This window comes from Engystomops pustulosus, chromosome 1 (assembly GCF_040894005.1).
Source record: "Engystomops pustulosus chromosome 1, aEngPut4.maternal, whole genome shotgun sequence".
NCBI lineage: Eukaryota > Metazoa > Chordata > Amphibia > Anura > Leptodactylidae > Engystomops > Engystomops pustulosus.
The window spans coordinates 211,901,704-211,973,792 of record NC_092411.1 but is presented as its reverse complement, the minus strand read 5'-3'; the positions used below and the strand labels follow the sequence as shown (position 1 = coordinate 211,973,792).

The 72,089-nt window shown below is 38.9% G+C and overlaps 2 long non-coding RNA genes across 2 annotated transcripts; one reads left to right on the top strand and one right to left on the bottom strand.

Annotated features, from left to right (window-relative positions):
* Window positions 1-16,950: 16,950 nt before the first annotated feature.
* Window positions 16,951-33,706, bottom strand: LOC140103969 (uncharacterized). Its single transcript, XR_011850222.1, has 3 exons — window positions 33,612-33,706; window positions 32,473-32,611; window positions 16,951-17,143 (listed from the first exon to the last, which is right to left on the bottom strand). It is a non-coding gene; the product is annotated as an uncharacterized lncRNA (long non-coding RNA).
* An 11-nt stretch (window positions 33,707-33,717) lies between these two features.
* On the top strand, window positions 33,718-70,655 carry LOC140104028 (uncharacterized). The gene is made up of 3 exons (XR_011850236.1): window positions 33,718-33,821; window positions 68,871-69,034; window positions 70,470-70,655. It is a non-coding gene; the product is annotated as an uncharacterized lncRNA (long non-coding RNA).
* Window positions 70,656-72,089: the final 1,434 nt, after the last annotated feature.

Genomic DNA, 72,089 nt, shown 5'->3' with positions numbered 1-72,089 from the left:
CAGATTTTAATGCCATGGCAACCAACCTATTAACATAATAATAAACAGTGGTGGGACAAAAACGTGACATTTCAGACCCCTGGTTCTGGAAGGCGCAGGAAGTGATTTAGAGTTGTCCACACAACCTCCGGATATGCCAAAACAATAAACCACAACCCTGAATGGCTGAAAGAACCTTTTCACTAGCCTCAGTTAAACACAACCTTATCAACCCAATTAAGCTGCCACCAGCTCTCCTTTAATATAAGCCCGGTCGGTAACAGGATTATATAGGGTGAGGAACCAATCTGGTAGCATGTATTTAAGGATGTGGGGATTAAAGGTTACATTTTATGTTTAATTGCATTAAGGGCACACTAGACATACAGTATACACAATGCCATTTTTATTAGTCTGAATAAAGAAGAATTTTAGACACTTTGAATTTGGCATGGTAATTGGAGTTGTCTGTCATATAATAATACTGAAATAATAGAGAATATAAATAACAATCAGGACAGAGGCGCAGAACCTCTTAATATCCTAGTTTAGCAAGTTACTTCTCCTAAAGGCAGGCCAGTTAATAAATGTAGGTATATTTTCATGTTATATAATATATAAAGCACTAATTCAGCTTCCTGTAAATTTATTGCCTGACTTATTCCAAAAACATGTACAGACAGTCCCCGGGTTAAGTACCAGATTGGATTTAGTAGGTTTGTTCTCAAGTTGAATTTGTATGTAAGTCAGTATTTTTTTATAAGTGTAAGTCTAGGCATTTTCTTTGTCATTGTGACAATTGGATTAGGACAAGGATTTAATAACCTGGGGTTAAAGTACAGTACATTACCAGCATCCAGAGAGCTGCACCAGAGGTCACAGTGGGCACAGCTCGGAGTCGTCTGTAAGTCTGGTGTCCTTAAGTTGGGGACTCCCTGCAGAGGTATTGCATTCTTATCTAACCTATCTCCTATATATCTATCTTTCACTATTTAATTGTATAATGTTTGCCAAGATCCCATATATAAGATTGTAACACCAAGAATATTACACATGTTCTATTACATGAAAATACAGAAATGAGCATATAGTGCACTGATGTAATAGTTGGTATTCTAATAGTGATGTATTAGTAATGTTATATTAAAACTGCAGTCCTGTCTGCTAAGGATAACACCAAAGGGAGCTAGTCTGGTAATCCTTCCTCAATTCTCTTAAAAATCAAGGAGTGATTGACAGGTTCTGACATATGTGAATTTCATTGCTTCCACATATATTTTATCTTTCTGTTTATTATCTATCTTGGATATCCATCTAGCTATCTCGTATTTATGTATCTATTTATCTATCTGCCAACGTTTCTTTTCAAAAAAATAAAAATGTAACAATATTTGACAAAGCCATACATTCCAGCCTCGTAGTATTAATGTATTATGATTAGTGACCCTTAAAATAGGGTCAGAAGGTGGTCTTTCTGCTAACTGGGAAATTAATCAATATCATTCTAGGACTCCCATGCAATATCTCACTGCTCACTGTGGATACAGACCGATACCTGTTTTGCATCCAAATGGAGGTTTGTTGGACTGCAATTATCTATGGTTTGGTTAGAAATTTTCTATATTAGTATATTTTGTCATTATTATGTTTTCACACTGAAATGATCTATAGGGGAACTGTACAAACATATTCAAGTTTTAAGCTTATAGTAAACTGATAACTAACATTGTGGTATCACAGGATGGCTATCACATTGGATTCAGATCAGGTATTTTTATCAAGACGAGGAGCAAAACAAAGGGTAAAAGGTCACTGGTGACTAATTTTCTGAAAACTAGCAGCTTGTGTAAGTAATAGAACATTTATTGCATTTCTCTGTCATCTCGGCAATGAGCTAGAAAAATCCATAAGAATTCCCAGCCCCAGCCTTTATTAAGGTATAGACATGGATTAGTTTAATGTGCAATTTAAAGTCACTGCCTCCACACGCTGTGTGCACTCTGCTCCTATGATTGAGATGCCTTGTTATAAAAATAAATAAATGACACTTAAAAAAAAAGATAAAACTTGTTTTGTTTTCATAATTCTCTATTTAACATCCTTTAGTTCTTATCTAGGCATAGGTAAGTACTGGAGTATTTCAATGGAAAATTTAGAAAAAGACAAAACCACCTAACCTAAAAATTCCATAGATATACCATTTATTATACAAAGACAAAATAAGATTTTGTGCTTAACTTTAAAGGGAACCTGCCACAACATTTGCACATACACAGCCAGTGACAGGTTCCTATAGAGCTCTACTAACTGACTGACACCCTTCTTTTAAATAAAAGTAGTTTCACTTACATCCACATGAATCACCTTTTATCTTAAATTACCTGGCATCGAGGGGCGGGGGGGGGGTCTTTCTCGACCGTCCCCTCCCATCTAATCCCCCCATGCCTTAATGCCTAATACCTCCTTACTAGTCACAGTTCATGTCATGTGACCAGAGTGACATCCTCTCGGGTCCTTTGGCTTCTAAAAAAATAAAAGCAAACTGTACCCCATGCATGTATCTGACCACATGAAGTCACAGTAGCCTCCATGTACTTCTACTCCTCTCCATCCTCCATGGAGGCTGCTGTGATTTCATGTGATCACTTACATGGTGTATAGATTGCTATTGTTAGAAGGCTTATGGACCTGCAATGATGTCACCCTGTTCACATGTCATGAATGTAACACAAGGCACCGTGTAAAAAGATTGACACAATATTTCACATCTGTACATAGAGCTTTGTATGTTTGTAGTTGAATATTAGAAGACAGTCCCTAAGTACAATGAGGCAATGAGGCAGAGCAGTGATATGAAGAGACACAACGCTGTCTTTCCGAATAATGGGGCATGGCTAACTGGTATCACTGACTCTTCTCCTCTCTCAGGAGAGGCAGAAAAGATGATTTGTACATCAGAAAAATGTCTGTAATTAACCCCTACGGGACTCAGCCTCTTTTGGCCTTAAGGAGGCGGAACCATTTTTCAAATCTGGCCTGTGTCACTATAAGTGGTTATAGCTTTGGAATGCTATGAGACATCCAGGGGATTTTGAGACTGTTTTCTCGTGACACATTGTACTTCAAATTAGTTTAAAAATTTGGATGAAATCTTTTGCGTTTAGTTATGAAAAAAAATAAAATTTCAACGTTCTAAATTCTCTACTTTTGATGCAGATAGTCATAGCACCCAAATAAATTCATAACTTACATTTCCCAAATGTCTGCTATATGTTGGATGGTTTTTTAAGATTCCACATATTTTACTAGAAAGTTATGAGGCTCAGAATTTAGGTATCATTTTTCACAATTTTTGTAAAATCACCCAAAACCTAATTGACACTGAGAGGCCTAAATAATAGCGAGACTCATAAATTACCCTATTATGGAAACTACACCCCTCAACGTATGAAAAACCACTTTTAAGAAGTTTGTTAACGCTTTAGGTGTTTTATAGGGGTTAAAACAAAATGGAGGTGCAGTCTGCAAATTGTAATATTTTTTCACAATACACTCATTTTGGGTGGAAAATTAAACATTTACAATTAATTAAATGAAAAAAGGCTCCAAGTTTAATACCCAATTTCTCCCAAGTGCACTGATATCCCATAGGTGGTGGTAACCTGCTGTATGGGCGCACGGCCGGGCATAGGAGGGAAGGAGGTGCCATCCAGATCAGATTTGCTATGTCACATTGTACAGGCTATAATTTTTTTCTTTTTTTAATGTGGATATATAGGGGCTTATTTCTTTTGCCAAATGAGATGCACTTTCTGGTATGTAGTTTTGGGGAATCTATAGCTAATTGGTGAGATTTTATTAACTCTTTGTTGGTGGAGGAAATGAAAATCATCAATTGTTAGGAAAATTTTTATGTTTTTTTTTTTTGGCCGTTTACCATACCATAAAAATAGGTAGATGCTGGGTCCGAGTGTTTCCTCTCGGAGGGGGTAGGAGGATCAAAGAACAGAGAAGAGACAAAAGCTCAAAAAGACTCAAGTGTTTCTTTGGTGTGACAGTGATAGGAAAAAAGATGATGACTCTCACCTGGTGTTAGGAAGAGTCTGAGCGTATCAACGAGCAGTTTTTGTGATGTTTTTGGATGTTTTCGGGCATCGGGAGACGCTGACAGCCATGAGATTCAGGTGATGGTCCGTTCTCCCAGGAAGATGGACCAACAAGTCGATGCAATGCAATGCAATACACGTGGAATGGGAGATCTCGTCAGTCACGGATGAACTAAAACTTTTTTTAAAAAGCAACTTTTTTAAAAAAAGTTTTAGTTCATCCAGGATGGCTGTGCTAAAATTGATGCTGCTGGTCAACGCTGACTGAAAAAGGAGGCAGGAGAAGAGGAAGCAAACTGAGAAGCTACACTTCTGTACGAGAATTTATTGGACACAGAGAGCGACATATGAATCACCAGTTTGCGAGTGGCTTCTGGATATCGCAGCACCGTGACTGACGAGATCTCCCATTCCACGTGTATTGCATTATACCATAAAAATAGTATATTATTTTTATTCTATGGGTCGCCACAATTACAAAAAAGACCTCATTTATATAGATTTTTTATTTTTTCCCATTTTTACTGAATAAAAAGTAATTTGGCAAAAATGTTGTTAATTTTAGCATCACCGTCTTTCATATGCATAACTTTTTTATTTTTTGCCTTACAAATCTGTTTAAGGGCTTATTTTTTGGGATTGTTCTTTTTAGTGGTCTTATTTTAGAGTGCATAACATTTTTAAATCTTTTTATTCAATTCTGCTGAATAAAAACCAATTTGGAGAAAATCTTGTTCATTTTAGCATCACCATCTTTTCATATGCATAACTTTTTTATTTTTCGGCTGACAAATCTAGTTAGGGGCTTATTTTTTGCGAGAAGAGTTGTTCTTTTTAGTGAGCTTAATTGGGAGTGCATAACATTTTTTAAATCCCTTTTTAGAGCATTTTTTATAGGGTATTAATTAAAAATGATCTTTTTTCTGAACGTTTTTGCGTTTTTTTTCTCCGGCGTTTACCGTGCGGGTCCAGTAACAATTCTGTTTTATTATACAGATCGTAACGGACGCGCCAATGCCAAATATGCAGGGTTTTTTGTGTTTTTTATACTTTATTAAGTGTTTTTATGGGAAAGTGACATTTTAGGGGCTTATATTTTAATGTATTTATATTTTATTTATTCTAATGTGTTAACTTTAATGTTTTTCACTTTTTTTTACAAGTTCAATACACTGCTCTTCAATACTAATTTATTGTAGAGCAGTGTAAACTGTCTGAGCATGCAGGCGCATGCTCAGACAGTTTACAGTCAGACCCAGGGAGATCGGGCAGCTCCGGGGCACATGGAAGTCCTCGGGGCTGCCCAGAAGAGGATGGGATTCCCCGGTAAGCGATGCGGGGGATCTGATCCACATCGCAAACACCCTTACACGCCGCAGTCATGCTTGACCGCGGCGTGTAAGGGGTTAACACCCGCGATCGGAGCCGGCTCCTTTCGCGGGTGTTAGCGCAGGCGCTGCTTCTGGTGCCGGTTCTGTTCGTGAGCCGGTGCCAGAAGCAGGACGTTATAGCATGTCCCTGTGCATGAAATTCTCACCAAATGTCTATAACAGCCCATTTAATTAACACTGGCAAAGAAATAAAGCATGGAATTCCATATATGAAGTTATGTCTAATCATGAGAAATAACAGTGAAAAAGTATTGAACATGTTTATTGAAATGTAATTAATACATTGTTGCTTATGACAGCTTCAAGATGCCACCTCTATTGAGAAACTAGCTGGGTGTGATTTTGGCCCATTCTTTTTAAAGAGCACTCTTCAAATCTTATAGTTTCCATGAGCTTTTCATAAACTCTGAGCTTTACTTTCTTCTGTAAATTTTCCATTGGATTCAAGTCAGATGATTGCCATGGGTTTGGGTTTTATTTTCTTGCTGAAATGTCCAAACCTTGTTTCATCTTAAACATCATGATAGTTGGTTAATAAATAATGTCTCCATACATTTGTCCATTCAACCTCCCTCCAATTATATGAATTTTGCCAGTTCCATAAGCTGAAAAACAACCCCAAACTATGATTGTGGTGTTTTTGAGGTGATATGCAGTGACTTTTTGCATCCAAGTATGGTGTGTATTGTGACATCCAAAGAGTTAAATATTGGTCTCCTCTGACCATATTATATTCTTCCAGTATTTCACAGATTCGTCTAAATGTCTAAAGTTTACCAAACTTTAAACACACTCAAACATGCTCTTTGTTACCTGGTGAGCATTGCTACAGGTCATGGAGCTTTAGTACATTAGTTTTTGTTTTCTTTGAAACTATTCTACCTGCTGATTTCATGGCTTTCTATAGCTCTCCATAGGAAGACTTTGGACAACTCTTGGAAAACTCTTCAGATAAGTGACCTGGTCGTGACTTATTTATGGCAAAAATATGTAAAATTATATGGTTACAATATATAGAAACAGAGAGCTAGAGCAGTGATGGTTAATCTATGACACACGTGTCCCCTGCTTAGAGTATGCCATGAACATTTTACCTCCTTTAGTAAAGGTGTTAAATTTATTGCTGACTTGCAACCAGACAGCTTGGGACACTAGAACCGTGTTCCATTGTTGCCCTGTTATCAGCAACCAGCTGCACCAAGGTCTTATGCATTGCAAGTGTGTGCGCTACTTACACCCTGGCCATTACCTTAAATCAGCTACCAAGATTTCACCTTGCTGGCAGGACTCAGACCAAAATTATCACTCAGCAATACTGGAGGAAGAGAGAGAGCTAATCCTTTAAGTGTTTCAAAGAGGTTAAAACAAAATGGAGTCTCAATTTTGAAATTGTCGTTTCAAAATAATCTACACATTCACAATGGATAAAATTCCAAAACGCTCCACAAAATTTGATATCCGATTTCTCATGATTATGGCAATACCCCATGTGGTGGTAAACTGCTGTATAGAAACACACCATGTTATTCAAGGGACACTGCACTATTCAGAGAGATTTGCATTTATAAAGCTATACAATCTTTACATTTTTGGGGCAATTTTGCCATATGAGGGCTTATTTTTGCAGGATGAGATGTACTTTACAAATACTTCATTCTAGGATATTTTAGCTTATTGATAAAATTTCATTAATTTCATTTCATCATGTGTGGAGAAAAAGAAAATCATCAATTCTTGTTTTTAAGTTTTTAAGGGGGGGGGGGATTCACTGTACCATAAAAATATTTTATCCATGTTCTATGGATCACTATGATTACATACGATTACAGCAATACTTCATTTTAATTTTACTGAAGAAAAACAAAAAAAAAGAAAATTACATTTGTTTTAGCATTGCCAGTTTTTCATTGGCATAACTTTAGCATTTATGCATTGCGTGACTTGTAGTTCATTGGTACCATTTTGGTGCTTGTAACTTTTTTTAATCACTTTTTAGAACATATTTGTGAAGGTATTTTATTTTTTGGGGGGTTTGTTTGTGACATTCACCAATCGGGTCCAACAATGTTTCTGATTTATCGTACAGATTGTTACGGACACAGCAATACCAAATATGTGTTTTTTTGTGATTTTGTGTTTTTTGTAGTTTATTAGATATGTATAAGTAATGGCTGTGTTTAGGGGATGTTCACCTTATTGATTTATTTGTTATTATTAAAAAAAACTTTATTCATTGTTTAAAACTTTTTTTCTGATAGGTTGGGTTGAACACGCAATTCTCTGATCGCTTTTTCAGGCTCACAATGAGCAAATTGAATTGCAGTGTGTTATGTAACACACAACCGGGTCCTGCCTGGAGGCAAGGCCGAAAAATAATAAAGATTGCACAGTACCGCAGTACTCGTCAGACCCTGGAGCTGCCATCAGAGGATCGGACCCCCCAGTAAACCATGACGGGGGTCCGATCCCCATTTGAAGCCCTTTACAGGCCGCGGTCATGCTTTGTGTTACAGCTGAAGGTCAGTTTTGATATGCAACCGACACCTGTTCTTTATAGTGGTGGCTCCACTGGTCCCATAACTCAGCACCATAACTAATGCCATAATAGTATGGTGCTGGTCGGGAAGTACCGTACTGCCGGGTCATACTATTACAACACGTTGGGAATGGTTAAAGCTAAAAATATCCCAAAATTTTGCATTTTTCAAGGAGTGACTTACCACTTGAGTTATGCAAATTTTTTTTTTACAAATTCCAACACACCAAGCGCAAAAGGTTGGTCATCACTTAGCTAAACTAATAATATACCAATACAAAGCTTCTGCAATTGTGATATCTTAAAACTATATCAAGGAAAGGAGTTAGATTTCAAAATAAGTTTAATAAATCATTGGCTCTTACTTATCCCTAATAATATTAATAATAAGTCCTTTATCTATTTAGCGGACACAGATTACGCAGCACTACACAGAGTTTGCCAAATCGGTCCCTGTTCCCATGGAGCTCACAAGGAGTCCTTTCTTACCACACTCCAGATAACCCAATCAAATTTCTGTTTAGGGTCAGTTCCATGTACCTGACCTATAACTGTTTCTCTGTTAGTGATACCACCATAAAAATGCTATGTAAACCATATTATACTGCAGGAGAAGCGAGGCAGCTGGATACAAAGTTTTGTATAACAGGGGGTAGACCTATTAGTAAATAACAGCACATTGATACATATATGGCTGGCAGATAGGACCATCTACCCGTGCAGAGATATACACTCACCGGCCACTTTATTAGGTACACCATGCTAGTAACGGGTTGGACCCCCTTTTGCCTTCAGAACTGCCTCAATTCTTTGAGGCATAGATTCTACAAGGTGCTGGAAGCATTCCTCAGAGATTTTGGTCCATATTGACATGATGGCATCACACAGTTGCCGCAGATTTGTCAGCTGCGCATCCATGATGCGAATCTCCCGTTCCACCACATCCCAAAGATGCTCTATTGGAGTGAGATCTGGTGACTGTGGAGGCCATTTGAGTAAAGTGAACTCATTGTCATGTTCAAGAAACCAGTCTGAGATGATTCCAGCTTTATGACATGGCGCATTATCCTGCTGAAAGTAGCCATCAGATGTTGGGTACATTGTGGTCATAAAGGGATGGACATGGTCAGCAACAATACTCAGGTAGGCTGTGGCATTGCAACGATGCTCAATTGGTACCAAGGGGCCCAAAGAGCGCCAAGAAAATATTCCCCACACCATGACACCACCACCACCAGCCTGAACCGTTGATACAAGGCAGGATGGATCCATGCTTTCATGTTGTTGACACCAAATTCTGACCCTACCATCCGAATGTTGCAGCAGAAATTGAGACTCATCAGACCAGGCAACGTTTTTCCAATCTTCTACTGTCCAATTTCGATGAGCTTGTGCAAATTGTAGCCTCAGTTCTTAGCTGAAAGGAGTGGTACCCAGTGTGGTCTTCTGCTGCTGTAGCCCATCTGCCTCAAAGTTCAACGTACTGTGTGTTCAGAGATGCTCTTCTGCCTACCTTGGTTGTAACGGGTGGCGATTTGAGTCACTGTTGCCTTTCTATCAGCTCGAACCAGTCTGCCCATTCTCCTCTGACCTCTGGCATCAACAAGGCATTTCCGCCCACAGAACTGACGCTCACTGGATGTTTTTTATTTTTCGGACCATTCTCTGTAAACCCTAGAGATGGTTGTGCGTGAAAATCCCAGTAGATCAGCAGTTTCTGAAATACTCAGACCAGCCCTTCTGGCACCAACAACCATGCCACGTTCAAAGGCACTCAAATCACCTTTCTTCCCCATACTGATGCTCGGTTTGAACTGTAGGAGATTGTCTTGACCATGTCTACATGCCTAAATGCACTGAGTTGCCGCCATGTGATTGGCTGATTAGAAATTAAGTGTTAACGAGCAGTTGGACAGGTGTACCTAATAAAGTGGCCGGTGAGTGTAAATGTATGAAATATAAGTTATGCTGAGTCTTTTCTCCCCAAACTATTAATTAATCTGCTCAGCAACATCTGTTGGCAGAATAGACTGCATTCTCCTGGTGACACATTCCCTATAAAAATAATAGAATAATTTATAATATTTGTGCCTGTGCTTTATATATTTATCCCACCATAAAATAAAAGTTTCCTGAAATTAACATGTAATTACTTCCTCATCAAATAAATAGTATATTTAGCAGCATAAGCAAATCTGTATGTATATATAACTACAGTATAGCTTGACTTAAGTCATTGATTTCTACTGATACATAATCTTTTCACTGTTACTATTTCCCCATTCCCACTCTTACTGTCAAAACATGATAATGTAAGCAGATATTGTGACTAAGGAGGAAATAGGTGAGTGATTACTTTGAGTCTACTGTCACTAAAATGCCTGTGGGTTTTAACAAATATTGGTAGTGATTGGATCATGTTCTTAGCTCAGACTATAATGTACCTGGAGAACCTGTATTCCCACTCTCAATTCTCTATCATTTGTAATTATCTTTATTTACAAAATGAGACAGAAATTAACCCTATGATTATCCTAATACATATAATTTGATCAATTACAGTGATGGTTACATGAGCAGGTGACCTCAAAGATCAAACAGGTACAATTTCCACAGTTAGCATCACTGAAGATATCTCACGGGTCATTGAGTTATTGAGCAGCTGAATAATTCATATTCATGGAGCAGACAGGAATACAGATTTCATGGATATGAAGCCTTGTGCCTACCATAATATATTAGTAATGGATTGTTAAATGATGATGGACATACCGTATAGTGTTATTCAGTGTTTGCCTGTGTTCAGTGACTAATGTGGTCAAGAGTTCTCATCATGTCATCTAGATAGCAAAAGGAACAGCATGAGAAGCAGAATAAAAACATGTTCATTGTTGAAATTTTGATGTGTTTTAAAATTTTTAAAACTCTTTTATATGTATATGTCTTCAATTTTGATGCATAAAAATGTGACATGTCATGCCTTCTTTTACACTGGTGGTCACTTGAGTGCATATATTTACAGTACATAAACAGTATGGTATCAAATGTCTGTGGGCTACATTGCAATATTCATGTTTTATGTAAAATAAAAATTATTTTATTGGACTCAAAACTGTTACCATATTTTCTGGCATATAAATATCCTGAATTTCTTTTCAAAAGTCATGGGGCACTTTATTGAAATACGATTCAATATGGTGCCCCTGCAGCAAACATCCACCCATAACACCTGCGATCGGTAAAAAAGCTGGAGTCGCACGGGTGCCCCATCTTTGCTTGGATCGTTGCGCTCTGTGACATCATCAAGGAGTGACAATCAGTCGCCATGACAGCCTCTGCCAAATTGTAATAAATGATCAATAAAGTCCCAAAATACTTCCATACTGTAGTATGGCAGTATATAGTAGGATCAATCAGGTAACCTAGGGTTAAAGTTTCCTAGGGGGTCTCAAAAAAAGGAAAAAATAAAATAAGTTAAAAACCAATAAATAAAAATACCTAAAAATTTAAATTACCCCTTTTTCCTAGAAATGATAAATAAAAGGTAAAAATCATAAACATGTTAGGTATCACCGTTCCCAAAATGTCCGATCTATAAAAATATAACAACAGTTCCTGACGTTTTACCCCATAACGGAAAATAGCGCCCAAATGTCTGAGACGCCTTTTTTTGCCATTTTCCAGCACACAAAAAAATTGATAAAAAGTGATCAAAAGGCCCATAAAGATAGCAATGAAAGCATCATCTTGCAAAAAATAACATGTCACACAGTTCCGTACACTGAAGTTTGAAAAAGTTATTAGTGCCAGAGGATGGTAAAATGAAGATTTTTGTTTTTTGCACAGAATATTAAATACTGTCACTATGAAGTGCAATTTCATAGAAAAAGCCCTCTCAAACAGCTCTCTACATGGAAAAATAAAAAGAGTTATGGATTTTTGAAGATGAGGAGTGAAAAATAAAAATGCAAAAATGAAAAAGGGCCTGGTCGTTAAGAGGTTAACTTTTATCTATGGTCATAAAGAAACATGCCAATGTATCTGTTAGGGGCAAAATCAATTGTACTCCATAGAATGATTGTTCTCGAAAATGGGTCTTAATACATTTTTTAACCAACAAATAGATTTGCGCATCTCTAAAACCATTCAAAATAAAGTGCCAGATAGTATAAGATATGCACCTTTTCTCCAAATATGAGTTTTTTTCTGTCTTGTATAATCTAAATACATAACTTTATATATTGATTTTAAGCTAGACTTAGTCAAAGGTTTTAAAGACCAGAATATGTTATACCAATATTTTGATGAATTACAAATCACCTTCTGGTAGCCATGTCATTTCTGCACTACAAAGAAAAGTTTTTTTCTCATCTTTCATTTTTGTGCTTCCAGCTAACTGCTAATAATCCCTTAAATTCAAAAAATGTATGAGTAATCAGTGATAATGATGTCACATAATCCTTTAATCAAGCTCTCATTATAGCTCTAATCCTGTAATCAGGAGTATAGATGTCACTAAAGCTGAGCTCAAGAACCGCTGATGTCACTATATTGAAATTAGTCAGTGGTGATGTCACTAGTCTAGTAATCAGTCACAGTACAAAAAGAAAAGTAGCATTATACATCAAAGGTACCGATATTAACCAATAGATACTACGCAATTTAACAGACAATATGCTATTGTGAAGCATGTCTCTGTGTATGTTCTTTTATATGCCATAGGTATAACATTACATCTACTATCCTGTAGTGTAGGAAAATGCACAATAGAAATCTTCCTTTTTGGAATAACTCCTGCTTTCAATGGTCTTGCCATGTTCTCTGAATAGGCCATCACTTTTTATAGGTGTGGGGGCGTACAATCAGCTGGTCAGCTAAGCATAGGCCGGAGACAAAAGCAGTGGCTGGGGACGTGGCTACAGATGTGACTCCCATTTGGTTTCATTGGGTACCATGACTGCAGCGAGATATTTGGTTGCTACTGGGTCTGGGTGCTTGTTGATATGGTGCCAAGCAACTGATTGGTTTTAACTACCCATAATCTTATATTGATGACACATCCAGAGGATATAGCTTTCTCCCAAAAGCATGACAGGATTGAGGACTATGATATGATCGTAAGTAGCCAGGGAAACTCTTACCTGTAACCTGGTTTGCTTGGGATTTTTTTTTCAACACATTTTTATTGGGTTTTCATAAAATAAATCACAAAACAGTTGTGATTAGTTTTAGAAATCAGACAGGAATTATGATCTATGTTCTTGGCTACATCATTTGCAGTGCTCACTTAAATACAGTAGTAAAGTCAAAAGGTACATATGCTGCAGATTTTCATAAAAACAATATATTTTCACATTTTTTAAATAAGAACAACTCTTAGTGCCACAATTTCATTTGGTTTTACATAGTTTTTTTAAGAAGAAGTGGGTTTCAACAGTTCCCACTTTATTCCTTGCTTAAGGCGTGATCCAATTGCTAAGGCGTCATAATACTATAATGTCATTGATTGGATAACCTTGTTGTGTTAGTGTGATGTGTGTTAATGTTATGCACTTATTTTAACAAATATTTCACCCCACAAAATGGAAGTGTTTTCATTTAGTTTTACTATTGTATGATACTGAAATAAAAATAAACACAAAATAGAGGAATAAATGGTACATTGATAACAGAGCTAGTATAATAGCTATATTTTTTGCCATATGGATCTACTCACGTAATGCCCAGTGTTGCTTGCAGTATCATATCTGATGGGTGTAGATCTGATGTTGCTGAAACTTTCAAACTAAGCATATTGGGCCACATTTATCACTTTTGTGCGCCTAAGTGTAGTAGTTGCGCCTAAATTCTGGCGCATTGTTTTGCCAGAATTATCACAAGCTACAACCATCTGTGATAAGTATATTTTCTGCCTCTTATTAATCACTTTACTTTAACACAGTTTAGGCACAATTTTGGCGCAGTTTAGGCGCAATGTTAGATTCGGGCACTTACATGTAATCCTGCTACAAGCTCCTCTCTGCTTCTCCCACAGCCCAGAATGAAGATAACACTCACAGCAGCACCCAGGTGTGTGACACCCAGCACCCAGTGACCTCCTCAGCAGTGGCTTCTCCTGGAGGGGATCCCCCAGTGCTGGTCTCCTGCTGCACCCCTGTAATTCTGCACAGTATCCCCCTCAGACACTGTGCAGAATTACATGGGGGACACTTGTTTGTAGTATCTGCAAACTTCTGCAAGCTTCTGCAAACTTGTGCAAAGTTCTCTTCTCTCTTGCTTTGAGCTCAGCGTTTTGCAGAATATTTTGTAAATAGAAGGCGATGAACTGTAAATAGAGTCTGCAGCTCCTGTCTGCAGTGTATCTAATGTATCTATTATATGTTCTAGTGTCTGGCTGAGCTCTGCTGCTAGAAATTAGCTCTTCTGCAAAGGGGCTCAGTGCTTTCTTCTCAGATAACGCCACCTTCGGGCTGGAGTGTTTTTGCGCCCGTTTTTGCGCCTAAATGAAAACGTTGCAAGTGATGAATATCATTAGGCGCAGCAAAACATCTGGATTGGTAAGATAGATGAGGGAAAGCTGCTTATTTTTGCTGCGTGGCTAGTTTGGTTTAATCACAAAAATGGCGCAAAAACGGTGCGCCTGAATGAAAAGGCGCAAAAACAACAGAAAAAACAAGTGATACATGTGGCCCTTAGTCTATAATTTGATGTAACACATTGGGGCACATTTACTTACATGGTAACTTGAGTTCACTGAAAGTGCATTGTCCATCTACAATGTTGCGTGCCGCAATTCACTAGGATTGTGTGCCAGAAATCTGGCACTTCCCTGTACTGGTCTGACAAAGTCCACCGTCTTTTTTCTGGTGCACCTTTAACATGCATGCGACACAAGATAGACACAGAGATAAACTGGCATCATAAACAACCCCAAACTAATATAAGATTGGATAAAGGATTTTTTACACACATAGATTATTATAAAGATAATAAAATAATAATGCTGCAACAAAAAAACTGTAATTTGTGACTCTAATACATACATATTTGTCAAACCATGTGATGTGCTTCAGTGGAGCAGAGATAAGATAGCTCTATAATATAATGTCTACATACTGGTATACAATTATTGTCAGGCATGGATTCTGCAATGGACTGAGATCACAGCTTTACACAGTTGTTCCTGTTTTACTTGCACTGAAAAGCAATAAAACAATTGAACTGCTGAAAAGCTGGGAATGATCTACACATGATAGTTATCACCATTTATTGGGTGTCTGCATGTCAGAAAGTCACATGTGAAGGGCAGCCTTCTTAAGAAAGGAATGGAAAAACCATGTTGTTATAAATATTCTTAACTTGCCATGCTAAAGTCATCAAAACTTTATTTATGATATGATTCAGTAGTATGGAACTGATTTTAAGTTACCTTTCTCTAACAGTTTTGGAAGGAAACTGCCTTCTACTCCCCTGGGCATGGGTAACACCAGTAAGATACTGGATTTAATAAGTAACTTTCATATTATAGCTAATCATGTGCAAATGTGTTAAAATCAGTAGTTTCTAGAATACAGTTATGGAATATATTACCATGCGGCTTTTGTTCATGGCGTGACAATGATTGGCCTCTGGCCACTTAAATGTTATATTTAATAATGTGGGAATTTCTCTGTGTTTTGCTTTCATTATTTTACACTTAAAAATAGAAACAGACAGCCTCTCCTGTAAAGATTTTTTCTGTTACCAGAATATGTCAAAAGCAATATAAGCATCTGGACTTTTCAAACTGGCCTTTGGCAGGAGGTTAATTTAATACACTGGCATATTTCATGCATATTTTATATGCTTGAAGTCATGCATATAGTGGCCACCCAAGTATAATAAGTTGCTCTTTGCTGGATGTAGAAATGCCACACTGTCTTAATAAGTCTTGAACATATTATTGTCCCTGAAGATGTATAAAGCTTAGCTAAGGCCTGAGCCTTAGTTTACAAAAGACACAACTTGCGTACATTAATGACCTCATAAGTTGTGGCTTGGTAATATTACAAGGGCTTTCTGGTCCAAAAATATTGATGGCTATTGTAAAGAGAACATGTCAGTTAGACTAACCCACACTAATCATATTTTTGAAAACTGCTATGATACAGCAGCACAACTATCCCTATATTGTTCATCCTCATATCTGTAAAGTTCCACAGTGTATTCATAAAGTTGAATCAACATGTATGCAAATCAACCCATGTAAGTTTGATCATAAGTTCCACAGTCTATTCATAAAGTTGAATCAACATGTATGCAAATCAACCCATTTAAGTTTGATCATAATCTTCCCTTTAAGCCCAGCTTCCTGATTGACAAGGGGGCCACTTCTGTTCAGCCAAGTACCTAGGTTTAGCTATCTTATTCCCACCTCCCTCAGGAATGATTATGTGTGAATTCCTGAAGAGAATTCCAGAGGAAGGGGGGAATGAGGGAGCTGATTTCTCTTCAGGAAGCCACACAGCCAATGTCTCTCTTTTATTTCTGAGGGAGAGGAGAATAAGATAATGGAGTCAAGTCACACTCGGTTGAAGAGGCAATAGGAGTTTGCAAAGATATGTTTAGTAAGTGTGAGTTTAGCTGACAAGTTCCTTTTAAGGATAAGAATAAGATTGGTGGAAATTCAACCCCCAGGACTTCCATCAAGGAAGATAAGCTATTCTTATCAGTTGATAAACAAAAAATGGTACAAAAAGAAGACAGTTTCAAACTCAGTGTGGTAGATGGACATGGTAACTTAGCTCCTATTCATGGTTTTACCTATTATCTCTTGTAACTCTTGCAGTAGTCATGTAGTGCATCTTTCATAATATCATACCATTTCCCTTTGCCCTGTTTTGTGGACCTAAGCAAATCCTTTCTTGTTGTAATAAAACACAATAAACAGTCATAAAAATTGAAAGTGCACCCTCTTTATATTCAATGGTTTTATGTATCAGGACATCTTCTACATGAATTGAGAGGGTACATAGCAGACAGTTGGCACTAATCAAAAGTCCTCATATGTTCACCAGAAAATGTATCCACATCAATAAAAGCACAAGGTTTGTCAGTTTGTTGGTCAGGAACAATTAAGACAAGTGTTGACACTGCGGGGAATAAAGACATAAACAATTATCTTATTAATCTGAGAAGGGTTAAAAGTTCATTGCAAAACATTTCAAGCCCATCAATTTACAGTGAGAAAGGCTATTCATAGGTGGAACACATTCAAGAGAGTTGATACTATTCCCTTATCTCAGATCTTCAGGCCTCAGTTAGCATGATAAATATTCAAGTTCAAGGTAATACACTTATCCGGGCCTCTTCCAATTATTGTGGTGACCATAAAGTCTTCTCTATAACAAAGTATTATAGAGTCAAATGTGCGGTCTGAATAATCTGTAGTATAGGTTATAAATAGACAAAATAATTAACAGCCATCTCATTTTGATGTATTGGCACAATGAATTTTGATTTGGAATAACATATTAATATTTTCTTCAAAATCACAATACGTCTTTTTTCAAACTTTATGACTATAGTACATTCAGAAACATGGCAAGAATTTTCTTCAACACCCTGTTGAATACTGATGCTATCTGTGGTGCTCACAGTCAAAGCACTGGATATTTCCATATTAAGCTCCATACTCAGTAATCTTTTATTTGCACCTAGATCACAGCATATCTACTTTTCTTTAAAAGTTAAATAGACTTGCATTATGCTCCAAAAGCTGTATATGTGTAGGTAAAATGATCAGGCTCCACTTATTTACTACATAAAGTTCTCTCATAAAACTTACATGATATCAATGTAGCTGCATCACTTCATTGAATTACGTTGTATATAGTGTATGTAACATGAACAACTGGTATAAACATCTGAAGGTATTGTAAACTATGAATGAGAATTTTATAGCTCAATGTTTCTTAGAGTCTTCAGTGTTTGGTGGAAGTTTCATACAATAGTTTTATTCTTTGATTTAATTATCACGGTCTCGGTTAACCCTGCTGATGTACTCATTTAGTTTCCATCTTATGAAATATGTGTAATAACCACAATAATGGTGATTTATTTGATTTCCAGATGGGCAGAGTAAGTGCCGGCAAATTGGCTGAGGTTGGTTTAGGACAGAGACATTTCATTTATCAATTTAATGGGAAAAAAACTGGCTTTGTACAATGGGATTTGACACATTCCATTTTATTAGGGTTTCGAGCGGAACATTTCAGATAGAAATAGTGGGATTCATCCAACAAAATATAGAAAACTGTACATTAAAATGTGTTAAAATGTTTGTTATAATTTATTCATAGACATATTTTATGCAGCTTAAAAACATAAATCAGTATCCATGCAGTGGTTCATTAAAGGAGATGAAAAAATTCCTAAAGTAGCAATAAACTTAAAGTTTAACTTAAAGTTATGATATTATTTAGTTTTCATGAAATTTCCCACATAACGCATCTCCAGTTGCTGAATGACACCTTCCCTCAGCATTTCCTCAGGTATGAAGTGTTAGACAACTAGCTTTTCAATAACAACAAGATCTATTGGTGCTCTTCATAGGATGTCTATTCCTGTATATGTGGCTGCACTGCTTGTATTGTATATAATAACATAATAATGCTTCCAAAGTATATTGTAGTATGGTATTGAATATCCTCTGTTTTATTCTTTAGTCAAAACCCATTTTAGCTAAGGAAATGGCGGTTACAATTGTATATGCTATGTAAACTATATATAGGAGGCCAGTGATCTCTGCATCTGTACAATGTAAGAAGGAGAGGTCATGTAATTTATTCATATGACTACTCCATTAGCCACCCCAACTGTCTTCACTGCTGCACAATTTTTAGATAATGAATTTGCATTTTATTGCAAAAAATAGGCATTTGACACAAGAGAAAGACAGAACTTAATATTTGGTACAAAAATATGTGTTTGCAATTACAAAGGTCGGACATTTCCTGCAGTAGTTGACCAAGTTTCCACACTTGCAGTAGGGATTTTGGTCCACTTCTCCATACAGATCTCTTCCGTTTTTTTTAATTTTTCCCTTATCCATCCCCACCTCCCTAAACTCTGAGATAAATGATACCAATAGATTGCCTCAATTTTCAAAGGTTTGTCTAAAGCAAAGATAAAAAAAATAGTTTGCACGATAGCGGTACAACCCATATTTAAGCTACTGTGCGAACTTTAAGCTCCTATACTGGATTTCGCATGTCCCCATATGTGTTTCACTCATGGAACGCAAACATCACAAGTCCGACTATCATACATTACGTAATACGAGCTATCCCTTCGCTTAGCATGATCCATTACTTATCTGCGAATGCCCGAACTTGCGTTCTAGTGCGTTCCACTGGTTTGGGAAAACTACCGGTCCCAAACCAGAAGTGTCTGGTCCAAACCAGAAGTCATTTTCCACCTGCACGGCTTAGGGTTATTTAACCCGCCAGGAACACAGGTTAACCAGCGCTTTCCTCCAAAGAGCGGCTAGGACCTTACTGTGCCATCCTGCTATATGCAGACCGCATTCCCATACCCTTGTGCAAACTGGTAAGCCATTTCTTTATTTTCTTACAGGTGATACTTTTGGACTATACCTTATAGGAGTTAACCCACAACCCAATATGGACATGCCATACGAATCTCTACATAATCCGACACAGGAGGTGTCCTACATCCTTTTTACAATACCGTGGAATATAATATTGAATTGCAGATAATAGTAGGACTATGTTCATTCCATTGCCCATAATGATATGATAAGATAATGACATATGTGTATAATGAGATATGTTTATGTACTACTACTTAGACTTAGTAACCCCCTCCACTTGAGATGCTCTTTGTATTGCTTTGCTTTATCCCAATTAAAGCAACTGTTTTTGCACGTATCTATATATACTTCAGATGCATGTACATATATATTATTTCCTAATTCTATTATATACTATATTCACAGAGTCTGATGAAGGTCCATTGTTTCCCCGAACGTTACATTTGAAAGTTTGTATAGTAAAAATCACAATTTGCAACACAAACAGTGTGACTGGAGTTTACAAATTTCCTATATGAGCAGGGTATTTCAGTGACAAAACATCTCAGAGTCAGCACGTTACATTTGAAATATGTACATCCTATCAATGAATCCTGTATCATTGTTGTTCATGCTATTTATCTTATATTATATATACCAAGGATAAGCTGCTCAGCAGAGTCCAGATATCATATGGTCCCCATTCCATTCCAGGTCCCCATACCATATCCTGTGGTAAATTTTTACAATTGAAATACTGATTTAAAGGTTGATTCTTGAGGGAAAGCATTGCTAATGCAATTCTAAACCATCTTTATATCTGATTGGAGTATAGCACTTTAAACCTAGTTTCTTATGCCATAATATAAAAAGATCTTTTTTTTTCATTTTTTTTATATACATGATTCAGTAGGAAGCCATCTTGTCTGAGCTTCACCTCTACTCTTTTAGTGTCTTTTAGCTATTTGCTTTACCACAGTATCATGGTCATATAGACATCAATGGCCTGGAGCTGACTCATTGTGGTCTATGGAGAGATTTTTTAGGCATGTTCTGTGCAGGAAGGAAAATGAGGTTGTGATGTAATTTTAGTGCAATGATGATGTTTTCATTATTATCATGAATAGAGAATACATTTTGGGGGTCCACATACTCTTTTATCTTTAAGACAAAGAAGTAAAACATTGATAGAACAGGTTATCAAATCTGAGAAATACCCGTAAAAATTGGGAAATATTGAGTGCAATTAAAATTATAGCATTTTTTGGCATTAATGTTTAAAATGCTATGTTTTCACCATTTATTATTTAATGGATTTGATGGACATATGTTATATGTAAATTTATTCTTCACTTTTATAGTTGCCACCTTGCCTTAGGTTAAGATTACTCACCTATGATAAACCAGTGTTTTTTAAATAATATATTTGTCTAGTGTTCATATTTTAGTTCCGACTGAGTGGTGCAAAATGAAATAATATTTATGATCCTATCACTGCTACCAGTTGCTGATGATGTCATCTTTGGCTAGTTTTGTCCATTTTGTCACCCTGATTTTCTCCTTCAGGAAATTCTAGACTGTAGTGAAAGGCAGGAAGATGTCAAAAAACATGTGCTATAACTTTTCACGCCCAAAACATACTGAGAAAACAGACACTATGTCATGGCTCATGCAAGCTTTTGCACTAGGATATCAACAGCTCTCCGTCTGTCAGTAGTGCTCAACAAATTAGAGGTCTGCTGTTCCACAGTTCTCAGTCAGATGTCCTGTCAGCAGCTTTAGGTCAGCCATCTGGGGAGGAAAAGCTCTTGGCCCAAGAAGAGGTGATGTAACACTCAATGAGCATTGGTTGGATTATATTAAAAACCAATCATATTTATTCACAAACCGTGGATGACAGAATTCAACGGCACAGTGAGGAACTCTCTAAAACTGCATGAATCCCATGAGTTTGCAGCACTATATTATATCCTGAGCTCATCCATTGGCATGGAATGAAGCAAGCTGCAAATCAGCTCAGCCACAACTATAACAATTGTATTATTGATGCTTATCAAATCATACATATTGCTATAACACAAGCCTTCATGCGTGATTTTACTTAAACACTGAACAGGAATAATCAAGTTATTGAATTTGACAGATCTTACTAAAACATTACTTAAACATGTTAAACATCACTATTACTATATTAATTTTTAGTCCCAAAACCCACAAATGCAGAAATTATAATGTTACACATTATAACATTATTGTAAGAATAAAGAGAAGTTGCAAAAAGTTCCTGCTCACCTTCCGACTTCACTGATTCCCAGCGCGAAATACATCAAGAAAGCCTCACGGACCACAGGCACATATTCCAAGAAGAAGAAAACGATGTCCGCGCTTCAGGGATAAACAGGTAAAAATCAATTCTTTATTTTTGAATTCTTTGTAAAATCAATATTAGGCAAACTTGTACACGTGTGGTGGCCCAGGTGAAATAACCAACGCGTTTCGCCCTCTCTCAGGGCTTAGTCATGGTCTAGTTTGCCTAATATGGATTTTACAAAGAATTCAAAAATAAAGAATTGATTTTTACCTGTTTATCCCTGAAGCGCGGACATCATTTTCTTCTTCTTGGATTATTGTAAGAATATCTCATTAGTATTGTTATTATGTTAAATACTATATACAAAACAGTACTAAACGTTTTAAATCTTAATAAATAATAAAAATATATTATTTCCACAGTGAGAGTAACAATAATGTCTTTATTACTTTTACATTTGTTATTTAAAAATATTATAACTAGAGATGAGCGAGCACTAAAATGCTCGGGTACTCGTTATTCGAGACGAACTTTTCCCGATGCTCGAGTGCTCGTCTCGAATAACGAGCCCCATTGAAGTCAATGGGAGACTCGAGCATTTTTCAAGGGGACCAAGGCTCTGCACAGGGAAGCTTGGCCAAACACCTGGGAACCTCAGAAAAGGATGGAAACACCACGGAAATTGACAGGAAACAGCAGGGGCAGCATGCATGGATGCCTCTGAGGCTGCTTAATCGCACCATTATGCCAAAATTATGGGCAACAGCATGGCCATGACAGAGTGACCGAATGAGGCTAGATAGCATCTAAAACATGCAATAATTGTCCCTGACACTATAGGGGACGGCATGCAGAGGCAGCGGCAGCAGTGGCGGCTAGAGAGTGTCATAGCGACATACCCTAAATGGACTCAGACTTCACCAAAGGAGGTGAGCAAGAAGCGCTAAAATGATTTTCTATGTGAACAAAAGGTTGACGGTATATTTAGTCGATAACACAGCATGGTGGCGACATAGTGACCAAGTTCCATAACGTATCTGGTGAAACACCCAAAAAATGAGCCTGACACAGCTCTTCTGATAAGGGGACGACATGTGGAGGCAGCCATGGAGACGACTTCCATGATTAAAAGCGACAGTATGGGGCACTCATATTGCGCTGCTATGATTGCAACTTCAGGTCTCCAGCATGGCGGCGACAGATGGGCCGAGTTTCACTATGTATCTGGTGAAACACCTGAAAATTCTGCCTGACACAGCTCGTTTGATAAGGGGATGATGTGCTGCATATCCTCTCGTGCTCCAGCGTCTGGGGTATAGAGAGTTGAAAGTTGCGCATGGAGACATTGGTGGACGCTGTGGAGGATTGTGGAGGCAAAATGGACAGGAAACAGCAGGGGCAGCATGCATGGATGCCTCTGAGGCTGCCTTATCTTGGGATGGAGCTGGCGGTCCGCTGCCAGGCGAGCTTTCGCCTGTCCAAGCCCCTGTCTCTCGGCTCCTCCCCACCCAAAATGGGCCTGGGGGCCAGAAGCGTTTACTTTGAAAAAATTATAATTTTCAAAGCAGGCCGGGTCATTTGAATATTTCACCTAGGAATAATGGAATAGCATAATGGTTCTATTTTTAATTGTTTTTTCGGAAATGGCTCCATGATTAAGAGCGACAGTATGGGGCATCCATATTGCGCTGCTATGATTGCAACTTCAGGTCTCCAGCATGGCGGCGACAGATGGGCCGAGTTCTACTATGTATCTGGTTAAACACCTGAAAATTCTGCCTGACACAGCTCGTTTGATAAGGGGACGATGTTTGGAGGCAGTGAAGTAGTAGTAGATTAAAGGTGCTGCAGTTAAAACTATGTTAGTTGGATCTTGGGATGGAGCTGGCGCTCCGCTGCCAGGCGAGCTTTCGCCAATCCAAGCCCCTGTCTCTCGGCTACTCCCCAAACAGCACTTCTAAGAACCTTTTGTATAAGATCAAGTGGAGTAGTGTTCTTATAAGGTTGGGTTATGGCGGGTGAGGGGAATGTAAACAGATGCGCAAGAAGCGCTGAAATAATATTGGTAAATGATAAAAGTTTGCCAGTATATTTTGTGGATTACACAGCAGGGTGGCGACAAAGTTAACAAGTTTGATGTGGAAGCCATGAAAACAACCCAAAATTCTGCCTGACACAGCTCGTTTGATAAGGGGACCATGTATGGAGGCAGTGAACTAGTAGTAGATTAAAGGTGCTGCAGTTAAAACTATGTTAGTTGGATCTTGGGATGGAGCTGGCGCTCCGCTGCCAGGCGAGCTTTCGCCTATCCAAGCCCCTGTCTCTCGGCTACTCCCCAAACAGCACTTCTAAGAACCTTTTGTATAAGATCAAGTGTAGTAGTGTTCTTATAAGTTTGGGTTATGGCGGGTGAGGGAATGTAAACAGATGCACAAGAACCGCTGAAATAATATTGGTAAATTATAAAAGTTTGCCAGTATATTTTGTGGATTACACAGCAGGGTGGCGACAAAGTTAACAAGTTTGATGTGGAAGCCATGAAAACAACCCAAAATTCTGCCTGACACAGCTCGTTTGATAAGGGGACCATGTATGGAGACAGCTATATGGACGACTTTTGGAGGCAGCTATGGCAATGACGTGTGGAGGTAGCAATGGAGACAACGTGTGGAGCCAGCTAAAAAGACGACGTGTAGAGGCTGCTATGGAGACAATTTAATTTGGATAGTGCCTGTATGTGGCAGTCAAAAACTGTTTTAAAACCAGAGGAGCAGGTAGGTGGTCCTCCAGAAAAATTAAATAGATTGAGTGCCTGTATGTGGCAGTCCAAAAAAGTTTTCAAACCAGAGGAGCAGGTAGGTGGTCCTCCAGAAAAATTAAATAAATTGAGTGCCTGTATGTGGCAGTCCAAAAAAGTTTTCAAACCAGAGGAGCAGGTAGGTGGTCCTCCAGAAAAATGAAATAGATTGAGTGCCTGTATGTGGCACTCCCAAAAATTGTTTAAAACAGAGGACCGGGTAGGTGGCCCTCCAGAAAAATTAAATACATAGAGTACTATAGCTAGAGCCAGTTGGCCCTGGCAAACAATAGCCAGTTTCCTCTGCTTTAGTGTACAAAGAGGAGGAGAAGGAGGACAATGAGGAGGAGTGCATACATTATTCAGGTTGAGCTTCTTTCACCTGGTGGAGAATGGAATTCCTGAGAAATCCAGGCTTTATTCATCTTGATAAGCGTCAGCCTGTCAGCACTGTCAGTCGGCGTGTACGCTTATCGTTGATGATGCCACCAGCTGCACTGAAAACCCGCTCGGACAACACGCTAGCGGCAGGGCAGGCAAGAACCTCCAAGGCGTACAGCGCCAGTTCGTGCCACATGTCCAGCTTTGAAACCCAGTAGTTGTAGGGAGCTGTGTGATCATTTAGGATGATGGTATGGTCAGCTACTTACTCCATCACCATCTTTCTGTAAAGATCAGTCCTACTCTGCCGAGACTGGGGACAGGTGACAGAGTCTTGCTGGGGTGACATAAAACTGGCAAAGGTCTTGTAAACCGTACCCCTGCCTGTGCTGGACAAGCTGCCTGCTCGCCTACTCTCCCTCGCTACTTGTCCCGCACAAGTACGCCCTATGCCGCTAGCGCTGTCAGAAGGGAAATACTGTTTCAGCTTGTGCACCAGGGCCTGCTGGTATTCATGCATTCTCACACTCCTTTCCTCTCCAGGGATGAGAGTGGAAAGATTTTGCTTGTACCGTGGGTCCAGGAGAGTGAATACCCAGTAATCGGTGCTGGAATAAATTCTTTGAACGCGAGGGTCACGGGATAGGCAGCCTAGCATGAAATCTGCCATATGCGCCAGAGTCCCAACGCGCAAGAATTCACTCCCCTCACTGGCCTGACTGTCCATTTCCTCCTCCTCCAACTCCTCCAACTCCTCTTCTTCTGCCCATACACGCTGAACAGTGAAGGACTGAACAATGGTCCCCTCTTCTGTCTCGCCAACATTCTCCTCCTCTTCCTCCTCATCCTCCTCCACCTCCTCCGATATGCGCTGAGAAACAGACCTGAGGGTGCTTTGGCACTCAGCACCTGACAGATATCAGACATCCACGTCCACTCCTCATTGTAGACTTGAGGAAGCTGACTGACCTGACTACCAGTTCTGGTGGAAGTTGACATCTGGCTTCAGGTTCAGCGGTGCCAGCCACAGATCAGTCAGCACCGTGATGCCCTGTAATAGCTCTCGGGCGGTGTGCCTTTTATCGCCTAGGCTCAGCAGTTTGAGCACCGCCTGCTGTCGCTTAGCGATGGCACTGCTGCTGTGCCTAGAGCTACCGACTAATGGCGCCATGCCCACGGATGGTAATTCGGAGGAGGAGGTGGAGGAGGGGTGGGAGGAGGAGGAGGTATAGTAGGCCTTTGAGACCTGGACCGAGGTAGGCCCCGCAATCCTCAGCGTCGGCAGTATATGACCAGCCCCATGGTCAGACTCGGTCCCAGCCTCCACCAAGTTAACCCAATGTGCCGTCTGCGATACATAGTGGCCCTGCCCGGCAGCACTCGTCCACGTGTCCGTGGTCAGGTGGACCTTGTCAGAAACGGCGTTGGTCAGGGCATGGATGATGTTGTCTGACACGTGCTTGTGCAGGGCTGGGAGGGCACATCGGGAAAAGTAGTGGCGGCTGGGGACCGAATACCGAGGGGCGGCCGCCGCCATGAGGTTTCGAAAGGCCTCGGTCTCTACCAGCCTATAGGGCAGCATCTCCAGGCTAAGCAGTTTGGAAATGTGGATGTTGAGGGCTTGCGCGTGTGGGTGGGTTGCATTATACTTCCTTTTGCGCTCCAGCGTCTGGGGTATGGAGAGCTGAACGCTGGTGGATGCTGTGGAGTATCGTGGAGGCGAAGATGGGGTTTTTGCACGAGAGGTGTTTGGGCCGGGGTCCTGGGCAGGGAAATGACTAGCAGATGACACAGGGGAAGGAGCAGTGGTGTGCCCGGCCGGAGGTGAACGGGCTTGGTGCCATTGAGTGGGGTGTTTAGCATTCATATGCCTGCGCATACTGGTGGTAGTTAAGCTAGTAGTGGTGGAACCCCTGCTGATCCTGGTTTGGCCCAGGTTGCACACCACAGTCCGTCGGTCATCCGGTGTTTCTTTAAAGAACCTCCAGACTTCTGAAAATCTAGCCCTTGCCACGGGAGCTTGACTACGTGAAACATTTGGCGCTGATGCACCAGCTCTGGCCCTGCCTCTCCGTCTGGCCCCACCACTGCCTCTTCCAACCTGTTCTGGTATAGGACTCGCCTCCGTCTCAGAAGCACTGTGTTCACCCGGCCTATCAACCCAGCTTGGGTCTGTCACCTCATCATCCTCCGATCCCTCAGTCTGCTCCCCCCTCGGACTTCCTGCCCTGACAACAACTTTACCACTGTCCGACAACCGTGTCTCCTCATCGTCCGACACCTCTTTACACACTTCTTCCACTACGTCAATAATGTCATCATCACCCACAGACTTCAACCGGTGGAAAATCTGGGCATCAGAAAATTGCTCAGCAGCAACCGGACAAGTGGTTTTTGACTGTGGGAAGGGTCCAGAAAACAGTTCCTCAGAGTATGCCGGTTCAAATGCAAAATTTTGCTGAGAGGGGGCAGACTGGGGGGAAGGAGGCTGAGGTGGAGGAGCCGGAGGAGTGCTGATTTCGGTGACATGGGTGGACTGCGTGGAAGACTGACTGGTGGACAAATGGCTAGACGCATTGTCCGCAATCCACGACATCACCTCTTCGCACTGTTCTGGCCTCAACAGTGCTCTACCACGAGTCCCAGGAACTTGAGACTTGATGAACCTAGGGAGTGTAGCTCTGCGGCGTTCCCCTGCTCCCTCATCAGCAGGTGGTGTCTCACCCCGCCCAGGACCACGGCCTCTGACCCCTATAGTAGTTGGACGCCCACGTCCACGCCCTCGTCCTCTACCCCTAGCCCTTGGGTTAAACATTTTCAAAATTAAAGTGTAATTTTGTTTGTTTGTTTTTTTAAACAAAACGATGCTATCCTATTGTTATGGCTAGTTTCTAACCTACACTGACAGCACACAACTGGATTTTGTGCTGTGCCTGATGACTTTGAGTTATAAAAAGAAATAAACGTAAAAAAAAATAAATCAGAAGACTGTGCCTAATTCAAATCAATCCCCTAATAAATTGTCCCACTTTGGTGTTTGAAGTGGATATGTGTGTCTCTAAGAGCTAAACACAATTGTCGCAAGTCTCCCAGCAAATTCCTCACAATATGGTACTAGCTGCACTACTAGTGGCAGCAAGCCCAGCCACAAGCAAACCAAAAAAAAGTAAAATATAATGCTATTGTAGGCCTAAATAAGCCGTTGGGGTTCTCCTATGGCTATTTTCTAGCCTACACTGAAAGCACACTGCTTTGCCAGATTACTTTGAGTTATAAAAAGAAATAAACGTAAAAAAAATAAAAATCAGAAGACTGTGCCTAATTCAAATCAAATCCCTAATAAATTGTCCCACTTTGGTGTTTGAGGTGGATATGTGTGTCACTAAGAGCTAAACACAACGGTCGCAAGTCTCCCAGCAAATTCCTCACAATATGGTACTAGCTGCGCTACTAATGGCAGCAAGCCCAGCCACAAGCAAACCAAAAAAAAGTAAAATATAACGCTATTGTATGCCTAAATAAGCCGTTGGGGTTCTCCTATGGCTATTTTCTAGCCTACACTGAAAGCACACTGCTTTGCCAGATTACTTTGAGTTATAAAAAGAAATAAACGAAAAAAAAAATTAATCAGCAGACTGTGCCTAATTCAAATCAAACCCCTAATAAATTGTCCCACTTCGGTGTTTGAAGTGGATATGTTTGTCACTAAGAGCTAAACACAACGGTCGCAAGTCTTCCAGCAAATTCCTCACAATATGGTACTAGCTGCACTACTAGTGGCAGCAAGCCCAGCCACAAGCAAACCAAAAAAAAGTAAAATATAACGCTATTGTAGGCCTAAATAAGCCGTTGGGGTTCTCCTATGGCTATTTTCTAGCCTACACTGAAAGCACACTGCTTTGCCAGATTACTTTGAGTTATAAAAAGAAATAAACGTAAAAAAAAAAATAAATCAGCAGACTGTGCCTAATTCAAATCAAACCCCTAATAAATTGTCCCACTTCGGTGTTTGAGGTGGATATGTGTGTCACTAAGAGCTCAACACAACGGTCGAAAGTCTCCCAGCAAATTCCTCACAATATGGTACTAGCTGCACTACTAGTGGCAGCAAGCCCAGCCACAAGCAAACCAAAAAAAAGTAAAATATAACATTATTGTAGCCCTAAGAAGGGCTGTTGGGTTCTTGTAGAATCACTCCTGCCTAACACTATTCTAATAGAACACTCTAACGCTTTCCCTGACCAGCAGCAGCTATCTCCCTAGCGGCATCCAGACAGAGAATGATCCGAGCAGCGCGGGTAGGGGCTAGTCTATTCCAGGGTCACCTGATCAGGCCAGCCAACCACTGCTATCGACGTGTAAGGGTACCACGTCATGCTGGGTGGAGTGCAGAGTCTCCTGGCTTGTGATTGGCTCTGTTTCTGGCCGCCAAAAATCACAACGGCGGGAGATGCCATTTTCTCGAGCTGGCGAAATACTCATCCGAGCAATGAGCAGTTTCGAGTACGCTAATGCTCGAATGAGCATCAAGCTCGGACGAGTATGTTCGCTCATCTCTAATTATAACATTTTTTAACTAGTTTTATTAAGTATGAGTAGATAACAGGATACAGGTATACAAAGAAAGGCATGAATAAAACAGCACAAATGACGTACAGAGTAGTATTTTAATGACACATACACAAGTCATCAATCTTTTACAGGAACGGGTAATAAATTACTCCAAAAAGTAATACGGACTGTACAAGAAAAGGTCATTCAGAGATACCAAGACCCAGTTTTCATTCAATGCAGTAGCCAAAACTAGCTGATTTAAACCCTCCTGAATGAAACGAGTATTCTCATTTTGGCAAATAAATGTTAATGTTTGAATAATGAAAAGTAATACAATTTTTCAACATACTTTCTGTATCAATTCCTCACTGTTTTCTAGTCTCTGCACTGTCGATGAACAGTGCATTCACAATATAGTGCAATACAATAGTATAGCAGTTTATTACACAAGCTATCTGACCACCTATATTTCTATAATCCTAAGGGGGGCTGAAAAGACAGTTAAAAAAAGTTCAAAAAATATTTTAGAAAATCTAAAAATTCAAATCACCCTTTTCACGAATAAAATACAAAATGTTTGGTCTATCAAAGTACAAAAATATTATTGTAGCATTGTAATGCTGAAGCAAAATAAAATTCCAAATTACCATTTTGCCTATAAAAACTTGCATCACTCTCTATGGTGCTCAGTGCAAAATTCCAAGTCGCACCTGTGGAATTACCTGGTGGCACCATGCCGCAGCAAGTCCATTCAGCTTTGCGGCGGGCTCTGGTGAAGACCGGGTGCCACTTAGATTCTGATCCCAGGTGTCGGCTTGTGTTATCGTCCGCGGTGGTTCAGGGGGTTCACTGACCCGAGTCCTGGCACAGAGTCAGCTCTGCTACATCTCTGTTCTCAGTCACCAGGAAAATTATGTATAAGAATGGGGGGGGGGTTATTATGGCAACCTCTCCTGTATAAACCAATACAACTTCTTAGTTCACCTTGTGGACCCAAAATAAAATAAAATATAAATGACCACAGTAGCTCCATTTTTACACATATGAAATGTTTCCATTCAGTAATAAATGTCATTAACTATATGGTTTATGTTTGAATAAAAAGACATTTTGATTTGAGTTCTTGTTTTATTTTTCAAATTCTAAATAAAATAAAATTTTAGCTCAATTCCAGGTTCTTTGAAAGTAAGTAAATGTGCTGCTGCTCTAAAGTTTCTTAATAGTCTATCTTATGTGCATTCTTAATGTCATTTCGTACTACAGTTTAATTTATTTAGTTGTCAAAGTGTTTTATAGAAAGGGCTATGTTTTCCCTGGCTTTGTCAGGGTAGTATATTACATTTCAGTTAACGTGGATGATGAGTGGGTTTTTACCACTAAAGTATTTCACCGATTTTCTAAAGATCATTCTTGTCCTTATGTATGCATAACAAATAATCAGCTTGAATTCATTTTTAATGCTACAATTGTTTCAAGCTATAAAAATTACAAGTTCCATAAAATATATATTTGTGTAGAAAAAGATGTCTCAAAATGTATCTACTATCATCTTTGTAAAACGATATACAGTAGTGAGGAAATTAAGTATCTGATACATTTTAAGTTTTGCAAGTTTTCTGACCTGCAAAGAATGGAGAGGTCTGTGATTTTTATTGTAGGTACACTTCACCTAAAAATATTTCTGGCCCATGTCTTGTTAGGTCAGTTAATTTATAATTTAGTGCACATATAACATGTCTGCCAAAAATCTATCAAAAGTAAAAATGATAAAATGTAGAACTATTACCTGAGTATATAACCTATGAAATACATTAGTAGGCATAGTTCCATCTAATCTAATCTAATTTTTATCATATAATTTAGATTATTTATTGTACACTTTAGTAGAATGGCATTTACATATCATTTTTATTTTTAATTCTTTATTCTAAAGCATTTGTTTGGATATAATTTTTTTTAATTTTTATTTATGTTGTTCCTTAATATAACATTGTCTCCATTATGAATTAAAGACATCATCAATTTTTGATTTTTTCTCATTAAAATTACACACCAAAACATATAAGAGCACATTTACTGACTTACTTCTCCACAAGCCTGCTTCCCGTCCGACTAGGCCGCGTGCATCCCCGGTCCCTAGGGTGTACACGCGCTGGCTCTTCAGGACTTAAAGGGCCAGCATCCCTCTGATTGGCGCTGGTCACCTCCGGTAGGCTATATTATCCGGCGCCTCCCATCATTCCCCACCGGATCTTCCAAAGACAGAGGGTCCACAGACTCCCAGCTACTTGCCTGGCAGTAGCCTCAACCCTGACATTTTCTATTTTAAAATAATTAAAAAGTTGTGTGGCAGCCATGTCTTTTAGATTGTCTAAAAGTGGGTTTTTAGTTGCCTGCTTAACAAAGCCAATTACATTGTAGATTGTGAATTTGGCACCTTCACAGCTACATTAATTATTTACAGAGTTATTGAGATGAACTGGGAGATCTCATTGTAAATGTTTGTGTGGTACCTCTGGTCTTTAAACATTATCAAAACACCATAAACGTGTCCTTAATATCATAGATTGAAAAGACCTCTAGGCTGGTCAAGCCAGCTTTAAAGCCGGTAATAGGGAGACATGCTGTACATACCTTCACATCCAGTGGCTAAGAGGGCATACTGTATGTGGTGAAAACAGTTTTGAGGCCCCTTCACCCTTGGCATACACGTGGATAACAGTGGACATTTAAAAAACATTAATCTGTATGTACTGGATGTACTCGAGTTACAGCCAAGTTTTTTAGCACACTTTTTGTGCTGAAAAATACCCAAGTATCTGAAAAAATAAACTTATATACTGACCCTCTGGTGCTCCTTGCAGGTCTTCTTCTCTCCTGCATACCCTCTTTCCCTGTGGCTTCCTTCTCATGCGCATGAATATTTGAAGGCTGTATCTTGGCCTGATGCCACAGACTGTACACAGTGCAGTGATTAGGAGTCCCTGCATTATATAGAGGCATGAAGCATTTTATTAGTGGGAGAGAACAGCATGGGGTGTTTCATTAATGGGGGGAGGGTTACATGGGGCATTTTATTAGTGGGAGAGGGCAGCATGGTGCATTTAATTAGTGGGGAAGGGTTGCATGGTGCATTTCATTAGTGGGGGAAGGTTACATGGGACATTTTATTAGTGAATGGAAGCTACATGGGGCAATTTATTAGTGGGAGAGGGCAGCATGGGGCATATCATTAGTGGGGGGCTGGCTGCATGGGGCATTTCATTAGTGACGGGAGGCTGCATGACTCATTTCATTAGTTGGGAGAGGCTGCTGTGCATTTCATTACTGGGGAATTCTGTGACCAATGCATCTTGTACCCTAGGCTTATACTCACGTCAATAAGTTTTTCCAGTTTGTTCTGGAAAAATGAGGTGTGTTGCCTTATATTCAGTTCAGCTTATACTCGAGTATATGTGGTAATCTACTAATTTCTATGCAAAATAAAAGGATAGATATGGTCAGAGAATAACATGAAGGTCTCTATAGAAGGTCAGACACTTCACAATTAATTACAGGCGGTCTCCTACTTAAGGACACCCGACTTACAGACAACCCATAGTTACAGACGGACCCCTCTGCCCCATGTGACCTCTGGTGAAGCTCTCTGGATACATTACTATAGTCCCAGACTGCAATGATCAGCTGTAAGATGTCTGTAATGAAGCTTTATTGATAATTCTTGGTCCAATTACACCAAAAATTTTGAAACTCCAATTGTCACTGGGGCAAAAGAAAAAAAATTGTCTAGAACTTCCATTATAAAATATACAGTTTCGACTTACATACAAATTCAACTTAAGAACAAACCTCCAGACCCTATCTTGTATGTAACCCGGTGACTGCCTGTATACAGTATCTGATTGGAAATTCAAAAAGGTGAGTTCACTCAAATATACTGAATGAGACTGCTCTGGGAGAAGGCAGTACGTAAATGAAACTTACCATATATACAATTCTTGTGCCTCTGGTTTTCCCCGCAGCTCATATTCTCTCTCAGGGTTCATGTGTAACAGCGTGTGCATAGAATGATCCATGTACTGTGCACACACCGCCTGATGACATCATAATGTGTGCGCGGGCAGAGGATCCATCTGTACCCACGCTGTTACATCAGAAGCTGAGAGGGAAGAGGAGCTGTGGGGAGCTCTGGAGGTAATTACTGGCAATTTCATTAGTGTGGACATGTCTGCTGGGCATTTCATTAGTGGGTGAGGTTGCCGGGCATGAGTGGGAGAGGCTGCTGGGCATTTCATTAGTGGGGCAGGTTGCCGGGCATGAGTGGGTGAGGCCGCGTGGCATTTCATTCATGGGGGAGGTTGCTGGGCATGAGTGGGAGAGGCTGCTGGGCATTTCATTAGTGGGAGAGGTTGCCGGGCATGAGTGGGAGAGGCTGCTGGGCATTTCATTAGTGGGGGAGGCTGCTAGGTATTTCATTAGGGAGAGGAGGCTGCTGGGCATTTTATTAGTTGGGAAGGCAATGGGGCATTTGTAGAGGAGGCTGTAGGACATTTCATTAGTGGGGAGGTTCCTGGGCATTTAATTAGTTAGGAGAGGCTGTGACCAATGCATTTCCCGCACTAGACTTATACACAAGTCCTTTTTTTGTGGTAAAATTAGATGCCTCCGCTTCTATTTGTGTACGCGAGTATATACAGTAAGTTAACTTTGTAATGCTGAAAACTGAAACATTAAAAAGTGATAGGTTCATAGAATTTATACAAATATTGATATAATGTGGGACATGTGTCTTTATTTATGTTAGTTACATTTTTGCAACTTTTGTCATTTTTGCGACTTTTCACTGTGGCTTTTGCCTTCAGGTAAACCTTAGACTGCACCTTGTGCAGTGTGCCTTATGTATCTTTATTTTCCAGATGTTCTGTGTGACTTTCACTTATGTATCACTTTTTTTGCTTATTGACTTATTAGGCTTATTTGCTTGTGACTTTTTAGGCACAAATATGCACCTGGTCCTGGGCAGGTGCTAAGGAAGGATTTTTTTTATGGACCCTGTTTTAACCATGTTATGTAAATTAAAATTATTTCACATGCATTGAATGTTTATTTTTTTTTTAAATGCATAGGTTACTTCTAAGGGCAAAGTCATACATGGCGTTTTGGTTGCATTTTGAAACAAAACACAAAGTAAACAAGAAGTTAACACATGTTATAACACCACATTCATAAATGTTAACAGTAATGTAATTAGGCAAATCACCTCTCCTTAGCTGTTTTAATGTCTTTCAAAACGCAACCAAAATGCAATAGGTGACCGTGTCTTTAACACCACGTTTGACCACACCCTCATATGTTGTCATTTTCCTAGGGTGTGACTAGAGTGCTTAAAAATGCAAGACATGGCCTCAAATCCAAAATTTACAGTAGTGTCCACTACCTCACATGGCTTGTATCCTCTCCTGTATATACTCCCCCTCACATGGCTTGTGTCCTCTCCTGTATATAACCCCACACATAGCTTGTGTCCACTCCTGTATATAACCCCCTCACATGGCTTGTGTCCTCTCCTGCATATAACCCCCTCACATGGCTTGTATCCTCTCCTGTATATAACCCCCACACATAGCTTGTGTCCTCTCCTGTATATAACCCCCTCACATGGCTTGTGTCCTCTCCTGTATATAACCCCACACATAGCTTGTGTCCAATCCTCTATATAACCCCCTCACATGGCTTGTGTCCTCTCCTGCATATAACCCCTCACATGGCCAGTGTCCACTCCTGTATATAACCCCTCACATGGTTTATATTCTCTCCTGCATATAAACCCCTCACATGGCTTGTATCCTCTCCTGTATATAACCCTCTCACATGGCTTGTATCCTCTCCTGCATATAACCCCCTCACATGGCTTGTATCCTCTCCTTTATAAAACCCCCTCACAAGGCTTGTATCCTTTCCTGTATATAACCCCCTCACATGGCTTGTATCCTCTCCTGTATATAACCCCCTCACATGGCTTGTATCCTATCCTGCATATAACCCCCTCACATGGCTTGTATCCTCTCCTGTATATAACCCCCACACATAGCTTGTGTCCTCTCCTGTATATAACCCCCTCACATGGCTTGTGTCCTCTCCTGTATATAACCCCACACATAGCTTGTGTCCAATCCTCTATATAACCCCCTCACATGGCTTGTGTCCTGTGTCCTCTCCTGCATATAACCCCTCACATGGCCAGTGTCCACTCCTGTATATAACCCCTCACATGGTTTATATTCTCTCCTGCATATAAACCCCTCACATGGCCAGTGTCCACTCCTATATATAACCCCTCACATGGTTTATATTCTCTCCTGCATATAAACCCCTCACATGGCTTGTATCCTCTCCTGTATATAACCCTCTCACATGGCTTGTATCCTCTCCTGCATATAACCCCCTCACATGGCTTGTATCCTCTCCTGTATATAACCCCCTCACATGGCTTGTATCCTCTCCTGTATATAACCCCCTCACATGGCTTGTATCCTCTCTTGTATATAACCCCACACGTAGCTTGTGTCCACTCCTCTATATAACCCCCTCACATGGCTTGTGTCTTCTCCTGCATTTAACCCCTCACATGGCCTGTGTCCACTCTTGTATATAACCCCTCACATGGTTTGTATTCTCTCCTGCATATAAACCCCTCACATGGCTTGTATCCTCTCCTGTATATAACCCTCTCACATGGCTTGTATCCTCTCCTGTATATAACCCCACACATAGCTTGTGTCCAATCCTGTATATAACCCCCTCACATGGCTTGTGTCCTCTCCTGCATATAACCCCTCACATGGCCAGTGTCCACTCCTGTATATAACCCCTCATATGGTTTATATTCTCTCCTGCATATAAACCCCTCACATGGCTTGTATCCTCTCCTGTATATAACCCTCTCACATGGCTTGTATCCTCTCCTGCATATAACCCCCTCACATGGTTTGTATGCTCTCCTTTATATAACCCCCTCACAAGGCTTGTATCCTCTCCTGTATATAACCCCCTCACATGGCTTGTATCCTCTCCTGTATATAACCCCCTCACATGGCTTGTATCCTCTCCTGCATATAACCCCCTCACATGGCTTGTATCCTCTGCTGCATATAACCCCCTCACATGGCTTGTATCCTCTCTTGTATATAACCCCACACATAGCTTGTGTCCACTCCTCTATATAACCCCCTCACATGGCTTGTGTCTTCTCCTGCATATAACCCCTCACATGGCCTGTGTCCACTCCTGTATATAACCCCTCACAGGGTTTGTATTCTCTCCTGCATATAACCCCCTCACATGGCTTGTGACCTCTCCTCTATATAACCTCTCACATGGCTTGTATCCTCTCCTGTATATAACCCTCTCACATGGCTTGTATCCTCTCCTGCATATAACCCCCTCATGTGGCTTGTATCCTCTCCTGTATATAACCCCCTCACAAGGCTTGTACCCTCTCCTGCATATAACCCCCTCACGTGGCTTGTATCCTCTCCTGTATATAACCCCCTCACAAGGCTTGTACCCTCTCCTGCATATAACCCCCTCACATGGCTTGTATCCTCTCCTGTATATAACCCCCTTACATGGCTTGTATACTCTCCTGTATATAACCTCCTCAAATGGCTTGTGTCCTCTCCTGTGTATAACCCCCACACTTAGCTTGTGTCCTCTCCTGTATATAACCCCCTCACATGGCTTGTCTCCTCTCCTGTATATAACCCCACACATAGCTTGTGTCCAATCCTGTATATAACCCCCTCACACGGCTTGTGTCCTCTCCTGCATATAACCCCTCACATGGCCAGTGTCCACTCCTGTATATAACCCCTCACATGGTTTATATTCTCTCCTGCATATAAACCCCTCACATGGCTTGTATCCTCTCCTGTAAATAACCCTCTCACATGGCTTGTATCCTCTCCTTGCATATAACCCCCTCACATGGCTTGTATCCTTTCCTTTATATAACCCCCTCACAAGGCTTGTATCCTCTCTTGTATATAACCCCCTCACATGGCTTGTATCCTCTCCTGTATATATCCCCTCACATGGCTTGTATCCTCTCCTGCATATAACCCCCTCACATGGCTTTTATCCTCTCCTGCATATAACCCCCTCACATGGCTTGTATCCTCTCTTGTATATAACCCCACACATAGCTTGTGTCCACTCCTCTATATAACCCCCTCACATGGCTTGTGTCTTCTCCTGCATATAACCCCTCGCAAGGCCTGTGTCCACTCCTGTATATAACCCCTCACATGGTTTGTATTCTCTCCTGCATATAAACCCCTCACATGGCTTGTATCATCTCCTGTATATAACCCTCTCACATGGCTTGTATCCTCTCCTGCACATAACCCCCTCATGTGGCTTGTATCCTCTCCTGTATATAACCCCTTCACAAGGCTTGTACCCTCTCCTGCATATAACCCCCTCACATGGCTTGTATCCTCTCCTGTATATAACCCCCTCACAAGGCTTGTACCCTCTCCTGCATATAACCCCCTCACATGGCTTGTGTCCTCTCCTGTATATAACCCCCTCATATGGCTTGTATCCTCTCCTGTATAAAATCCCCTCACATGGCTTGTATCCTCTCCTGCATATAACCCCCTCACATGGCTTGTATCCTCTCCTGTATATACCCCCCTCACATGGCTTGTATCCTCTCCTGCATATAACCCTCTCACATGGCTTGTATTCTCTCCTGTATATAACCCCCTCACATGGCTTGTATCCTCTCCTGTATATAACCCCCTCACATGGCTTGTGTCCTCTCCTGTATATAACCCCCTCACATGGCTTGTGTGCACTCCTGTATATAACCCCCTCACATGGCTTGTATCCTCTCCTGTATATAATCGGCTCACATGGCTTGTGTCCTCTCCTGCATATAACCCTCTCACATGGCTTGTGTCCTTTCCTGTATATAACCCCCTCACATGGCTTGTATCCTCTCCGTATATAACCCCCTCACATGGCTTGTATCCTCTCCTGTATATAACCCCCTCACATGGCTTGTGTCCTCTCCTGCATATAACCCCCTCACATGGCTTGTGTCCTCTCCTGTATATAACCCCCTCACATGGCTTGTGTCCTCTCCTGTATATAATCCCCTCACATGGCTTGTGTCCATATGGATTTAAGACATTTGCAGCAAAAAGTCTCAAAAAGAGGTCAAAAGTTGCGCCTGTCAGGACAGAAAAAACTGAACATGTATCACAAATAAAAACATATGATCATACATAAGCTGCAAAAAAAGACCTTCCAAATGTCTCAATTATATACCAAAGAAAAAAACTATGATACATGTACTCAAATGAGTAATTGAAATTTCAGGCTAAGGTCTGGAAAAGGGTTGGTCTCCTCAAAATGTAGTCTTTTGGAGAGGTTTAACTTTGTAATAAGTCTAATAAATTATAATGAAGTTTTATTGAAATGTTTATAAACAATATTTATAAGCTTAATTATGGATCAGTATCAACCATTGGTCATTTTGTTGTTATTGATTTGATTATAATAGTGGATTATGTAAATACAGTAAAGGATAGATGAGTTTGAGCATGGGTTAGTGTAAAAGTGCGTAATAATATCAGGTACAAATGTTCCCCTTGTAGTTATTGGATCCACTAATAGAGTCACAGCATAATGAATGACACATCAGCTATCCATGTCTAATGCCTTGCGCATTTCTCAAAGGCTCAGATTACAATCATTGGAGGGAACTGAGCAGAAAGGCAGACAAATGTTTTTTCCATTAACCTGTATTGAAAATATGTTTATGTATCAATAACATTAGAGGCTTTCTGATGTTAACTGATTTATTGTGCAGTTTGTCTCAGGAATATTAATGTGCGTAACAGAAAAAAAAAGAAAAATGTCTTTCCCTCCAAAGCAAAATTTTACTTTTTCTCCAAGGATGAAATTTAGTGCGTGGGAAAATTCTGAGCAGAACAGGTTTAGATGCTTAACCAAAAATGGGTTGAGAAATGTGTAGGTTATTATGATTAGTGGTATTTATATTTTTCCATACTGTTAATGCGTAGCTGAAGCATAAGATCCTTCCTACACTGTACCATACCCATATCACACAATGTCCACACAAACTCCAGGGGGATATTTATCACTGCTTCTAAGCCAGTTTTCTGGTGTAGAAGCAGCAAAATAAACACAAATTATTGTGCAGTTCAAGAATTTACGACTGTAATAGTGAGTACACCACCTCTACGCCATGTAGAGGGGCGCAGCGGCCAGCCGAGTGGGTGGGCATTGGGCATTCCTGCTTACTTTTGAAAAACCTGCAAATTTTCATTTTTACATAAAACAGTGCGGACCTGGCATAGATTTGCCCGGAGACTGCCCAGTGGATAGGCCTCTTGATGTAACTAGCGGGAAGTGGGGTGGGCCTGACCACTATCATAAGCTGGTGTACGAGTGCCGGCATATTTATGAACTTAAAAAAAAAAAGCCCAAACTTTCAAAACTACAAAAACTAGCATAAATAAAGATATATCTCCCCCACTGTGTACACAGTAATTTATAGATACTCAAAGGTGAGAACAACATACCATTACACAGAATCTCAGGCAAATATAATTCTCTTGTAATTTATGGTGTCCTAAAATGTTCATAATAATAAAAGGAAACCTGAAAAATGAAGTCTGATCTGTAGTTAGCAATTTATAGTAAAGGTTATTATTATTATTATTTAATTATGCTATTATTACTTTTATTTTCTTAACTTTTTAAAAACATTTTATTTTCCATTTTTCAGTAACCTTCAGGTACTTTAACCCTAGGTTGTTTGATGGATTCTACTATATACTGACATACGTATATATGTTACGGTACGTTATGGTAGTATATGGGGATTTTGCCCATGAACCGTTACAATGTGCCACTGGCACATTGTAACAGATCTTCTTACATAACAAGCCCTCAGGTCTTTTGCACCTGCCTCCTAGCAGACAAGGAAGTAGCTCAGAGCTGCTTGCAACTTTTTGAAGAGTTTTTGTGACTTGGTCAAAAAGTTCCAAATTCCCTACAGAATTTATAAATAAGGAAACATTTATAAATAAGGAAACATTTATAAATAAGGAAATATCACTAAGATACATCTAATCAGCAGAAAAGCCCACCCCCTAAAAATCAGTGGCACAAATTCAGACTTGAGATACATGTACCCTGTAGTCTCCCATGATGCCTACTGTCCCCTCCAATGCAGCCCTATCTATCTTTTCATACAGATGACTTTTTATTTCCTTAGTGTTCTTGGGGCTCACTAGATTAAACCAACACAATCTTTCAGTGTTTTACTAGCTTTAAAGTTGAAGCCATAAATTGTTTGCGTCTTCACACTTCTTTCATTTGCACTTGCATTCAAGCAGGAACCAGCAGTGTAATTCTCTACTGTAATCATATATTTCACGTCAAAGAATTTTTATATTTCAATGTCAACCGGGGTGGGGGGTTATCTTTTCTCTTCTTAGTTTTCTAGTTTTCTAGTTGTCTAGTTATTTTTTTGTCTTGTTTCTTAGTCAAATTTGTCTTAGGTGGATTCTCATTATGCTAAATTGCACCTGTTGGTCTAACATTGCTTCCTGGTGTGGAGAATTTTTTTGAAAGGCATAGATTGGGTGCAGGTCACCATCTATTACTACCAGCGACTCCATCAAACGTTACACTCAGCGCAAACTAGCCCCGCACACCAGCTCCAAATCCAAAAATGTGGTGTTGAAAAATTTTTTTGAAAGAGTCAGAAATCTTTGTGCAAAAAAGTTGTAGAGTTGGTTGTCCTGTTTCTTCCTGCCAATTTCACCACCTGAGGCCAGGCAAGCCTTTTCACAATTTTTCCCAACTTTTTTAAAAGCTGCAGTCTAAACAGCTGGATTCCTTAAATCCATCCAAAAGCTGTGCACCACGAGTTGTGGTGCAAATAAGGAAAAGTTGTAAAACAATGTGCAAAAAGCCAACTGCTCAAAAATTTGCGACTTTTTGCACTAACATTTGAAAGAAAAATAAAGATAAATCTCCCCCAATATGTTTTTCTGTTTGCACTTCAGTTATCATTTAGATAACTAAAACTGGTCATATGGACCGAGGCATATTAGAAAAGTAACTACCATATATTAGCAATTTTTAACGAAAATTGTAATAGCTTTCTGTAAACAGAATGTATGAAAATATATAAATAAATACAATCCAATATGTTATTGTATGCTTCTCTGTTTACTTGGCAGAGTAAGTCATCTATTTTCATTGAGAACAATTAAAAGTGACATGAATAATGTAAGGTTTTATTGCTATGTACCATGGGCTCATTACCTTAGAACATACAGTATTCTCTCTGATTGGCCCATTGACTCTTTAATATTGTATCACTCAATTGATTTTCCTGTCTTCTAATAATTGATACAGTTCTAAATTAAACTAGACGGTTAATGATTAACTTTTAAAGGCATCATTACATTTACAACTATTAAAACTGAGACAAAGGGGTTGCAGGAAGCGTATAATTAGTTGTACAAAGCTAATTATAGTCTCATTTTATGACTGGCACTTCTTTGTTCATGGCTACATTTAATACCCTTTTACCTTGCTTTTACACAAATAGTAAATAGAAAATACTATACAAGATATCAATAATAAATTGGGAATTAAATTCACAATTTACAAAATTATCTACATCTACAAAAAAGTTAATGCTTAACTTTTTACATTGAGTTACTTGAAGCAATATTTAATTAATGATAACTATTTAACTGTGACCTTGATCTTCATATCCTTATCTTTTAAGATATGTTTATGTGTATTATATTTCACATCAATGAATTGCCGTTTTCTGGCAATATGTATCAGGGTTTTTTCAAAAATCCCCATGAATTGTGCTAAAATATTTCCTGAATATTAGGAAATATTCATATTCCCTGAATTTTAAGACTGCTGCATTCCTGCAACATTATTCTGTATTGGTGGGCATGTTATTTAAATTTGTTCTTAATGAAGGTGGCGCACCCAGCATTATACACGGAAATAGCACATTTAGTGAAGTTTCCATATTTCTAAGTAAATGTGCCCCATTTTTGTTTTTTCACACCACAGGATCTTTGCAATACTTATTTTAATGAACCTTTTTGATGCTACCAATTCTTACTAGTTTATTGTTGGAAACTCCTTTAATCACAGATTTACTGCTGTACATTATGAATTCTATATTATAGAGACGACTTTTCATATACATATTGCCATATACATATTGCCAATCTTTTATAATATGTAAAATCGGCAGCTGTGAACTGTATTTGACTTTAGATTGACTGAAACTAGACTTGTTTATCTTCTTGACAGTTTAATATTGTACTATGTTGTTGACTGTCTTCTTATTAAGGTTAAGCCTGAAATTAAATGGACAAACCTTAAGCTTTAATTTGTCCACAAGCACACTATGCAACAAATTACGTAGGTATGGATAATTACTAGTGGTCAACAACTATGCTGTCTAACTGTCTCCTTCCAATATCTAACAATCCATTCAAACCTTGTCGGGTCTCTCTCTATATCAGATGTATTGAGAAAGGGTCTTTCAAACATAATAAGACTAAACTAAATATGGCAGAATTTTGGCTGAACACTTTTGTATGTTAATGTAGAATGGATTAGGGGTGTGGCTTCAAAAAATCTACTGATATGTATCGAAAATCTACTGATATGTGTTACAAACAAACCTATCAAGATTTTCCAAATTTGTTATCCTGCTTTGATACATTGGCTGTATATCATGACTGTCTTGAGGAGAGTTTTTATTGCTTTTACATCTGAAAATGCAGATAAAGCAGATAAGTGAATTCTTCTTACTCTGCCCCCTATGCCGGCTGGCTGGAAAGGCGGAGGTAGCGTGCCGCCCGGTGCCTGAAAACTTGCTGTAGCTGTTGCTAAAGCATAGTTCTACGCCAGACAGGGCCTGACATAGACCTAAACCGGGCACATTATGCTCCTGGCAGTTGGGCCCAGGTTGCTATATACCCGCCTCCTGATAGATCCGGTGGGTGCTGTGGGCTGAGCTTTGGGTCATACGCTGGCACATGATACACCAGAGTATGATGCATCGCCTCTTTGAGCTAAGTTTACCCTATATAAATATGAAGCCCAATTAGTTCATGTTTCCCAATATTTCTAACTAGATTGTAAGAATTATTATATTATTATTATTTTTTCTCTAAAAACAGAATCAAATAGTCAGTTGTTCTTATCATCATTGTTATTTTACGATTCTTTAGATTTCCTTACTTTTGCTGGATCATTTTCTTCAACAAACAAAGTCTTACTTTTTTCTGTATTTTCCCTGTATTTTGTAACTGCCAATTTCTTGATCAATATTAACTGTTTCAAGGTATAATTAGCAGTCTAATTAAATGAGTGCATGACCTATGATATATCCTAGCAAGAAGCTGGTGTCAAAATGAATGCCTCTTAATGGCAAACAATGAAAAGCTGACATGTATAAAGATTTTCTGGCATTCTTACTCGCTTGGAAAGAAAACAACTCAGGGATAAACCATAATCAATACTTTCTGTAATATACCTTGAGCAGTTAGTCTGTGCATCTTCTAACCTGTAATATACATTGAGCAATGAGTTGCTGCCTCTGCTGACCTAAAAGGAAAAGACAATTAATGGTTTATTGCTTTATACACTTTGTATTACATACAATAAATAGGACATGTATTATTTTTATTATTATTTATTTATAGAGTGCCAATCATATACATTACATTAAGACAAGAACAAATCTATGTACAAATACAAAACTTCCGTGATCAGGAGACAATTGGAAGTAGGACCCTGCCAGTAAGGGGTTAACAATCTATATGAGAGGGTAAATGGAGACAAAACTGAGGGAGCAGAGCAGATCTTCAGATTATGATGAAGGTTTGGAAAGTGGGGGACAGTCTTACACATTTTGGTAGAGAGCTCCAGAGTATGGGAGATGCACAGAAGATGTCCTGGAGACAGTTGTGAGAAGAAGGGATGGTAATAGAGTGAAGCTGAAGGTCCTGTGAGGAACGAAGATTATGTGTGAGGCATTGTTGGCTGATGAGTTCAATGATATATGGAGGGAATAGGTTGTGAATAGTTTTTGTACATCATGTTCAGTATTTTGCTGTGCAATGGGTAAACAGTGGAGAGAATGGCAGAGAGTAAAGGCAGAGGAGAAGCGAAGAGACAGATGGATTAGCCGGGCAACAGAGTTAAGGATACATTGGTGGGCTGTTAGCTGGGAAACCACAGAGAAGAATGTTGCAGTAGTTCCAGTGAAAGGTGAAGAGGGTATGGATAAGTGATTTTGTAGACTCTGGATTGAGAAAGGGTTGGATGCAAGAGATGTTCTTGAGATGGACATGTACGGGTAGTAGCTATACCTGGGTTCTCGCACAAGTAGATTCCATATAAGAAATAAGACTATCAAACACACAAATATTAAAATACTGGGTAAAACTTCAGATGAAGACCTTAAAGACATTGGTGGATAGCGAGTCATATTTTTTGTTACCAAAAAAGTGACTAAGAAAAGCACAGGGGGGGGGGGGTAAGATTTATTAAGAACAGTGCATTGTTTCGACCTCATAGTAGGCAGCACTCCAAAATTTGAGGTAAAAAATTAAGTGGATTTATTCATACCACACCGCTCTGAAGTGCTGCTTTTTTGTCAGGATATATTATATGGAGTTTTTTTGCTGGACTCTGATGGCTTGCACCCACGTTTCTGATATCAGCAGGTCTGCTCTGGTCCATATATATATATGGGGTAGGAAAGTCCGGAGCAGCACTACAAAGATGAAACTGGTGGTGCAGAGCTGGAAGATTCTTGGCAGAAGATCTTGTTAAATATATACAAAAATAGGGGCAGCACTCAGTTTTTCAAGTCAAGATTTTTGACTTGAAAAGCCGAGTGCTGCCTATTTTTGTGTATATATATATATATATATATATATATATATATATATATAGTACCTAAAGGTCTGTAGAGAATTATAACAACAATTAGTGTGAAGCTACATTTCATTTTTGTACTCTATACTTACAGAAGAGAAACTTTTTTTCAACCTCTGTGCAATGGGCCAAGTGACAAACTTAAATAGCCTCACAAAATTACTGTTAACAAGCAAATTAGCTCCGGAATTAAATGGCAATGGGTCAATAGCAGCAATAAAAGTACAAGAGTTTTTGCTGAACACATATTGTCCTTGAATGCAAACTGTAAAAATGCTCCCATAAGGATTCCAACAATAGCCTACAGAAGAATAAAGACACAAAGGGTATTGAGCAAAAGATGGTTCAATTTCCCCAGGCAGCCAGCTCATGTCACATCAAACCACCTATTAGTCACAAACTGGTACGACTAAGAATTGTCAGGTCCCTTGAGAAAAGCTGTCAACTTGAAAGTGATAATTCTCATGAAAGGCACTGGTGTCTTCACTAACCTCTTCAGTTTATTGTTTTTCAAAGATTCTTGCAATTTTTTGTCCTGCTGTTTGATAGAGAAAACAATGCATATATTATAGAGAAATGTCAGGAGCCACTGAACATAAAAACATGTTTCATTCTTGTCAATATCTGGGAGGGAAGATGAAATCCAAATTGAATGGGGCTTTGATGAGTTTCAGTATTTTATATATGACATGTAGTCTGACATTTTTTCCCTAGACAGTTACACAGTTCCAGGCAAAATATTATACACTTAGATGAACTTAAACATTTCTCTAAACTTGGTAAACCACTAAGTTTTGGAGTGGTGAAGAAGTACCTAAATTTAATTTAATCACTGTGAAACACCTAAAAAGTTAGGGTCTTACAACTATTTAGGTCTCTCAAAGTCACTTGAAAGCTGAGCAGGTCCCCAAAAAGTGGATTTTTGTGAAAACATGAAAAATCACACCCAAAGTTCTAATAATAAATGAAAAATGATATGATGCATAAAAAAATAAAGCTTACATGTTTATTATTATGTTATTTTGGTGGTATTACTATCTGCCTGAAAGCAGAAAATTTCATTTGTCATTTCATAACTAAACAAAAAGGATATCAAATTACCAAATTATTCAACTAAGCTTGAAGTACAATATGTCACAAGAAAACAAACTCAATTCATCTGGTTATGTTAAATTGTTCCAAAGTTATAACCTCTTATAGAGACACATGTCATATTCCAAAAATAGGGGCTGGTCAGGAAAGTGAAAACTAGCGGCACTTACATTAAGGATTAACAAACATTTCATTTGGTGTCTCAACTGAAAATCAAGTGAAAAGAGATTGCATCGTCGGTTGAAGGGTTAACTGCCCTAGCATGTCCACATTTCCATTATCCATAGTTTAACTAGTGCATTTTTAGAGATATCCATTAGCTCTAGCACCTATGTAAATACCTGTTTTATCAAAATACCTGATTGTGACACCATTATCCCCACCCTATGCAACCTAATACTTCCAGATGATAAGGTTTTAATGCTATAATGTAACTATATTGGTATAAAAGATCTTTTTACGGTGAAGATTAGCTGTAATTTAGCCTCACTGGAAGGAGTTAAGCCTCGATTTCAAATTTAAAGCAATGCTCAAGAGTAATTAGTGTTGTCCCGCTAAATCTGTTATAACATTAACTTGACTTTTAAAAGAGTCTTCCACAGTGTACCCCCCCCCCCTCTTCCCCCAACTCCACAGTGACTTGGTTTGGTTTAAGCTCCCACCACTGGTTACAGCCAGGCTGTACCAAATCCGGTAGCACCCCACCCTTACGAAGATAACTGCACATTCCTGAAATGTGTTGTCCACTTTTACCTATGCCATTAATAAACGTCTATCGCATTAAACCACTATACAGAGCCAGAGCAGTATGTCAATTTTCTACCTGAGTTCTTCTTTTATCCTTACAACTACTTAAACCAAATCTTCCTATTGTGTATCAGATGACATTGCAGCTCCAGTACACAACGGGGGGGCTGTGTGACCCACTTTTACTATTGAAGACATATCATTGTGAAGCATATAAGATAGGGACTCCAAGCTGAATTGCATTGAGTTGAATGGAACTGTGATCTCACTACCTTTCTATAATAATAATAATTTTTTATTTATAAAGCGCACACAGATTACACAGGCTGCACAAAGCATGACAAATTGGTCTCTGTCCCCATGGGTCTTACAATCTAAACAACCTACCAGTATGTTTTGGAGTGTGGGAGGAAACCGGAGTACCCGGAGGACACTGACGTGAACACGGAGAGAACATACAAACTCTTTGCAGATGTTGACCTGGGTGGGACTCGAACCCAGGACCCCAGCGCTGCAAGGCAGAAGTGCTCAGCCACCATGCTACCCCTACACACTGAATAGTTTATTGTAGGTCTGGGAAAGCTGGATGTTTACATCTCGGAATAAAAGGACAATCACAACGCAATTAAGTGTCTGAACTGTGTGGGGACAGTGACGGCCTGCGTTGGCCCACTCCCCCTTCACGGCCCTTCACGCCCCACTGGCGTGAAGGTAGCAGATTGGGCTAAATAATCGCAAGTGCTAGCAATAAGCTAGCATTTATGATTATTTCAGGGATTCTACGCCACTGATGTGGCGCAGAGGCCATGATAAATATGCACCAATAAGTCTGATCTTTTCACTACAAAAATGAAAAGTAGGAGAATAAAATCTAGCCCATTCCTACAGTAAACATTATATTATGATCAGTAAAAAAAAATATTTCAGCTTAGTGAGGTAAATTATTACGGTATATAGGTTTAAGCTTACACATGTCTTATCTATAAAAAAAAAAAGAAGCTTTTTTCCATGAATGTTACCAGAACATCTTTACATCTGTTTGCTTTGCTGAAAGGGAGAACACTGGAACTTACAATAAAGATCAATTTAGTTGTAGTCTGTAAAACTGTTTTACCATTTCTTTCATTTTTTTTTTTGCCTGTGACTTAGGAGCTGCCAAACAATTTCAGATAACAAAAAAGAAACAGCTGTACTCTTTAGGATTGGTTTATAATAAATCTTTAACAAATCAGCAAAACCAAATAGATAACACAGCCGTTCTCCTATAAAAGTGCAAAACAGCATATAGGGCACAGCAAGTTGTTAAACTTTCCCACAGATATTAGAAAACCATCAGGTATGGATGACATATTAGATGTATCTCTTAGATATTTCTCTATGGCTTCTACAGCAATAAAAATGCATCTGACACCATAAGAAATAGCAATGCATAAAACATCTAGGAATAGAATCGTTTTCATGTTTCATCTGTAGGAGCCAGGATGGAGGTGCCTACATAACAGCTTCCTGCTTCTATTTCTAAATGTTAGTGTACGATAATTACTTACTCGCCAAAAAAATGACAGGACGTTGACCCTGCAGACTTATTGAATTCTCATTGCTTTGCCTTCAGGCAATGTCGGGGGTTATTCAATTTTGCCTGAGGAGGACATTCTATTATGAGAAATGAGTCAAGGAGCCATCCTCTGTGATTGCCCACCAAAACTATTATCACAGTGTAGAGAGGGGCATCAACAGCGAGTGGACGGACAAGACAACACTGATCTCGATTACCCAGGGACATGATACAATTTACATTACTTGAAGCAATATGACAGGGGACAATCAGCCCAGGGAATAAGGCTAGAGGCACAGACTAACCAGATCTGAACAGCACTGCAGAAGCTAATTGCTTATTCTAGACACAGACTCGAGCCCTTTCCAATAATAACTGATTGGTTTCATCAGTAATTGTGCGAATAACTTAACATTTTTAAACATTCAACAGAAATCGTTAATATTCAGGTAACAAGGTACATCTTGTTTATTCCCTAAGTTCTCCTTAACCCCTAGGGGACACAGCCTATTTTGGCCTTAAGGACGCGGTCCCATTTTTCAAATCTGACCTGTGTCACTATAAGTGGTTATAGTTTTGGAACGCTATGAGATATCCAGGGGATTTTGAGATTGTTTTCTCGTGACACATTGTACTTCAAATTAGTTTAAAAATTTGGATGAAATCTTTTGCGTTTAGTTATGAAAAAAAACAAAATTTGGCAAAAATTTTGAAAAATTCTTTATTTTCAACGTTCTAAATTCTCTACTTTTGATGCAGACAGTCATAGCACCCAAATAAATTCATAACTTACATTTCCCAAATATCTGCTTTATGTTGGCATGGTTTTTTAAGATTCCACATATTTTACTAGAATGTTATGAGGCTCAGAATTTGGGTGCCATTTTTCACATTTTTTGTAAAATCGCCAAAACCCGTACTTAGATGGACCTGCTCAACTTCTAATTGACACTGAGAGGCCTAAATAATAGCGAGACTCGTAAATTACCCCATTGTGGAAACTACACCCCTCAACGTATGAAAAACTACTTTTAAGAAGTTTGTTAACCCTTTACGTGTTTTATAGGGGTTAAAACAAAATGGAGGTGCAGTCTGCAAATTGTAATATTTTTTCACAATACACTCATTTTGGGTGGAAAATTAAACATTTAAAATGGATTAAATTAAAAAAGGCTCCACAAAGTTTGATACCCAATTTCTCCCGAGTACACGGATACTCTATATGTGGTGGTAACTTCTGTATGGGAGCACGGCCGGGCATAGAAGGGAAGGAGGCGCCATCCAAATCAGATTTGCTATGTCACATTGTACAGGCTATAATTTTTTTCTTTTTTTTAATGTGGACCTATAGGGGCTTATTTCTTTTGCCACATGAGATGCACTTTTCTGGTATGTAATTTTGGGGCATCTACAGCTAATTGGTGAGATTTAATTAACTCTTTGTTGGTGGAGGAAATGAAAATCATCAATTTTTAGGAAAATTTTTATGTGTTTTTTATTTGGCCGTTAACCATACCATAAAAATAGTATATTATTTTTATTCTATGGGTCGCCACGATTATGAAAATACTTCATTTATATAGATTTTTTATTTTTTACCATTTTTACTGAATAAAAAGTAATTTGGCAAAATTGTTGTTAATTTTAGCATCACCGTCTTTCATATGTATAACTTTTTTATTTTTCACCTCACAAATCTGTTTAAGGGCTTATTTTTTGCAAGAATGATAGCTCTTTTTAGTGGTCTTATTTTAGATTGCGTAACTTTTTAAAATCACTTTTTTTAGAGCATTTGTAAAGGGCATTAATAAAAAATCGTCTTTTTCAGAGAGAGTTTTTTTAGGTTGTTTTTTACGGGGTTCACTTTGCGGATCTAATAACAATTCTGTTTTATTATACAGATTGTTACGGACGCAGGGATACCAAATATGTGGGGGTTTTGTGTATTTTATTCAATTGTACTGAATAAAAACTAATTTGGAGAAAATCTTATTCATTTTAGCATCACCATCTTTTCATATGCATAACTTTTTTATTTTTTGGCTGACAAATCTGGTTAGGGGCTTATTTTTTGCGAGAACAGTTGTTCTTTTTAGTGGGCTTATTTTAGAGTGCATAAAATTTTTAAAATCACTTTTTAGAGCATTTTTTATAGGGTATTAATTAAAAATTATCTTTTTTCGGAACGTTTTTTGCGTTTTTTTCCTCCGGCGTTTACCGTGCGGGTCCAGTAACAATTCTGTTTTATTATGCAGATTGTTACGGACGCGGCAATACCAAATATGCAGGTTTTTTTTGTGTTTTTATGTTTTTTATACTTTATTAAGTTTTTTATGGGAAAGTGACATTTTAGGGGCTTATATTTTATGTATTTATTTTTTATTTATTATAATGTGTAGTGTTAACTGTTTTTGCATTTTTTTTTACTTATACATACTTGAACTTAAACCAGTGATGCTCTGATCACTGGTTTAAGTTCAATACACTGCTCTACAATACTATTTTATTGTAGAGCAGTGTAAACTGTCTGAGCAAGCTTGCGCATGCTCAGACAGTTTACAGCCAGACCCGGAAGGGGTCTGGCTGCCATGGAGACCGGGCAGCTCCGGGGCACATGCCAGTCCTCGGAGCTGCCCGGAAGAGGATCGGATCCCCCGGTAAGCGGCACGGGGGATCCGATCCACAGCAGGAACACCCTTACACGCCGCGGTCATGCTTGACCGCGGCGTGTAAGGGGTTAACACCCGCGATCGGAGCCGGCTCCGATCGCGGGTGTTACAGCGCGGTGTCAGCTGTGATAGACAGCTGACAGCCGCTGCTTCTGGTACCAGCTCCGTTCGTGAGCCGGTCCCAGAAGCTAGACGTTATACTACGTCCCGGTGCGCTAAGCATCTAGCCCCGGGGACGTAGTATAACGTCGTGGTGCGCCTAGGGGTTAAATGGAAAAAGATAAATAGGGATAACTACAGATGTTATCATTAACAGAACTGTTGGGCTGTGCCATATATTAACGTGGCACAGATACATTATTTGTATACGGTTCATAGGCTTAACATGAACAATGTAAATGATGTCAAGTTCTATTAATTTATCAATTAGTTATCTCTCCATGTAACCGGATCAGGAAAAGCTGTGTATTTGCTGGTGAAATTATTATTAGGGAGTGAATACCAATATACTTCAGCTTTTAGGATCAAGGAATTGTGCAGCTTTGCAACAACAGGAAAGGGACTAACTTGCTGATCGTGGCGGTCTCAGTGACGGGACTCCCACAGATCACTAGAACAGCTCGTAGCACCAACAAAATGGCTGAAGCCATGCCGGCATGTATGGTGCTTGGCAATATCCGTCAGCTCCATAGAGATTAATGGGGCAGCCTGCGCACGTACAACCGGTTGCTCGGCCATCTCGAAGGTGCTATGAGGAATCCGACAGGGGTACATCAGACCCCTGTTCTCGTGATCCCTGGGGGTCCCATCACTGAGACCCCCACCGATCAGCAAGTTAGACCTTATTCTGTAGATAGGGCCTAACTTGTTTTGTGGGAAAACCTCTTCAACTCAGTTCTACCCAATACTTAATGCTCTTCTCATTACGCTCCTTTCATAATACCCCCTCTTCTTACACCCCCTCTAATTATGCCCCCATCCATCTATACCGGCCCCTTTCATAATGCCCAGTCTCTATACCTTCCTGCTCTGTCACTGCACTAGCACAGCCAAGGGCTGCATTGGGCCGTGTGCTGCTGTGGGCCCCACAACGATCCCAGCCAAGATCATTACAGGCGTTCAAGTTTAACGGATGTGGCAAGTCACCTGCATCATGCCTGATCCTTCAGTATAGCTTGGCCAACAATTAAGACTCCTATCTAATAAGGAATTGAGGAGGCAGCACTTACTGAACATGAGCATTACATCACCTTTATTATTCACATAGGCAAACAGGCAAGGATAAGTTGCAGTACTAGGCACAGCCATCCATATCATGGAGCCACTTTGTCTATATAAAGAAGACAAGGAATATGGAACACAGGTAAACTTTAACTCACAATTCTGTTGTGCCAAAAAACCTCATTAAGGTATACAGTAAAATGTATATAATGAATTTATGATGATTTTGTTTTAATCTACAAAAAACTGCCAAATTTAGTACATGATTTGGTCAGTATCACTTTTGTAACTACTGACCCTATTTTACCTGCAGGTTATGTGCTATTCACTATTATGTAGAGTTTCCCAGGCAACACCAATACCTCATTAAAAAAAATGCTTTAAAGTTATGCAAATAAGCCTGAGGGGCTCCAAGCTCCATAGATGTTAATGGAGCATGGAGTCTCCAGGCTCATTTGCATAATTTTTAAAGCCTTATTTTCTTAAAAACAAAGGCAAGAGGGGGCATACATTATTATGTCAGTGTGCTTGGTTTACAATCCTTCATTGTGGTGGTCAATATCCTTTAAATATTTTCTTTTAAAGTTTATGATGAGAAACTTAGAACCCTTTCAAAATATAAAGTGTTCTTTCTTACTAGAAACTAGTGCAAAAAGTTGAATCAAATGTTAATACTATTATGATAAACTAAAGGCACTCAGCTGGCCCATTATGTTATTGATCTCTGAACTATTGAACTGTTATGTTATACATAGATCATTTGAAGAAAAACCTTGTGGACTATTGAATTTTATTTGCTCCACTTTCCTTGTTTCTTCCTAAAGCAAAAATCTCCAGGGCAAAACAACTAAAAGAATGTTGCTGGAGGGGATACTTTTCTTTCAAGATGTATTCACTGCACTTATATCAAAGAAATGAAAATCAGCACACAAAAAAGATTTGAAAAGCCGTTTTAGAATCGATTTTGAATTTAAAAAGCAGATAAACTGTCAAATTCATAAAACATGATGTGTAAACAATGAAGGTACCGGCTGCTGTATAGCTGTGGCTATTGTTCAATATCTCAGGGCAGATGCTACGTTACGTACAAGATAGGTTCCGGAGGTCTGTTCTTAAGTTGAATTTGTATGTAAGTCGCAACTGTATATATTATAATTGTAACTCCAGACAAAAAATTTTTGGTCTCTGTGACAAATGTTGGAATTTCATTAGAACAAAGATTAACAATAAAGCTTAAATTGCAGACACCTTTAATAACTGTTATAGCTGTGTAGTGTATCCTAAGGCTAAAATACAGTAAATTACCTATTTCCATCTGTAAGTCGGGTGATCTTAAGTAGGGGACTGCCTGTATATGTTAATGTAAGAAATACATGGTGAAAGATTTACTAGGGCATTTGCACTAGTAAAAAAAAAATTCACACTAATGTGCAGAGTGCCCCCGATTATTAAAGAATGGCACCCTGCACGTGCCAATTATGCTTAAACTGAGTCACCAGGTTTTTTTCTGGGCGTGCACCACAATTATATTGGCACTTCTAGCATGAATGCGGCGGCGGGTGCTAATTCACATGAGAACGTGCCGTTAGGTGCACAGTTTTGTGTCACAGTGGAAACATTGAAGCAACACAAAACTGGTGCAAATGCTTCAAAAATACATGTATTTATATGCAAAATGCATCTGAAAACTGGCGCACAGGTTTGATAAATGTGTGCCATTTTGTGCAGAACTTTGAAAGGAAGGTCTGGGTGTAGAGTCAGTTTGCATAATGTGGGGAAAATGAGAAAAACATGACAACCAAGCTGCACAAGAGTTATCACACATTGGGGTATGGAGAAAAAGAGTACTTTTTGATTATGGAGTGTCCCTAGCAGTTTTATGCAGGACACAAATTAAGACATTTGCTGGTTTCATCAATCTGGTCCCCATAGTAAGAATATAGCCACATTAAAGGGAACATAATAGCCTGCACAAAATAGTTCCGTATAAGGCCCCACACATGCATCGAAGTGAGTGCTGCCTGGATCCACCGACTTGAACGCTGCAAACCGTAACTGAACTCAGCATGTTAGAAGGGACTGTCAGAAAAGGACAAATATAATGGTGTCAACACTTTATAAATAAGGCGCAACAGGTGCTGCAAGGAAAAAATCCCCATCTGCCCCATAAAAAATGCCGCCCCCCCCCCCAAAGTACACATATTATTAAGATAAGGTGTAGCAGAAGATGAGTAAAAGTCATATACTGGTACCAGAATTTGAAAGAGAAGCCAGGGCTCTCTACCATTGAGGAAAGCAAAAGAGATGCTTAAAGACCAAAGATAAAAATTTAGAGGGAATACTGTGTCAGAAACCCTCGACCTTGAAGGAAATCTACCATCAAAATCCATAATGATAAACAAGGGACACTTACTCATAAATCCAGGCACCGTGACTGTGGTAATCTTTTTATATTTGTTATCCATGGCCTCCTTCCTTCTATAATCATATTTTACAATTATGCTAACTAGCCTGAAGGGCTCAAGGGGGTGTTACCAGATCCACTCCATGCTGCAGAGTAACAGGATGTTTTAGTGAGCAAGGCTTCCCCCTCCCACTGTTTGCTGAAACATCCTCTACTGTAGTGAGATTACATGAGGGCAGAGGGAGGGGTGAAGTATTGAGGGAGTAGAGGGGGAGGGCCAGACAGTCTGTGAAGCTGCAGCACGGAGGGGAAATGATAACACCACCAGAAGCCCGACAAGCATAATTTTAAAAGCTGATTATAGAAAGAAGAATATTACCACAGTCACTCTGCCTGGATCTATGACTAAGTGCCCTTGGTTACTTGATGTGTGATGGTAGATTTTCTTTAACCCAATTGAGCTGATTTGAGAGAAGTAAAAGCAACCAACGCCCCTGAGAAATGCAGAGAACTATTCCAAAAGACTACCACATGAAGCTCTGGAGAATACCAAGTACGCACAATGCATGCAAAGAAAAAAGGGCTACTTTGGAAGCTCTAAAATAAAACATATTCTGTTTTTTTTAGTCTACTCTTTAATTATTAATTAATTAAATTAAAACAAAAAAAGCAAAAGATGTGGTCAAACTGGTTGACTGGTAATTTATGGGTACTAGAAAGCCCATAAAACCCTGCAAAATATGTACCTTTACTCTGTTGTTCCTTCGCAATTGTAAATAGACATGTGTTACCATTGTCTTACACGTAGGTAAAGTAGTAGAGTCTTTCCCATCCTGGAATTGTGTAGGGACAATAGAGGGTGATAGCTTCCAGGTGTCCATTTGCTCATCAATTTCCAGGAGGAATAAGAGAGGATCAATACATTTCAAGGTTCTAAGAATAAGTGCTCTCCAATTGTTATTTTATTGCAAGTAATTATTAACATGGACAGGAGAACTGATCCTTTTTAAAGAAAGGTCTCAGGTTTTATACATATACAATAATTTTTCAATAAATCTTTTTGTCATATTTTTTAAAGGTTTTATAATTCAAAAAGCACAGGTAAAATATATTGCAGATCATACACATACAAGATAGAGAGGAAATAATGCTTTACATTATTTAGGGTCATAATGGAGGAATTGTTCCCCGGAGACTAGTTTACATAATGAGCAGGTTGTGTGTAGCACAGCTTTACATTTATTGAAATGGCCATTTCCCCTCTGAGTTCAGTGGAAATGTGCCCAAAGCTATTATTGCATATATCGACTCAATGGGATTTAAATGGACATGGCTGGAGTCCCCCTGTGGTTAGAAAAGACCAATCTGTGAATCAAAGTTCAAGCTCAGAGAAAGCTTGAAGGCAGAGATTAGATGCCTGGCCACTGTCTACCAGGAGAAAAATACAATCCTGAGAGAATTTCTCCTTCTCGGACCTGTGACAAAATATTTCTATTGATATACATTCTAATTGCATAAATTTTTCCAGAATGTTACAGTAAGCATTGCCCAGATGATGGATGGAAGATTATACACTGCTATTAACATTAAACCTAAAGTAGAATGGGCTGATTAGTAAGACTGGTGCTCTGTATGCAGACGGCACGCAACATGCCAGTATAACTAAGAGGTTCCGACCTCTAGTAATGCCACCTCAACATTTTTGCACCAGAAATTAAATCTATTTCAGGTCTGACCTGTTATAACAAAACAAAACAAAAAATCCCTTTAGGAAAAAGTCCAATATCTTTCACCAAATAGACCTACGTTCAAAACCGACATAACCATTACACAGCCAATTCACTAAACATATCAACTTTATTATAATATGATTAAAAACTGTTAATACACGTTTATAAGGATCAAGACATTATCCCTTTTGACTGATCAAAAAGGGATAGGAATAATAAAGTGATATCACTCTAAACAGCATAGAACAACCCTACAATAGAACAACTACTACAATAGATAATACAGGTAATTTGGTAAATTGGTATCAAGAGAAATCACATGAACTCATAGCTCTTAACCATTACGAATCCATTGGATCAGTCCAAGATTTCAGGCTTTGTCCCACTATCCCGCCCAAACCAGGGAAAGCAGCACAAGGGGGGATTGCAGAATGAGAGAGGCAGCTGGGAGGGTGCCAAAATGAGAGGGAAGCAAAGAAGGGAGGCACCATGGGGCACATTTTGCTAAGGGCTTTGTGTCAGTTTTCCAAAGGACTCTGCACATTCTTTAAGGTGTAAACTGCTTGCACGGGTATTTAAGAAGTGTCTGCACTACAAATGTGTCACACGCAACCCTTTTATGGCACGGCTGCGATAGGCACAATGCAACACAAATTAGGGGGCGTTCCGGTGCTCAGTTGAACCGTGCACCAGATTTAACATGCAAAACCTGTGGCACGCCCTATGTTAAAGGTGCACCACAAAAAAGTTGGTGAACTCTGTCAAGCCAGTGCAGGGAAGTGACAGCTTCATGACTTCTGGCACACGTTCTTAATGAACATATGACATTATTGCTCCCACAGGGGCTGTCTCAGACTAAATAACAAAGTGGCCTAATTGTGTATACTACATGTGGCTCTTGTTCTGTATACTTAAAAAGATTTGCCATTCAGAAGCTTGGTAAAGCTTAGTATGAAATCTTAGAGAAAGTAAGTTAAAACCTTTGCGTTGCAGCATTTTTTTCATCCATTTTTCACTCTCCACCTTCAAAAAATCTATATCTTTTGCATTTTTATGTGTACAGAGCTGTGTGAGGGCTTATTTTCTGTGTAACAAATTTAACTTCTCAGTCACATTATTTATTATTCCATGCTGTGCGCTAGGAAGCTGGAAAAAAATTCCAAATGTGGTGAGATTGGCGAAAAAATGCATTTGTGTAACTGTCTTGTGGACTCAGTTTTTACAATTTTCCCTGTACGCTCCAAATGTTACATCTGTTTTTTTCTTTGGTTCACTACGATAATAGTGATACCAAATTTATCGGTTTCATTGTGTTTTACTACATTTTCAAAAATTTTAATTTTTGATCACTTTTAATTAATTTTTTTATGTGATATAAAATGGTGTAAAAGTGGAGTTTCTGACATTTTGGCGCTATTTTCCTTTATGGGGATAATCGAAAGGAATAACCGCTTTTATATTTTGATTGGGTATTTTGGGACACGGACGATACCTAACATGTTTGTGATTTTAACTGTTTATTTAGCTTTAAATCAGTTCTAGGGAAATGGGGGGGGGGCGATTTGAATTTTTATTTTTTATTATTTTTTTTTTAAATTTTAACTATTTTTAAGACCATATAGGATTTTTTAATCCTAGATGGTCTAATCATTCCTACCATATACTGTGATACTACATTTTTACGTAGGATTCTCCAGAAGCCATAAAGAAACAGGTCTGACAAAGACCCGAGGCTGTAATGACAACTGATCAACACGCCCCGATGACTTCACGGATGTGACAGCCCCAACAAAGAGGATGGGGCCAACGCTCAAAGATGGCGGTGCCCACACGGGTCCGCTGGCGACGGTCAAGAGGATAACACTCTTGATCGGTGCTATCACCGATCGCAATTATTAGTGGTGGGTGTTTGCTGCAGTTTCAACAAACCCAACCTCTTTATGACGAGGTAACCCTCTCATGAAGAGGTTAACAGATATAGCAAACTTTGAGGGGATTTTTTACGTGTGGCCAATATGGACATTTTGACATCTGTTACAAGCTACTTCCAACTTAAGGATATCTGACTTACAGACGGACCTCTCTACCCACTGCTATCTGGATGCTGCACACTTTTGTCAGACCGTGAACCTTTTTTAGGGATAAAACGGTTTGCACAGGTATTTAAGTAGTGTGTATGCTGGGATTGTGATGTACGCGACTATTTTATAGTGCAGCTGCGCTAGCTTCCATGCAATGCAAATTCGGGGGCGTGCCGTCGGATGGTTTGACTGATTCGTACTGAGGACAGTATTTAACATTTAAATTGTGTTGCGTGCCCTATGTTTAAAATGCACCACAAAAAAGATGGTGAACTTTGTCTGACCTGAGCGGAGGAAGCAACACATTCATGATTTCAGGCGCACAATCTTAGTGAATCGCTGCACGGTGCATTATAGACGGACAATGCACTTTCAGTGAACTCCGGTGACCCTGTAAGTAAATGTGCCCCCAATGTGCACCCCATACCATGCCCAGGTGCCATTGGTGTCTATGGGGACCACAGGACAGCCTTAAATTGTGCAACCAGATCACGGTCCCCTTTACGTACAAGTGCATGAACCATGTGAACACTTCCAGAGATATCACCCTATGTGGTTTCACACATTGCTAACATGTTGTTTCCATAAATGCAGTGTAAATGCAATACATTGTAAATACTATTTAAGTTACAATGTGTTAACAAGCATAAAATCTAAACACAGCCTCACAGGAGTCGGGAGCCCTCAGCAGAGGGTGTGAGCTATCTAGTTTCATATATACTGGAAATTACATCTCAGCATTCATTGGGACTAGAAATAAAATTTTAAAATGTCCCTACATTGCAGTATGTTAATCTCCACATATATGCGGTGATGAAAGATCCTCTTTAATCAGGTTCCTTAATCAATTACCCTCATCTTATCAGTAGAATACAGGACAGAAAGCTGATTTACACAAACTACTTGATTAAGAAAGAAATGCAGGGGTAAAAGAAGGACACATCAGCATATTTATTTAAATAGAAAGTTTAATTTTTAGATATGGTTAAAGGGGTTTTCCGAAGAAGACAAGATTCTTAAATAAACTCAGGATAACAAAATAACACATTCTCTAATTCACTGTAATTAACAAAAATACAGCATTTCACAGGTATAATTCCAACCTATTTCTAGCAGTCCTGGTGTATACCATTTTGGTTATCCCTGGAATCTGACCGTAAATCTTCTTCTGACTAGAGTCGGGTAGGGCAGATTCTTCTCATGGATAGCTTCTCCTGTCTGCACGATGCAGTGTCTCTTTGCCTCTTGCCCCTCCCTCCTGCATTACAAGACAAACTCACACACCGACACTCATAGACACTGCCTGATGGCAAGCAGCATCGTGAGGAGACATACTCTACAAGCTACAGATAAAATAAGATCTTTATAGCAGTGGAATAAGTTATAGCAGGGCTGACTGTGTGTGTTTTAGCTAAGATATAGCAGAGCTGAGAGTATCATTGTATTTTACATCCATCTCATGGATCTCATCATTGATCATCTCTCATCTGCCTCATTTCTCCATGTGTCAGATACTAGTGAATGTTCAGAAGCTAAATAAGTGTAGATAAACCTGGACCCTGATAATCTTAGCACATTGTCAGCACACAGCATCTCATAACACAGATGAATCACAAAGTGTCTGCTTAGAGAGTCTCCGCCAACCTCTGGAATTTTACAACGACCAACACTAAGTGATAGGAACTAAAACAGCAATAAAACTGAGTAAAATTATAAAGCAAGGGGTTAAAATGATCTTTGTGTAAACATCACCGGTGGATTGAAATGTTCATAATGTTCTTTCAGGGAAACACTGTTTAATCATGATATTAGGAAATTAATAAAATCATATAATTTTACAATTATAAATAACATAATTTTATGATAATTTTAGCAATGATAGTCTATACACAATATACTGTAGAATAGAATGTCTCTGTGGGCCTATACTCCTGTGTGAGTTGTGAATAAGTGGCCCAAATAAAAGGTGTGTTGGCGCTATTATTCATAAAAGTATAGGAGCTTTTACAGTCATAGATAAAAAATACAAATATAACACAAGTAAATGCATTTACCAAAAAACCTAACTAAAAGGCAGAAAACCCTTCAAACATGACATAGCACTGCAGACTGACAAGATGTAAGATTTCTCTAATTCTTAAATCTCCATTCATTGCATGGTTAATTATACAATACTTACAGATGTCACTTGTATCTGTTTCTCAATTAAAAGTTTGGGAATACAGCACCGGGGCGTCATTTATCATGGATTTGGTGGATTCATGCTGAATTATGTATGTTTTTAGCAAATCTATCAGTTGCTCCACACTGTCAGTCTTGAGCCCATCAGGAAGGTACTGTATGTAACCGTTGTAAATTCCTCCAAATCTGCTGTCTTGTTCCCTTCTTTGGATTTTGTGATTAATGAATTTGTTATGCTGGCTGATGGTGGCCTGTCAAGTATGAATGTAAAAATAAATGGTAACTCGGAGAAACTACAAAAGCACGAAGAAACAAAGTCTCCCAAGGAGAGCACATTTAATGTGAAAACTTGACGGTTCTATTTTCATTGACGCTAAATGAATCTAGAATGACAATGTATCATTCACAGTCATATTTTACTGTATGACAATGACATATATAACCTAAGACAGGCAGGGATGAAAAGTCAGTGTACTTTATTAGCCCATGCATTGTAAAGCACCTTAGCAAGTGCTTAAGCCAGATAAAGCTGCCAACTTGCAGCTACTATGGCTAAAGCTATAACTCTTACTATTATCCTTTGGGCCACTGCGGAACAAAATCTACCATATTGCTGTCACTGTCACTTTACGCAGCAAGTCTCTAAAGCTCTGTTTGTTGTTTCATTCTCTTCTATGTCTCCCCTAGGAAATTCTTCATTTTAATATAAATTGAGAGCTTCATCTTGCAGTGGCAAAATAGGGTGAAAAAAAGAAACATGGATGTTTGTACCTCTATATATTACTAGAGGATGCATATCGATGTTTACATCAGAAGGAAAAAGTTCTAGATCTATATTCATTCTGCGTATGCAATGTCTAATGATCTTCAATACAATAAGCATTTAACATATAACCAAGGGTACATATATGTGGAGCCACTAACTGCAAACTTATACATCATTGCCTCAATTATAAGGACAGGATTTTTTCCTCTGTACTTGGTACTGTGACAATATACAGTGAGCTACATGTGATTTTTAAGTCAATTACATAGATAAAGGTTTACCGGCAGGTCGATTTTCATTGGGAATGTAATTCTATTATGGGATATGTTATATGAATATAGGGAGACATTTGTCAGTGCTTCTACACCAGAGGAGTGGACCGGCATATGGCGTTCCTGCTCTAGGTCAGACCTAGTGTACTTTTGACAGCCAGAGCAGCAAGGCCGGCATATACATTATGAGGTCTAAGCCTCGTGATGTATCTGCTGTGACACTGGGGGACAGAGCTTTATAATATTCTACCCCTATAAATCTACCCCATAATATATGTAATACGAGAAGTGCAAAACAGAATTAACAGCATTTCCCCATTGGGTGACATTTAAGGGAAGTATTCTGGTTAAAAAAATCTAGTTTGAAGGAGTTGTCCACTTTAAGCAAATAATCGATATTGTTTGTATACTGAAAAGTTCTACTATTTTCCAATATACTTTCTGTATCAATTCCTCACCATTTTCAAAATCTCTGTTTCCTGTCCTTCCAAAGAAAATTTTTATGATTGCTTCCAGTGGACAGAGTACTTCCACAGGAAATAAACATAGATGATTTCTATAGCAGGGCAGCAAGCAGAGATCTAGAAAACGATTAATTGATACATAAAGTTTATTGGAAAATTGTATAACCTTTCCTTACACAAACAATATCAATTATTTGCTGAAAGTGGACAACCCCTCTAATGGTTTTGAGACGTATTCCTTAGGATTCATTGTTCTTCATTTCTCTAGCAAACAAACTGAAATACTATTACAAAGTTTGAAAGAAAATTACTGTAGGTATCCAAAGCAATGATATTCATTTACTATTAGACCTCACAGTAAGTTATTTTCTCTATAGCTAGCATCATCACTTCTATGGGCTCATGTGGATTCCACATTCCCATATAACTAAACATCCTGTTGGCAGGAAACCTGGGATACAGATTTAATTTAGACTAATCTGTGAGCTTTAAAAAGTAAATAATTTTTTACTAACACCAAACCCCACGTTCAGGATTTCTTGTACTGCTAGTGAAGCAAGTGTTAAACTCTAATAAATAGACTTTTCAAAATAAATAGACTTGTCCTTCGGACCACTTGGTCAGGAGTCACAGAAACAGTTGATAGCAGTTGTTCTATGCTTCTCTCTGACTCCAATAGCAGTAAATCGGAAATGATGGAAAATAAAGGAATTACAGAAATAAGGTATCTTGTACTGCTCTCTGTACACTTCAGGAAGACAAAGACATGTCTGTATAAGGCTGCATTCACACAACTGTCGGGGGGGGCGTATGTTATGGCGCCATGCGCCACGCATCCCAATGGAGAGGGGAGGGATCACCACTCCTCCTCTCCATCGCGGCGAACATATGCCCGCTGGGCCGTATACGTTTGTGTGAATGTAACCTTAGTTTGAGATGGGGATAACCCTTTAGAAATTATTTTTCTACTAAAGACACAAACTCAGATCTCCGTTGCTGATATAAAAATTAAATGCATTGTAATGTGTATGCTTGATCATCTTTTGTTCGTTCATGACTCATGTGGTCATGTGGGCAAAGAGCAAAATAAAGCTTTGGGACTCTGTCCTAAAGACAATGACTAGTGACACCCCAAGCAATGACATATTCTTCACTTAACCTGTACATGGAGATAAATATGTTTTGACAAACATATCTTCAGTAAGACACAAGATACAAGCTGCATTGCAACTTTTTATCTTATAATTTACTTGTCCGTATATACAGAATATATTTGTGTGTGTGTATAAATAGTTCTTTTTTATGAGTGAAATGTGTTGTATACTTTAAAATAATGTATTTCTTTGTTTTAATAATAGAATGAACATTGCAGAAACTGGTTTCTGTAGTAAATCCAAATGAACAGTTGACATTTGACAGCTTTTTGTTTTGAGATAACATTTCTGCCGTATGACTCTAAAAACTTCAGCAGGAGAAAAATTACTGCCAGATAGGCAGCATAAAGACATTGCCCAGGGCACTATCTGCCAATAACTAATTCCTAGGGAAAACTGATTTGTGGTTTCTGATCACATGCACCAAGTGCGTCCATTATTGACTAAAAGTGCTTCATCTGGATGTAGATCTATCTTGGCTAACAAGAGAACACTGGAGGTCTTCATTCAGTCATTGAGCCTAGTCCCAAGACATCAGCGCAGCTGTCTCCCCTCTTACCAATCAACACATCAAAAGCTTCTTAATATGTTTCTATTTCAACAAAAATTGTTCGCTGTGATTCAAGCAAGTTTAAACAAACAGAATGAAATTAGAGATAAATGATATATCACAATACATTTTTAATAGTTTCATTTAATTTTTTTTTTAAATATTTTAATAAGTATTTTTTCTTTGTTTTACAATTTTTAATCAATTTTTTTCTTAAAATTGCTAATTATTTTATCAAATATTAATGATGCCAGTTGTATGTGGAGCTATTTTATATCTTTTATGTATAGTAGGAAAATGAAAATTAAATGACTTTAAAATTTAATGGGTTTTTTAAAGCTTGCTGACAGAGCTCAAATTTACCTTATGCTTTGTAAACCTTTGTTAAGTCATTGCAATATAACTGTATCCACAGTCATTATATATTTACATAGAATTACATCATAATTAGTGGTGTAACAACTAAAGTTCACTTTTTTAACAAAATCACGTATATATATATTTTTTTTCAATTAATAATTTGCTATTTAATTTAAACAGTGATTAAAAGGGTATTCCTCTCTTAAAGAAGACCTGTCAGGTCGATTTGGGACCCTAAACCACCTACAGCTACTTATAGACTTGTTGTTAAGGGGTTCAAAATCAACCTTACTTTTTTACATGCCATGAAAAAAAACTTTTATATTCAACCTGATGTGAGTCTGATGAGGCCGCGCCGGCGCCTTCTCTCATGATGCCCCGGCTTTACTGAGCATGCACGGTACCTGCGGCGCTTGCACAGTGAAGCCGGGGGGTAATACGCTGACTTTACTTGCTGCATTGCGCAGCCACTGAAGCGAGAAAGGGACAAGGCAAGTATACAGTTTAATTTTTTTTTTTACATAATGGGGCTCATTTACTAAGGGTCCGTGGATCGCACTATCATCGGTATATATGACTATTTCCGATGTGCAACACATTTAGAAGGGCTTTTTGTCGCTCGCGATCGGATTTTGCCGCATTGGCTTTCACGCAGCACAAATCGAGTGGCAGGCCGTCGGACCATCCGACGGATTTGGACAATGCGCAGGATTTAACATCTCAAATTGTGTAGCAAGACGTGCACTCACAGGAAAAGAAGGTGAACTCTGGTGGACCTCAGCGGGGAAGCGACACATGCAGGATCTAGGGCGCACGATCTTGGTGAATCGTGACGGACTTCATCCTCGTCGGACAGTCCGGGATGGGGATCACAACAGGAGCAGGTAAGTAAATGTGCCCCAATGGCCTAAAAATATAAAATGGCAATTTGGGACAATAAACCACCAGTCAGTAATTGCCTTTTGGTTGTTTAGTGTTCAAAATTGCCATGAAACGTTAACTTTAACTATTTATGATATAGCCACAGCATATGTCATAAATAGATTTAAAAAAAAAATTGTGGCTCCCGCTTTAGGGACCTATCTCACCTATCTCAGGAATGGAGGTCCGCTGACTTCTTTCACGCAGCCAGGATGATTGGAGAGATAGAGAGATAGTCACATGCGCAGCTCAATGTCTTTATTAGTGTCTTTATTGTTTATTTTACAATTGCCCTGACCTCTGCCTTAAGTACCATTAAAGATTGAATCCACTATCCCTGGCCTCGTCTTGTTTTGTGTCCATGCTCTCTGCCTATTCCTTTGCAGTGCCATGGATCAGAGGAGCATTGAACTTTGGACATTTGTGGACATTTTAATATCCCCCCCCACACAAAGTCAGCATGTGTTACTTTATTTTACAACAAGGGTTAACTTTCATTGATCTATAGTGTTTTGGTATATAAATTCTGTTTATTAGTACTGTATCTGTATGAGAAAGGTTAATGAACACTGAGAGGCATTTCTGACTTGAAAAAATTGTTTTGCAGAAGAAAAACACTTCTTTACCCGAAAAATATGTAGCCTGAACGTTAGAATGACAGGTGCTGTCTGGAAAGTTGCATACCACTTTAGAACATTTCTAGAATATTAAGGGGACCCAATGTAAGTGCTTTGTCATTATTAGTGCTGAAAGATTGTATATAAAAAGAAAAGGTCCCAAGTGTCTTGCTGAGAAACCGGGTGATTTTCTGCTGTTAGGTTAAGATCACTGTAAATGTGTTAAAAAGTAAATATAAGGAAATCACGTGAATGTCAAATCATCTTAGGGACACAATTGGTGTTACTCTATCTATCCATCTTTCTATCTACCACGGTAAGATTTTTCAAAGAAAATTTGTAGTTGTAAAACATTTTTTTTCTGTTCCTAGCTGAAGAACATTGGTTAATATCATTGTGACTAGATTTCACAGTATCTATGGTATAGGAAACACCTACAGATGTTTAATTCAACAATTCCTATTGCTTTCAGAACCTTTTGAAAGAACCACAGTTAAAGGCAACTGCTCATTGACGACATGTGTGACATGACCTGCGTAAACAAGTTGCTTTAGCAGATCATCCAACACTGTTAAGGCTGACTGCACTCAATTTTGGAGACGATCTACACCCTATTTTCAGATTTGTACCTCTATAATTTATCACAACAATACCTCGAGCATACAGATCAGTGGGGAAAATGAAAGCAATTTACAGTATCAAGATGAAAGAACTTGAACTGTCCTAGAAAACCTTGTATTTAAATCATTTCCACAACTTGAAGGAATGTTGACAATATTCTGGAATTAATTTTTCTGACATTCCAGTTTAGGTCAGACAGAGGTAAATCCACATTACCTCCCCCTGCCATATCTGGAGTTGTTTATCAATATGTTAAAAAGGAAATTGATTTCACCTCTCCCTTTCTACACCGACAATAAAAACCTTATGTAAGACCCTGAGTGATAACAATGATGGCAATCAGTTTTAACATCAGTTGCCATTTATCTTTCCTTTTAACATATTTGTAGAGGCCATTTGTATGAGTAATACCAGTGCATATGTAAAACATTTTATATCAAATAAAACGTCAAAAAGAGCACATGCAAAGTAATTGATGCTTGTTTCTGTTCATCTGGATCAGTCAGAATGATGCCATTAAAATTGTATTTATTTATATTACTCTGAGCATTAGGTCAGTCAAAAAAACTATACAACTACTAGAGCTGTACAAGCAGTGCAGGTACATGACTGATGACTAGAACTTAGCTCTCCTGAAGTGGTAAAGACTATGATCTTATTGGTTGTTTCTAACAGTATTATCTATTTGTATTGACATATATAGTACATGTTACAGTACTTTATCTTGTGCTTGTGATATGTTATATGAAAATTACCCATTTTCTAGATTCTAAATTATTTGCTTTTCAGACAGATATTTTTACCCCCCAACTTATTTACAAGCTAACATTTTTTATATCTCTGCTTTCAGGTTTTCAGCATTTTTAACATGTTCTCTTATTTTAATACAATGTTAGACAGCTGAAAAATCAATCCGCGATTTTCTGTGATTTTGTAATAGCAGTTTTGAATATAATGAGATTTGTAATATATTATATTAGAAACCCCCTGTATAACACCCCATTTTCAAAAGTGCACCCCTCAAACTATTAAAAACCTCAAAAAAACTATATAAAACTATAAATATATAAGCAAAAAAACCTGAAATTAATAAATAAATTCTTTATTTATATAGCGCACACAGATTACGCAGCACTGCACAAGCATATCAAATTGGTCCCTGTCCCCATGGGGCTCACAATCTAAACAACCTAACAGTATGTTTTGAAGTGTGGGAGGAAACCGGAGTACCCGGAGGAAACCCACGCAAACACGGAGAGAACATACAAACTCTTTGCAGATGTTGACCTGGGTGGGATTCGAACCCAGGACCCCAGTGCTGCAAGGCAGAAGTGCTACTCACTCAGCCACCGTGCCGCCCTAAATTATTTGTTATATGACCATTATATAAGCTCTTATACTTTTGTGTCACCCCTTTCCTTCTCATATGACTGTTTGTACTCTTAATGTAATATTATATTTGTATATGTCCCCTATGATTTGTAAAGCGCTGCAGAATTTGATTGTACAATATAAATAAAGATTTTTATTATTATTATGCAATTTCTCCTTATTACGGGAACACATGTGGACATTACTTGCTGTATGGGCGCACAGCAGGGCCCAGAAGGTAAGGAGTGCCATGCAGCAGCCAGTTTTGTCCAAAAGGATTTGTGTTTTTTCGTATTTTCAATACCGCACTTTGTTAGCTAAAAAGTATTTCTTTTTCCTTTAAAGTCGCCATGTGAGGTCTTATTTTTTGCAGGATAAGATGCATTTTTCAGTGTTACTGTTTTGAGGTGCCTTAAACTTTTTTTGTAGAGCTAAAGACTATATCAGCTGTAAATTAAGGCAAACTGTGGATCCCTGTCCTGTGAGTTGCCCTGTGCAGTGGATTCCTGAGAAAAGTGACTGACCTTCTGATCAAGAATTGCATTCTATACAGACTATATTCTGTGCATTCACAGCGCTTTGTTATTCATCTTGTAAGTAACTCCTAATATAGTTGTCTCTTGTTCGGTAATCATCAAATTAATTTTCTCATCTTGTCAGTTCCCATAAATAAATCAGATCCAGAGAAGAAAAACAGCGGATGTATAGAAAATATCAATTTATTAATTCATAAACAAGACAATAAAAACATTTAAAAACCCAATGAAGGGAATGACAAACATAAAGGACTCTCCTCAATAAGGTATTCCCTGAGGAAGCCTGCCAGACGGGCGATACGCGTGGGGCATCCGTGGGCTCTCCCCCTCATACATTATACTAGGTAATATGACGCATTTACTTTCTGTTTTATTCACTTGAAACTACTCCCTTATGTTCTCTTGGCTGCTATTACTCTGCACACAGCACTTTATTTGTGCACTATCATCTTTGTGTTTTATATTACATTGTTGTAGTGAAACTGTCTGTGATTGAATCCACGATGCACTTTAATTGTATATAATCTTTTCTTAAGCATCATTTGGACCCCATTATTAGGATGATGTGTATATATATATCTAATTGACAGCCTTGTTCATTTTTTCTATTTTTGTTTTGTCATTTACGTGAGGAATACCTTATTGAGGAGAGTCCTTTATGTTTGCCATTCCCTTCATTGGGTTTTTAAATGTTTTTATTGTCTTGTTTATGAATTAATAAATTGATATTTTCTACACATCCGCTGTTTTTCTTCTCTGCATCTGATTAGTATATTTTGGATGTGACACCTACTCGCTTACCCTCCCCTCTTTGTTTTCTTGTTCCCATAAATAAATGCCACAGTGAGGCACCAATAAGGTCTGAACCCCCACCCCAAAACCTTAGCAGAGCAAACAGTAGGCACACCACACAGAGAAGAAAGCAGGGGTAGTACTTAGATCAGTAGCTGCATTTAGTCTTCTCAATAAGTGATATGTAAAAGCAAATCAACCACACACTCCATTGTTTACATGTTATTCTCTAAAAGCCCCCCACCCAAATCCCTTACAGTGAGGTCTTATCACAAAGCAGTTAAAATAATAATAATAACAGTGTGAATACCACTGTGTGAATGTACCCTTATAATGACGTTCCAGAAGATGATAACATGACTTTCATGCCTTTAAATAAAAAAAATCTTAATTACCAGGATTGGTAAATGCACCATAGATTATGATATGAAAATAGAGTCACAAGAAATTCTTGATTGAATTCACGGTTTAGGTGGTTTTGCTGATGTATGTGATTGCATGACTACAGCATATGAGTGAATGTAGATTTTTTTGTTCAACGATAAATGTCAGTATTTGTTCCTGGAAAAATAAGACATTCACAGAAAATAAGATCTGGTGCATTTTTAGGAGCAAAAATTAATATAAGATATATATATATAATATATATTATATATATTTTTAGGAGCAAAATTAATATATATATATGTCTTATTTTCAGGGAAACAAAGGAGGAGTAGAGAGACATCACTGTGCCATACTCTCTTGTTCTGTTATCTGAGTGAGTGATACAATAAACTATTTTAAGCATAAATAAGTTGAGTTCAGTATCCATAGCTGCTGGATACAACTTGTCCACTTCCCTTTAACTATTAACCTCTTGAACTTGATATGACCACTGCCTGACTGCCTGAAATAAAACTTAGACATGAGTCACAGTTTACTTTCAACTACTCTTTATTAATGGATAACTCATTGGGGTTCCTGGAATTATGGTGGAATGTTTGGAAGTTTATGTTTGAACATTGTTGGTTGTATAACCTGTTAGCCGTCTAATTTCCTATTGCTTTTTAAGTTGAATTGTGACCATATGGACATTTAATGGCTTGCAAAAGATATTAGTAAATATTTCCTCCTGTGTAAAATATCCAACTCTGTGTTATACATAGAAATGCAACATAAGGGAATTGAAAAGGAATCTGTCGTGAGAAAATTAATATTAGGAGTTTCTTAAACCATATTTTTTAGAATTTTTGTGTCAGATACCTGTCCAGTGAACACTTCCACCACAACCAGACTTGGTACAATCTGTCAGACTGGGTAAGTGGTGGCAAACTAAATGTGCAATGTTCCTGTGGGTTATGGGCCTCTCTACAGTAGATAAACAATCCTGATAAGGGTGAACCTGATATCAGGAACTTTACTAACGGACCCTGGAAGACCCTGCAAATGGATAGGGAGACGTTCTTTTATCTGGAAGCTGCTGGATGGTGGAGCGTTGGGGTAGGAAGATGCCAGACATAGCTGAGGCCGGATACATAAAATAGCAAAGAAATAACAATCAGCTATAGGGAAAGGTAAAAGGAGACTAGTAGAACCCTGAAGGTGTAATAATACTGAGGACCCACCACCAAATCTATCAGGGCCATCACGATCTTCACCTTCCCATTCCTCAGATATGACCCACTCTCTGCATACCACTCAACACCATCACTGTGTGAATGACTTGGCCCAAGAGCAAGAAGGATCCATCATCTGTTGATCCTGCCATACCAGACATAATACAACAACTCCAGGCTGTGAGCAGATCTGCTATGCCACCAACACCAACACCACCTCCACAAACACAACCACATTCCTCCCAGGCTTCCCCAATACAGCACAACCCTCTACCTCTGGCATCTTAGTTGAAACTACTAGCTACAGAGGACATCCTCAGAACCATACAGGAAACCTTCCTCTGCAGTGGAGACCTTCACCAAATAACTCCAAGAAATTACAACCAAAACAGATGACTTGGAACACAGGATGGATGATACGGCTGATGCTATTCAGAAGGATAGGGAACAACTCGAGCCGAATATAAGCCTTAGAACTGAAGTGTGAAAACCTGGAAAATAGATCTAAGAGGGAGGACCCCTAATTAGAATTAGGAGACTCCCTAAAACTGTCACTAATCTTAAAGAAACAGCGACCAATATTTTCGCTACCCTCTTAGCACAAGTGGATCCCAACACCCTCTATATGTTGAGTATTCACTAGGACGACCCAGACCAGAAGGATCCCACAGAGATGTGGTCCTCAAACTCCAGCATGCGGAGTCAAGGGACCTGATTTTGCG